Source organism: Phyllostomus hastatus, unplaced genomic scaffold, assembly GCF_019186645.2.
Source record: "Phyllostomus hastatus isolate PE091 unplaced genomic scaffold, TTU_PhHast_1.1 phas_scaffold_1066, whole genome shotgun sequence".
Taxonomy (NCBI): domain Eukaryota; kingdom Metazoa; phylum Chordata; class Mammalia; order Chiroptera; family Phyllostomidae; genus Phyllostomus; species Phyllostomus hastatus.
The window spans coordinates 23,959,726-24,031,146 of NW_025334004.1; the positions used below are offsets into that span (position 1 = coordinate 23,959,726).

General features: G+C 44.9%; 1 protein-coding gene and 1 non-coding gene across 3 annotated transcripts; both read left to right on the forward strand.

Moving 5' to 3' along the window:
- The first annotated feature begins 4,724 nt into the window (after positions 1–4,724).
- LOC123829182 lies at positions 4,725–4,876 on the forward strand. Its single transcript, XR_006787568.1, has one exon. It is a non-coding gene; the product is annotated as a small nucleolar RNA SNORA62/SNORA6 family (small nucleolar RNA).
- Positions 4,877–6,375: 1,499 nt separating this feature from the next.
- Positions 6,376–37,912, forward strand: FHIP2A (FHF complex subunit HOOK interacting protein 2A). 2 transcript variants are annotated; one of them, XM_045854181.1, is made up of 18 exons: positions 6,376–6,745; positions 12,833–12,911; positions 15,436–15,605; positions 17,453–17,557; positions 18,014–18,136; positions 20,956–21,264; positions 21,443–21,639; positions 22,930–23,044; positions 23,623–23,699; positions 23,788–23,980; positions 24,170–24,339; positions 24,709–24,852; positions 25,692–25,782; positions 28,011–28,154; positions 33,878–34,018; positions 34,363–34,466; positions 34,577–34,696; positions 36,898–37,912. In XM_045854181.1, the coding sequence occupies exons 1-17, from the start codon at positions 6,701–6,703 to the stop codon at positions 34,680–34,682; spliced, it is 2,313 nt and encodes a 770-aa protein (XP_045710137.1). In that variant the 5' UTR covers positions 6,376–6,700; the 3' UTR covers positions 34,683–34,696; positions 36,898–37,912. The 2 variants fall into 2 exon arrangements, with proteins under 2 accessions (XP_045710137.1, XP_045710136.1); XM_045854180.1 differs by having other exon boundaries at positions 34,577–37,912.
- Positions 37,913–71,421: the final 33,509 nt, after the last annotated feature.

Here is a 71,421-nt window from a genome sequence, read left to right on the forward strand (position 1 = left end):
CACATCCAGGGCGTCCTCCAGCTCGTTCCTGTCCTTTCTCCTCCCACCACACCCTCTCTCTGACCGGTCTCACTCACTCCTCTGTCTCCATGGCCATCTCTTCTACATTTTAGTTTTCAGTTACAGTTGCCATTTGATATCATTGTATATTAGTTTCAGCTGTGCAGCACAGTGTTCAGACAATTATATAATCAATGAACATTTTTAAGAGATGACTCTCGTGTCTTTATTTCCAGGCCAGAGGTCTCTCCTGACTTACTGATCCAAACTCCGACCCACACCGGACATATTCCCGAAGATGTCGTCATACAGGTAAATCACACTGAACAACAACAAAAATACATACTCATCTCATTATGTCTCTACATCTCCATGTTCCCTATCTTAATAAATGAAATCTTCACCTACCCTTATCCAAGGTAGAAACTCCAGCCACCTGTTGGCTGCTTCTGCCTCACTCTTTACGTTTAATCACTTACAAAACTTGATGGATTTCACCTCATCTTTCCAGTCTACTCTCTCCTCCCCATTCTTATAGTACTGGCCTTTGTAATCTCTTGTCTGACCTTTTTATAAAGCACCAAAAATGGGTTCTTGCCTCTAGTTTCTCCCCTTGCCAGACAAGCTCTGGGGACACGAGTTACACCAGCACACAGTTTAGTCAAGAGGCTTTACAAGGTGGGTTGTGAAAGCCCCATTCTTCCTCCATAACTCTTAATGTTCTGCTCCACAAAGGCAACCTGTCCCAGCACTTGGAGTGGTGTTACTCCCTTTCTTTAAATAATACATGTGTTACTTCTCGACATTTCTGTTTCACGCAATATCTAAGGTTTCTTCACTGCAGAGGATTTAGCTTTCTCTCTCTCACGCACGCACCCCTCCCCATCTCCCCCACACACCTCCCTTTTCGTCTCCCCGGTGCAGCAGGATCACAACTTTAATCGGATCAGTGTTTACCTTATTATGGTGATGTCAACACTATGCACAGTTGAGCTATGCAGACTATGATTTCTTGTTCCTGCACAGTATTCTATTTTTCTTCGTGTGAATAACCATCTTGATTTCTTTCCTTGCTTAGTTTTCTTTGTATCTATCCCTAATCCAACATCAAACTCTATTTCTCTATTGTAAATCTGCTCGAACTCATAGATATTCCATCCATCAGTTTTGTCTCGAGGAAATCTCTCCTGAACCTGCTCCAGTCTGGGCTGGTGGGCCTGCCGCCACAGCCTGACGCATGGTTGTCCTCCCGGGGTTCCGCTTCCTCAGCATCCTAGGAATTTCCTTCGAGTCCCCTTTCTGGTACACCTTGCACATCGGAAGTGAGTTATTTCACCCTCACACTTAATTGACAGTTCCTTAGTCTAAGAGGGAGGACCCCCCCCCAACACCCCAGGATTTACTTAAAAAATTGTGGACTTATTCTAACATGTTTAAACTTCGGTCACCTTCAAAGTGCCCTTCATTTGATGCAATACACTTACTGAGACGTTTTTTTCCACTGTTCAAAACAGTTGTTGAACTCATCGATGGTGAGGCCTTTTAGTGCTTCTGCTGTTTTTTTTGCTTCACCTCTTGCACATTGACAAAATGTACCCTTTGTGGACATTTTTTGATCCAGGGAAACAAAAAATAAAGTTGCTCAGTTGAGATTGGGTGAATAGGGAGGATGGGGCATGGAGGTCATGCTGCTTTTGGTCAAAAACTGCTGAACACTCAGCGCAGTGTGGACAGGTGCACTTGTAAATCACCCATCATGAAATGGACAAATGCGTTGAGTCTTCAAAAACAAAATTCACAGAAGCCAAACGCAGCCTCTCACAACAACACCAGCTGGTACACTGATACAGATGGGTTCCTGAAACACTCTCCTAGCGGTGGAATCCTGTACTACAAGGGGCCCACCCTCCAGAAGACAATTTTGTTTTTTGGGGGAGGTCCCCCTGGTAGAATTCTAGATTGAAATTATTTTACCTCAGAATTTTGAAGGCATTGCCCCAATATCTTCTTGCTTTCCACATTGTTGTCGAAAAGTGTAATGTCATGCCCTAGCTGGTGTGGCTTGGTTGGTTGCTGGGTGGTCCTATAAACCAGAAGGTCGTGGGTTCGGTTTCTCGCATCAGGGCACACGTCTGGGTTGTGGGTTTGGTCCCCTGACACGGCAGCACATATGAGGGGCCACCGATCAATGTTTCCCTCTTGCTTCAGGGTTTCTCTCCTGCCCCCTCTGCCTCTCTCTAAAATCAATGAACGTGTCCTCAAGTGAGGATAAGAACATTTTTAAGTGTAATATTATAATTTTGAGTCTTTGTGTGAACTTGCTTTCTTTTATTTTTCCTCTGGCATTACAAGTTTTATAAGATCTTTCTTTGAACCCGATGCTCTGGAATTTCACAGTAATGGCCACTAGTGTGAGTCTGTTTTCATTCACTGCTCTGATATTTAATGAACTCTCTCAATTTGGATACTCATGTCTTTCAGACCTATACAATTATATGAAATTATTAGTTCAATGATTTCTTCTCTTTATTCCCTACAGATCCAAACCCTGCCCCCCATTTTTCATCACCGTATCATCATTTTTGCTCTAGTCTTCGGGAAATTTTTTCACGTTTGTTTTCCGTACTTTTCATGTTGTTTTTCAATTTCTGTTATAATATTCTTGCTTTCTAAATGCTCTCTAATGGTGTGTTTAAAAAATAATATACCATTCACGTTTTACCGATGTAGTATCTTCTTTTATTTCTTTCAAATATTTTATTTATTTCTTCTTTTATTTATTAATGTTTCTCTGAGAATATTAATAATAGTGTTTTTTTTTCTTTTTCTTCCCCATCTCTCCCTACCTGTTCAATGCAAGCAACTGTCTCCTCCAAGTTTCTTTCTGTCCTGTTTTTTTTTTTTCTTTTAGTCCCCATCATTAACGTTACAAGCTTCCCTCAAATTGTTGATGACCCCAGGCTGTCTGACCCTATTTAAAAGAGACACGTGAAAAAGCTCTCTGAGGCCCTGAGCACAGGGGTGGAGCTTGCCAGCGGAGGGCTGCGCTGCGGCCCTGCCTGGGTTTCCTCCGCAGGGTGTTTAGGTCGGTTCTTCCGGACCGTTAGCTGTTCCAGAGAGGACTCTTCCAGTTTCCTACCTGCAGAGATCAGGTCAGCCTGATGCCTACGTTCTGAGCCAAGAGGAGGATGAGGCTTGGGGACACGTCTCTCAATAGTTACAAGGTTTATTTTCCCGTAATCCTCGTCTCTGCCCTGCCCTCTTATGGAGCTGCTGTCTTTTCCAGGAATGTCTCTAATCTTATACCAGGGAGGGAAAGGGGCAGGTAGCCAAGCAACCAACCTTGTGGAGTGGGGAAGGGTCCAAACAAACTTCCAATTCGATCTGCTATTTTTCGGTCCCACTTTTATTTGCACTTTCAGAGTACCCAGTGCCACCAGTTCCTGGGCCATTGAGAGGTTCTCTGAAAGTATTAATGTACCACTCTGGTTCTTGGTTATCTTACTTTTTACCTTAGGATTCAGCTTCTTCTTCTTCTTCTTCTTTTTTTTTTTAGGTCAGCTCCATCCGTTACCTCCTTGACAAAAACTTTGCAGTTCTCAAAGTTTTGTTGCTGTTATCTCCTCTCTTAATTTATTTGTCTTTTTGAGTCTATATCTTGAAAAATTTCTCCTTAATTTTAATGGCAGTTGGGGAGGGAATATTACTAAATTCAATCCACTTATCCAACCAGAAGTCTGTCAAACTTTGGAAGTAACATCATCTAACTCCATTTCCTCTTCTTCTTTCTGTTTCTGTTTTCAGCCCCATCCCAAGTTTCAGTTTTATGGATTGTTTTTTTTTTCTTTCTGTGCCCTCACCAATTAAACTTCACTCAGAAAAGAATTTAAGAAATTCATCCACCCTGAGGTGTAATGAATGATAGAGTGTTTAATGTGTTTGTTATCTTTCCCAAGAGTATTTTAGTTTCAGCAGGAACAGAATTTCTTATGTGGCTTAAGCCAAAGGAATGAAGAAATAGAACTCCAACTGAGGACTTCCAGGCCACCATATACATGGGTTTGGAGGCCAGGAGAAGCCTCTGTTATGCGTTCTCAGATCACATGCTGTTGAGGCAGGTTCAACTCTGCCCATGTGTAAGGCAGGTGATAACCCCAGCGTCCCACAGGCATTCCAGGGTGAGAAGGGGAGGTAAGACTGTCTGCTCAAGCACAAGTCTCGTTCAGCTGGTATGTCTTGGAATCCAGATATCAGGTAGATGAATCATCATCCTAAATACCGCTATTAATCTAAAGTAAATCACATATTTTATTGTGTTTATAATAAGTATACAAAGGCATCATCAAAGGCAAACAACTCTTAAGTCTGTTTTACACAGACCTCCCCATCCAGTAAGTGGTTGTAAGGCATTATGAAAATGCAAAATACCATATAAATGTAGGACCGTTAGGTCAGGAAAATAATTACGGTTAGTAATATGACTAGCCATCTTAAACTGTGTGAATAATAATAATAATAGCCATTATGGACTGTGGGTTGAAGCAGGTACAATTAGCCAAAATGTGGCTAGGAGCACATGTCAGGTTTTAGCAAACAACGGAAGATGACCCCAGCAGTCTAGGGGCCAGCGCACAGAAAATTAAGGTCAAGTCTATCCATCATGCAAGGACACAATAACATGAACAGAGGAGAAAAGAAGAAAAGACTAGTTCAAGCCTCTTTTTTATGCACATTGTTAGAGCTTGGAGTTGAGATCGTTGGTGGTCGATGAACTCACAAGTGTAGGTAATGTGCTACATGAGGGGAAGTGTTTTGCTAACAACCTAAGGGTCTCTGACCCAGTGAGTGGAATTTGATGATAATTCTTAATACAAATTTGAAGAAAGAAAGACGGAAGGAAGGAAGGAAGGGAGGGAGGGAGGAAGGAAAAGGAGGGAGGAAAGGAGGGAGGGAGAAAGAAAGAGAAGGAAAGAAAGAAAAGAAAGGAAGGAAGGAAGGGAGGGAGGGAGGGAAAGAAAGAAAGAGGGAGGGAGGAAAAGGAGGGAGGAAAGGAGGGAGGGAGAAAGAAAGGGAAGGAAGGAAGGAAGGAAAGAAGGAGGAAGGGAGGGAGGAAGGAAGGAAGGAGAAAGAAACAAGAAAGTCTCCTTAAACCTTGATTTCTGGCCCTATTTTTTTGTTGTTGTTAAATACTACTATTGCTAATAATAACACAATGCTAGCACAAATGGCTGTGTATTGCTTACTACAGACTAGGGACTGCTAACGTGTTTTACGTATGTTAATAAAGTCCCACACTACCTGGTGGTGTTCTCCCCAGTGTTAGTGATGAGGAAACTACAACATATAGTGGTTAGGTAACTTGCCACAGTGAGTGGCACAGCTGGGATTTCAGCCCGGGCGCCCCAGCTTGGCAGAGTGTCTCTCACACTCTGCACGGCCTTCTGTGCCTTTTCTCCGTTCAACGGCAAATGCTTATTTTCATCACTGATTGTGCAAAACGTACTCCACCCTCATCTTATCAAGAACTTAATGGTCCTTTTAACAAAATGCCAGTACTAGCAAAAACAAACACAAATTTCTCCAGGATACACACATTTTCATCATTTCTATCAACTCACCCTAAATTTCACCAGCCCGAATTGCGTTTCTGCAAGCCTTGACTAATACATACTGTTGCATAATATTTTAAGACGCCTCCATTCCAGTGCTTATGTTGTAGCTCCACTTGTCTGTCCCGTGCATTTCCTAGAATCCCTTCCGATTCTTTCCCTCACTAATGTTTTCCAGTGCCATGCGATGAACTGAATAGAAAATGCTATACTGAATTTATTGCATCTATGTATAACACAGGTAACAAATTATCAACTGACCCTTCTTGCTATTTGTCTATTTGGGGCTTCCTATTTTAAAGTTGAATAATTAATAATAACACATTTTACAATTTGCAAAGCCATTTCACCAGCACTAGCTGATTCTCATTTTTAGCATTTAAATCCACGGTGCACTTTGCCTTAATACTGTGCTTTTTCTTACCGTTTTCCCAAATCTGCCCTTAAAAGACGAACTCAGGTTATCATGTACATATATGGCTATGCTTCCCTACAAAATCCGCCTGTGACTTCCACTGGCAACACAACTGTGAGACCAGCTGAGTTTTAAAAACGTTAAGGACGAGCGTGTCAGAGGCGCCCAGAGGCCAGGAGAGGGCGGTGGCCTAGCTCACTCCGAGCTCTGGCACCGGGCTGCGGCCGCGCCTCTCTGCGCTGGTCCTGCCCCCGCGGCGTCCTGCCACCCGCCGCAGGGCAGGCCTGGCCGGGACCTCCCCGGGCCGCGACGGCGCCCCCTGCAGGCCGCGGCGGGCAGAGCAGGCGGAAGGAGCCCGAGCCGGGCTGCCACCGTGTCCCAGCCGGAGCCGCTGCCGCCGCCGCCGCCGCCGCCGCCGGAGCGTCGCGGGCCGGAGTCCGCGCGGAAAGCCCTCCCCGCCGCCCGCCACGTCCCAGCGCCCGCCGGAGCCGCCGCTCCGCCCGCGCCCACTACCTGAAGCGGCGGGCCCGGCCTGCCTCGGCCTTCCGCTCGTCCCCCGCGCCCCGCACCGGCCTTCACTCTGGAGCGGCCCCGGCAGCCGCAGCAGGGGCGGCGGCGACGGATCGAGGAGCTCTCTAGATCGTCCCGGGAGAGGCTGCTGCAGTCCCGGGACAAGATGTTCTCCAAGTTCACCTCCATCCTGCAGCACGCCGTGGAGGCGGTAAGGCCGCGGGCGCACGGCAGGCCGGGCCTGGCGGCGGCCTACGCTCCCTGCCGGCCTCGGCCCGGTCCGCGGCGGCCCCCTTTCCCGCAGGGGCGAGGCCCAGGGCGGGCGCCGCGGGGTCGTCGGGGCGCCGGGGCCTGGGGCCGGGCTCGGAGCGGGGCCCTTCCTCTCGCTCCTGCCGGGGGTCGGCGGGGCTGCGTCCCCTCCTCGGGAGGGTGGGCAGGGGTGCCCGGGGACGATCGGCCCTGCCGGCGGGGTCGGAGGTCTCCCGATTCCCCCGATGGGGACTGGGCAGCCGGGGAGCACCTGGCGGAGCCCCGTGGAGCGCCCCCCGGTTCCATGACCGTCAACTTTCCCCGGCAAGAAGTGGTCAGCCTTGAGCAAGACAAAAGAAACGGCCCAGCACTGCTCAGTTTTGTTTTGTTTTGGGGGGTGGGTAAGCGGCCAGGTGTCCTACCTTGGGGCGACTCTGGCGGGGACGCAGCCCACCGGACCCCGGGCCATGATCTCGGCAGCTTCTGCTGTCGCGGGCCTGGGGCTGGACCTGATCGATGGATGTGACACAGGAGTTTGCAGGGTCCCCGCGTGGGGGGTTGAGGCAGCCCGGGCCCTCACGAGGCACCCGGCCATCTGTTTCCTTTCCTGCCTCCTCTTCCGGGACCTTCTGGGTTGATCCTGCCATGGTCCCCTCCTTTGAGGATGCGAGACCCCGTGGTGGACAAGCATCGTTCAAATGTCCTGGAGACTAACCCAGGAGAAGGAGCTAGACGTGTCTTGCCGCTGTTTGAATAAGAGCTCTGGCTCCTTGACTGGAGTTGCTTTGCTCCGGGAGACTTGCCCACACTGAAAAGTGCATCCTGTGAACTAGTACTGGGCTAAATTTTAAAATGTCATTTTCCTTTCTGTGTGCAGATTGTGTGATATAGCACATTAAAATCCACACAGCTTAAAAAAAAACAATTACAGGGCAACAGCTTTTATTACCAGATAATAAAAATAAGGTGAATTTTTAATAAAATTCAGTAACGAAAACAAACTTTCGTAGATCTATTGTAACTGACAGGTGGGAAATGGTTTTAAATAGCTGTAGCTTCACTACAGGTTCTCGAGAAAGCATGTGGACCAACCAGCTCAAGAAAGGACGTGTTCATGAATGAAGGGCAGTATTACAGGAGGGAGGTGACAGTTTTAGACTCCGAGACAACTGTCATTAGTCCTTTCTTGCTTTTACACCATCAACGTGCAGCATCTTTCTGTTAAAAGAGCTAATATTTGTAAAAACGATGACATTTCCATTTTTCGTTATTCCTTAACTTAAAACACCGACAATCATTTAATGCTAAACATTGACTACAGCTTCATATGGGGATAGTTGGGAGTAAAAATTTACTACATCATTTATATCCTTTCCCTACGAGGCTCATATTTATAGCGATAACTGCTTTGAAAAAGATGGCTCATTTGTGTCCCTGAGGCCTGTGTTTTCTGTCCTCATTATCCTTTTATAATTGTGCCAGCACCTGCCAAGTCATCCTTGTAAATTGTCTGAGTCGGGTTCTGCAGTATCCAGGTTCTCTACTTTGCTGAGGCCAGAGAGCAAGTTAGAGTGGATTATATTCACTTGGTCCTCAGAACTAACACATTGAATTTAGAAACACATTGTTTTCATTGGCTTAGGGTTGATGTTTCAGCTGCGATACCCAGTTCCCAATAGGAGGTTAAAGCTCATGAAAAAAATTTGGTATACTGTTTTTCTTTTCCTTTTAACTATCTCTGGGGAATGAACCAATACCTAATGATAAGTAAGCCATCTTTGTGGTACTTGAGGAATATTTTTTCCTGGCCCAAGAGTGGTTTCCATTTACTCATTTCTGTTTATCGGCTCAACATTTTTTTTTTTTTGTAAACTCGCCATTCTTCAGTTCTCATTAGCTTTTCTTTGTGCTCCTTTTAACTTGTATGCTCAGCTAGTATTTTCTGATACAGTATCACAGTTGACATAATTATCAGGATTGTACATGACCTTTTTCAATTGTGCCATTTATGATGCTAATCTTTTCCTGTTTTGATATTATTACATTTAGGTTTCTTTATTCAATTGGATCAGCCCTCAAGTGGCTTTTTAGGGTTGACCAGATACATATTCATTTAAATGAGAGGTTTAAAGGTTCCTTATTGAACCTTTTGTTGTAAGAAACAAAAGTTCCTTATTGTTTAATGAATGGTTTCTCCTCACTCCCCATTAACTACTTACAAGAAAGAAAAAGAAACTAAGATAGTTTCAAAGATTAGTATTTGAAAATGTGTTATTAAGCTGAGGCTGCATTTTGAGCTTAAGAGAGAAATTCACACCTTGATCAAAAGCAAATCTTGTAATTCTTGCCTTTCTTTTCAGAAATGACAGTCTTCCTTCAGCATAGGAACAATGGGCCAGCAGGCATTATGAGATGAGTCTGTTTTGTTGCCACATGTCACCAATCTGAAATCGGGCCTCTCTTGTTCAGAGATTGGACTGGATCGCCTTAGAATGAATTCTCCAAAGCGTTGATAAAATACCTCCCAGTCAGTACAATTCAGTATTTGTGGGGCGCCTGGTCTGCGCTAGGTAATCTGCCAGGGACCGGTGCCTTTTCACTTCCAGCCAGTTCCATCCTTTCCAAGGGCAGACGTGTTCCAGGAGGATAAAGGACAGTGTCAGGGCCGTCATCTTGCAGAATGTGATACGATCGTTGAGTTAATGATGCTTTGGGGGGCCCAGCAGCTCTTTTAAAAACGACTCTGTCCAGGGAGTGAAAACCTCAAATCAAACGTATGTCATGTTTTCCTAAGTGTATTCTTTTCCAACAAGTGATTTCTGCCTTCAGTCCTTTGGACATTCAGCACGCATGTGTTTAATGAGCCAGCCGCGAAGGCATGGCTCCGGCGAGAGACACAAGGCGTGCCCGCGTCCTTGCCCACCAAGTTGACAGTTTAATTTGGGAGACAAAACAAATAAATACACGAGTTAAGGGAGAGCGGCACACAAGAGTGCGGCTTAGCCCTTCCAGCCAGACAGAAAAGGGTTCCAGTCCCTCTCTCCGAGAATTGTTTTGAAAATGTAAATGAGGTAATGTACCTGAAGAGCTCAGTAAATGTTTACCATTGTCATTATTTGGACAGCTGTTCAGCCTGCGAGCTCTGAAGGACGCACGGGGCGGGCACCGAGGGTTGGAGGAGCAGGGAAAGGCTCCTGGAAGAAGGAAGCGTGACTGGAGCTGGACTTGGGAGGCAGAGGAGAGAGGAAGGGCATGAGAGAAGTAGGGGCGAGGAAGAAGCATTTTAAAAGATCTGGGCATGGATCTTCATGGATCTCTCTTGTTCAGAGATTGGACTGGTGCGTGATGCGTGTGTGACAGTAAGCAGATGTGTCTCTGAGAACACTAGTTCTCTTGTGGATTATCAGCTCAGATACTTTGTGTGGCCGGCAGGCATCTTGGAGGAAGACAGCCCAGGCTGACAGCCACAAGCGGTATTTCCTTGGGCAGGTCAGTGAGCTGGCGTTGGGTCTCTGCAGGAGTTTGTCCGGGAGTAGTAGGAGTTTATCGTGAGAATCTAAGACCGCACAGTAAGTGTGGACTTTGTAGCACACCGCCTGACACGTAACGACTTACTCAGTGGTGGCAACTGCTGCGCCATTCGCTTATTCACTCGGTAAATGTTATCGCGCGGTTACTGTGCGCCATCGCCGAGTCGGAAACTGGATTCGGGGATGAAAACGACGGCACAGTGCCAGCACTCGCGGAGCTGACAGTCTAGACTGTCGAAGGTGGCTAATGCCACAGATGCAAACACGGGGTGAGCGCCAGGGGAGAGGCAGCAGACTGGCGGAGGGTGCACCCCACGTGCGGAAGAGACCGTCCTAGGCTGGAAGTCTGGAAGTCTGGCGAGGCCTCCCGGAGAAAGCCGCGGACGAGTCAGGCATTTTTGGTCAGGTTTTGGTTGAGATAGTGATCGCCTGTATTCTCAAAAATTTATTCTCTGTATTGGAAAAGTTAATTTAGAATCCCCTCATACTCATTCACACATCTCTGCCTTCTTTTTAACCCAGAGTATACGTGTTTTTATGCAAAGATAAAGCAGGTAAATTTGCACATTAGAATTAGTAATGAAAGGGGCAAGTTTACAAGGAAGTTTTCCATAAATAAGGAAATTTATTCATGTTTCAATAAGACTGTTACTAAGTTATGAGTAATTTAGAACTGTTTCACCAGCTACTTAAATAGGCTTTTTTCTCTAAATCAATCTCCTGGGAGAGAGGTGTTCATAAGTAAGCAACAACATCCTCCTTTGAATTTGACTGTAGTAACTAAGGTCCTCGCACAAATCCTGTAAGTCCTCTGATTTAGTGACTTACCCCAGGAAATGGGGTTAAGTCCCACGGGTAAAGTAATTTGGAATGAGGATGCTATGATCTTACATACCCAGGAGGTTCCCTCAGAAAAAGTCAACAAATCACAACACATATATTTTTTTAAACACCAAATTTCATTTGGGTTTGTCCCAATTGTTAATACATTTAACTATACTTAAAACTGGCATATGTGTGTGTGTGTGTCTGTGTATAAATAAACAGGACTAAAAAAATGAGAAGTTTTATGTTCAGAAGAAAATTCTAAAAACAAGCCGCTGATTAAAACATATTTTTTTAATCTAAAAATTTCAGGAAGATTATTTTCCCAAATTAACACTTCCATTTTTATTTTTCTTTCTAGTTTTTTTCTCAATGTCCCAGAAGTAATTTCTCTCCCCATGTTCTTGAAGTATAGTGATCCCAAAGGTTTTAACTCCTTCATTAAAGATTTTAAAGTGTTTTTAAAAATTTTCCTAACATTCTACTTGAAAATGAGATGAATATTTACGTTCTCTAAATCCAGCGTTGTTCAGAGTGGAATGAATAGGCGAGTACGGAAGATGGCGATTGCTGAAAAATTTCCAGGGCCTTTTTTTCCCTAACTCCATTTCATCTTCTGGACTGAAACCAGTGTTTATAATTTGCCCAGCAGTTCGGAAGTTGTTTTCACAGGTTTGGAACTTTGCGTTCTCTGCTGGGGACACCAGCGGATCAGAAGGGAACGGGTAGGAAGGAGTGCCCAGTAGTAACATGACCTCTCGGGTCACCTGCGTAGGAAGGGTGCACGGAGTGGGAAGATTCCTCCGCCCGAGTCCAGGCTTCCAGAATAGAAACCTGTCTGTTTTTAAGTAAGCTGGGTCACTCTGCACTTCCTCACCCAAATTTACTAACCATACTACGGTACCCCCCTCACCTCTCTCTCTTCTGTCTCTCTCCCTCTCTCTTTTTTCTCTCCCCCCTCCAGCCCCAAAGGAAAATGTTGTTGAAGGTGCACCAAGTCTTTTCTGTCCGTTGTAACACACATTTGAAATACTTGGAGGTTTGCTGAAGGGATATAATTTGGGTCTTAAAACTTCTGAAGTAAATTTCAAAGCTAAAATGTCCAACGTTTTTTGACTTTGTGGACTTGAAATTGGCAGTGTCTGGTTCACATGGTTATTTTGCTGAAAATACGCTCTGCCTAATCTAGGCTTAAAAAAGAAATGTCATCTGGACGTCCCTGAAAGGAGGGACGGCTTTAATCTGATCTCGGGGTTGACTCTGGTGTGCGTTCGAGTCGTGGTGACGTGTAGCTGACTACGTAGCAGCTTTTTACTGTTTTCATGTCAAAGTCCTAGGTACAAAGATCCCTGGTTATCGATCCTTCCGTTCTACTGATACTCTCCTAACAGGGTAGTGTGCGTTTTCCTTTAACTCTGTCTGAAGCCGTATGGAGTTACTAGTTCCAGGGGAAGGGAACACAACGACCCTGTCGTTGAATAATAATGTTGATGAATGTGTTTTTCCACTTTCTTAATAAATCATTTTTACTCTCTTGGATTTGCCTCATTTTGTTTCTCTTTGATACCCGACATAGGAGCAAATGAAAGCTCACCCATTATTTTTATGATTAGTAGACAAATACAGAGTAGTACTCCAGGGGAAACTTTAACGCCATTTTCTTAATTGTGGTCTTTTTGTGTGTGTTTGTGCAGCTGGCACCTTCTCTCCCTTTACAAGAAGATTTCGTTTATCACTGGAAGGCTATTACCCACTACTACATAGAGACTTCGGGTAAGAAGCAACGATGATGTTAATAAACAGAAAATTTGTGAAAACCAAAATGTATTTCAGATTATTAGTTTTTAAAGTTATTTTATATTTAAATGCATAAACAATGTACTTTTAATTCCCCTTTTAGATTCATTGAAAATACATGCCCCTTGAGCACCTGCTATGTGTAGGCACAGTTCCGGGCGCTGGGGGGCAGAACCATCAAACAGACAAGATCGTAACAGCTAACGTGCTGATCGGGGTGGGGGGTGGGGGGGGGAAGCAAACAATCAATAGACAAATACATATAGTGTGTCCGAGGAGAAGTGTTGGAGAGAGAGTGAAGCAGGCTGAGCAGATAGAAGTGGTTGCTGGGGCAGGCAGGCAGCTGTGTTAGGGTAGAGAAACCCTCACTGCCCCAGGGGACATCTGCGCTGCAGCCTGAGGGGGAGAGGAAGCCAGTGTGGGGGTGGGGAGAGGTGCCAGGAAGAGGTTCCGGTGCGGTGCGCAGACCCGGGGGCTGGAGCCTGGAACAGGAAGGCCCTTGGCAGAGTCCTGGAACTGTAAGGAAGGCGGGGTGCCCAGGGTGAAAGCGAAGGAGGAGAAGGGTGGTGGGCAGCGACAGTGCACAGGCAGAGGGTGCAGACACACACGGGACCTCATAAGCCATGGTAAGGGCCTTGGCTTATGCTCTAAGGCGGGAGGCCACAGGAGGGTTTTGAGCAGAGGTGCAGCAGAGTCTGTTTCACAGGGACCACTAGGGTGGTGCTGAGAGTGAGGAGACTGCAGGAGGAGCGGGTTTGAAAGAGACTTTTCAACACAATTACGTTTGAGATGCTCATTATCTGTCCAGTGGGATGTGTCAAGTAGACAGTTGGCAGTGGGCTTCTGGAAGTTAGGGTAGGGGTCCAGACCAGAGATACTGAGAGTCATGGGACCCGATGAGATTGTCTAGGGGTAAGGGAGATGGAAGAGAGAGGGTGTCCCCCAACCAAGCCCTAGGGCCCAGTGTTCAGGGGTTAGGGTGATGAGCACTATGGCACGGGACACCCAGACAGCCTGGGTCCCCAGAGTTAGGTAGGTTGCTCTCTCGGGGAGTGTTGGTATAAAGGGGAGCTGAGAAATGGGGCCACCACCAGAGGGAGACGTGGCATCAAAAGAGGGTTATTTTTTTAAAGGTGGAAGATACTGCAATTTATAATGTGATGGGAATGATCTAGTAGGGAGGGGAAGGAGGGACAAGAGTCGGATGGGATCATTTCTGAGCAATATCCCTCAGTGGGCGAGGGGGGAGGGGATCTACTGCCCAGGCGGGGGCTGAGCCTTAAATAGGCCTGTGGACAGTTTCTCGATAAAAAGAAGGTAGAAAGTAGGAAGACCATCTGGGTATAAATGCAGGAAGTGGGTAGATGTGGTATCGGGGGGTCTTCAGAAGTCATCTTCTGGTTGTTTCTGTTTTTCTGTTTTTCTCAGAGTAGGAAGGATGGAGAGTGAATATGGGGAAACACGAATGAAGTAGGTCAAGGGTTGGCAAACCTTTCCTGTAAAGGGCCAGATGTAGGCCATCTGCTCTCTGTTGCGGCTGCTCTGTTCTGTGGTTGTGATGCACACTAGCCGTCAGTGGTATACAAAGGAACAGTGGAACAAAGGAAGCATACCTTTGTTCCAGTTCAGCTTTATCAAAGCAGACAGCGAGGCCGGATTTGTCCTGGGGTCAAGTTTGGCAGCCTCTGCAGTAGGGAAAGTCGGCAGCGTCACTCCCTAGCGCTGTGGGCTCCCTTGGGGAACATGTAGGTGAACACTGGTGGGTGTGCAGAGCGGACACATGTCGCTTAACTGGAAGGAGGCATGAACAAGAAAATGACAGTGGTTGGTTTGGCAAGCTGATGGGGTCACGGGTGATTTGTCGGAGAAGAAAAAATCCTTTATATTTGTGCAATGAATAAAAATCTATATAGGTCTATATATATCCCTTTAAATGTAATTCTAGCTTTCTGTGGATATGAGGCAGCAGATGTACAGAAAAGGGTTTTGAGAGGAGCTGCCTTTCCTAATGGCTTGTTTTAGCCACTCAGTGGCTTTAAGGAAGTGCTTTAAAGAAAGGCTTTATATTCTCGCTTCTTGATTTTTAGCAATCTGGTAGCAGAAACGAGGGTGCACACTACAATAAAGCAGGGGACAAATAAGTTTATGTCAGGCACAGAAAGAGGACAAAGGAGGGAGAAACAGGAGGAGGCGGCGTTTGACCTGGGCTTTAAAAGCCGAGCAGGAGGCTGGGAGGTGGCGAGGGAGGAAATGGCACGTGCCAAGGCACAGAGACCTAAAGGCAGCTTACAGGAGCCAGGACTTCAATTCTGTCAGGGATGGAAAATAGTACAGTAATTAGTAAATGATAATAGAAGAATAAACTGTTTCACATACAGCTAAACCTAATGCAGTTTAAAGTGTGCAGTTTAATGTTTCAGAAAATATTTAATGAAACATTTAGTTTAAACATGCAGTTTAAAAACGTCGGAATGTTTGATGCACGTTTTTTATTGTTTAGATGACAAAGCCCCAGTGACAGACACGAATATTCCGTCTCATCTGGACCAGATGTTAGATATATTGGTGCAAGAAGAGAAGGAACGAGAGTTTGGGGAGACGGGGCCGTGTATGGAATACTTGCTTCATCACAAGATCTTGGAAACGTTATATACCTTAGGGAAAGCTGATGTAAGTTTCTCATCCACATCCCGTTCTTGGGCACGTAATGCATGTGTTCATCATGTCTTAGAGAGAGAGAGATGCTGCCAAGCACTAAACTGGATCACAGAGGTATGTGTTAAGCATGGCAGGATCGCAGCCAGCTTTGTGGGAAAAAGAAAATTGCACGGCCCATGTGAACATACTTTCCATGGAGATGGCAAAACTCCCAAATACTCGAGACAACAACTTAGGCTGCTTGGAGTCACAGTGGAAACATTTGTGACAATAATCATGTGCTCAGAATCAAAGGAAATGAGGGGGAACCCCATGGAATTGGGTTGCGAAAATGGGAGTTATTTTTCATAATCCTGAAAGGGAATGTCACTGATTATTCTGACATGAACTCAACTAGTAGGTGGAGGCCATTCAAGTGTGTAGGCCTCGTGAATCTTGAGGAGTCTTTGCAAAGCTGGCGTTGTATAAACAATATTCTGTGTCACAAAACTTGCACATTTCTTACAGAGACGGGTTTCAAAGCAGGCACTGCTGTGAGGGCAGGGGAAGAACTAGGGGTTCCGGTTAGGAGGCGTGCCTCTGTCACTTACCTACCGTGACCTTCTGCAAGGCTCACTGGTTAATCTTCCTCTTTTTAAAAACAAGGAGGGGATCACCGTGTGCCCTCCTCAACTCTGCAACTCTGTGGTTCTGTTCCGTGAATTTCTGTAACACATGTGAAAGTCAAACTGGGAGAAAAAACCAAACTGATAGATTATGTTTAGCCACCAAATAGAGTTCCAAATAATAGTTTAAAGACAATTTCCTTTTAACGAATCTATAATACCAATTCATCTTAAGTTGCACTCATTCAACTTACATTTTCTAGGCAACGCATCTCCCTAATGCCCTCTTTTCCCCTAATACCTCCATGTCCCTCCTCACCTTCTTTTCTCCTGTCCTTTGGAGAGTGGGATTGCACGTAACACTAAGTTGAGTAACTGTTAATTGATTTTTGAGCAAACATTAGTAATTGTACTACTAGTAAGTTTATTCTGACACAGGTGATTGTTTCTATTAGTGTTTTAGCTAAATAATGTAAGGTATTTGCTATCTTAGAAAATACTGTGCTTAAGATTATAGTTTATACTACTTTCAGATAGCATGTGTATGGTGATGCCTTGGAAATGCTACTCATTTTGTGACTATTTTCGTTCTGAGGCAGTTTAAATGGGTTAACTATAGAACATACAGCATTAATTCATACGCTCTTAATTCACAGTGTGAGTAATCATCAGGTTTATCTACTTTTAAGCAAATATTTGAAACAAGTAGCATATTATACAAACTTCTTTATTACATATTAATTGCCTACAATCATAATGTAAATAATTTTGCAGCTAATTTAAAACCTTGTTGGGCTACATCATAGATGTTTATACCATAGGAATCCTTTAATTTACATATGTGTGTTAGGTTTCAGTTACTCCTGCATGTATGTGCTGGAAAGTTCACGATTACCTGTCATTTGTGTGAGTTACAGGGTTCTGGCTAGGCTTTGCCACCGAGTTAACTATAATAGTTTCACGTTACCTTAGCACTGACAATATAAGCAGGCTGGCGTTGCCTGAACCAAACTCCAATCCGAACAGCGTGTTCTCACCATATGGTCCCATATGCCACGTTGTAGTCCCAGATGTCACTTTATTCCTGGAGTACCCGTCAATAATGGATTGAGAATTTTATCTTGGCTAATGGCATGGACTCTGAGGGTGGAATACAGTCCCATCCATTGTCTCTCCTGTGTTTTAAGCTCTTGAGTAAGTGTGTTTGTATTGTCTGTTCTCTCCTTGCCCGCCCCCCTCCCCTCCCGTGCCCAGTGTCCCCCGGGAATGAAACAGCAGGTGCTGGGGTTCTACACCAAGCTCCTGGGGAGGATCAGGCAGCCGCTGCTCCCGCACATCAACGTGCACAGGCCCGTGCAGGTAGGGGGCTCCCTCCCGCTGACGCATCGGTCTGATTTCCTCTGGTACCGACATTACTTAGTATAATTTTTCTGAGAGTGAAAACAGTACAGGAAGTTGCTCTAAAAGTAACATGCAAACTGGGAAATTTTGAGCTGGCATTGTATTAAATGTACTTCATGTCTTTATATTTCTTTTAAAATTTTATACATTAATTTTCCCTTCAACTTATCTCCATAACAACTCAAGGAGAGTTTTTTATATACCGCAATAATTTCTTAGGGTAATGTATTTGAAAAATTTACTACTAATAAACTTACTTTGATATTGGTGATTGTAAATAGTGTTATAGCTGAATAATGCAAGCTATTTGTATTATTTGAAAATTTTCAATATCCTTAAGGTAAATAGATGGCTGTTTATATACTTGTAAAAAATTAACCGAAATTAAAACATTTTTGGAAAAATTTTTGGCAGAAATTAATTCGGCTATGTGGTGAAGTCCTTGCAACACCAACGGAAAATGAAGAAATTCAGTTTCTCTGTATTGTGTGTGCAAAACTGAAAGAAGATCCCTATTTGGTGAATTTTTTTCTGGAGGTATGGTATAGGTATCAGTCTTCAAAGTATGTTTATGTTCAAACTGTTATGCGAATTGACTGTTTATATACTTTCAATGTCAGTTATTACAGTTTCCTGGTATCAGAGTTTTTATATGCATTTCACTTTCTCCTGCTGGTAGTGAGCCCCTTGAGGACAAAGACTCAGTTCTATTCATCTTTCGGTCCCTGTAGATTCTCTAGTACTGAGCACGGTGCATAGTAACTGTGCAATTAACACTTAAATGAATGAATCTTTAGAGAAATGCAGCTTTATCACTTGTAAGTATAGTCACAAAAGTGCTTTTCAGTTCTCAAGCATGTACCCCTGAAATCTGGTCTATATTAGATTTATATTAGCACACACATACATGGGTTAAACGCATATGGTAAATGAGCTAGAAACTGTCTTTGCCCTGAGGGAGTTTATAGGCTGGTGACGAAGGTGAGATGAATATTCAGATACAATACATAGTCTAAGGTAGAGTAAGGTGCGTTCATAAGAAAAATACAGAACAAGTGCTCCTTAAGTATTTACAGGGTGAAGAGATCCCAACCGCTCTAGGTTAGTAGGAAAGACTTCATAGAAGAGGTTATCTTTGATATGAGCTTCGACATGTTTAGATGAGAGTGGGTGAACGTAAGTAAAGGAATGAAGACAAAAGTTGATGGAGTGTTCAGGAAACAGTATGATTAGGATAGGTGGTCAGAGGGGCGCCTGGACAGGCAGACCAGCAACTGTCAAAGGCTTCGAATGGCAGGATGGAGAATTTGCGGTTGTTGGGGAGCTATTGACGATTTTTGGACAAGGATATTATTACATGGTGGAACCCGTGCCTTGAGAAGTTACCGGTAAATTGGTGGCAGCGTCTTATACAGTGGACTCCTTTGAGAGGAGAGAGAAAAGCAGGGAAACCAGCTTGGAGGCTGGGGGAGAACCTAGACAAGAAGTAAAAGGACAATACCTAGGTTGGAAGCGTTGGGTTGGAGGGAAGTGAATGTGTTCAGAAGAACGTGGAGGTAGACCCTGTGTGGTCTCGGGCTGGAAGCAGGAGACAGGAGGGTGGATGCTTGCACTCCCGAGCCACTAAGGCTGCCGCTAATGAAAAGAAGGGAGCCCCGAGGAAGCTTATTTAGAGGGGAAGATGGTATTTTGGCTCTGGATGCTTTGAACCGTCATGATATCCTCCTGGGAATAATTAGCAGGCATTCGGTGTTGCAAATCAGCGGTTTGGGAGCGAAGCCTGGGTTTGAGGGATTCAGGGGCTATGTGTACAAATGTGCTGTGGTTACCAATGAGCTCCCCAAAGGAGAAGGGAACTAGTTTCAGTAAGAAACAAAGTGCAAGAGTGAAGGCAGCAGTTTCTCATCACCTAAGGAGCTTTTTAAGAAGGCAGATTCCTTGGCCCCACCGCCAGAGATCCCCTTTTGGTGGGTCTGAGTGGGTCCCAGGAGTCTGCCGTTTCATCAGGCCCCACAGTAGGGCTGGATGACCGGTCTGGAGCCACACCTTGAGAACCATCCGTTTAAGGAGTGCTGTTCTAAGATTATTCTGTCCCCTGCCATCCTTATCTGAGATACCACTCCCAGCTGTTATTAGTAGTTTGATAAAGTAAATGTTTTACATTCATAAACACTAGAATCTGCACCGATTTTATAGGAAATTGGGATATTGTTTGGAGTGTTTATTTAGTTCCGTAGGATTGTTTCCTTCTAACATACGTATGATGAGCTCAATTCTCAAGACGAGTCGTCCATGCTGTACTTTTAACAGTAATAAAAGGGATTTATAATAACGATAAAATGACTTGGGAAGTAGAACTTTGAACTCATTCAATATGCTTCTGTGATGGGCAAAACACTGCGGTAGGCTCTGTGGAGAAGCCGGTTTATGATGAGTTCAAACTAATATGTGTGATTTGATTTTTGCTCTTAACTTCGAATGGAAAGCAAGATACTTTTGCCTTGAAACTAATAATTTGCTTCAGTTAAGATTCTCTTTGTGTTTGGGTATGGTAGGGGGAGGGGCCCACATTTCAAGCAAATCTTACTTTTTATATAAAGCAGGATTGTAAGGAAAAAAAAACTTAGAAAAATCATCTTAGAAAAGTTATCTTAGGAGAATCAACATCGAGCCCATATAATCTTAGTAGTCCATTGGTGAGAAACTTATCTGCAGTTGAAACCTCCAGAACCCTTTCTTCCCATTTACGACAGTTGTTTTTTGCAGAAGTCCAGTAGCGGTCACTGACATGGTCCCTTGCTCAGGGTCAGCGGGAAGCATTTTGTAGGTAGTGTGATGTGTATCAGAAGTGCCTCTGCAGTTTTAAAAATATCTGAAACGGCTTGGTAAAGTGTGAGAATTTGCGTTTGTCCAAGCACTGGTGTCTGTCGCTGTGCGGGCTAAACACTGAATGTCGCCGTCATGGTTTGCCGGGTGCGGTGCCCTTCTGCGTACCGTGTGCAGCCACGTTTTTGGCCCAGACTTTCAGGACAAAAAATTTCGTTTCAAGTTTTTCATTCATTCATTTATTTATATTTAGATACTTGGTTTTTGTGTTATAAAGGATTTTAGCCTTTACTTTTGAACTTACAGAACAAGAAATTTTATATAACAAATAATTACAAAACACAAGAAAGATACAAGGTATTTCAGGCACTGCACATGTATAATGCGCATCCTTATTTGCCCCTCAAAGATTTGGGCAAAAAGTGCGCATTATACCCAAAAATACGGAAATTATAGAAAAATCCATTAAAATGCTATTTCTGTTTTAGAAAGCTTTTGATGTGGCTCTTACAAAATGTATTCCTTTTCAGAATAAGCTGAAGTCACTGGCTTCCAAGGGAGCACCGAGTGTGATTTCAGAAGACGCTCTAAAGGGTCCGGACCCCTTGTCCGCAGACACAGGACAGCCCTGCGGGCCGGGGGAGCCGCCTGGCGCCGCGGGGACGGAGCCCGCAGGCTCGGAGCCCACGGGGCCCGAGGACGGGCCTGCTGCTCAGCCCGACGACCTGTCCTCGAGCTTGGAGAGTCTCAGCGTCGCTTCCCTGCCAGAGGCCTCCGTCGTCCGCCCAAACCAGGACTACAACTTAGTGAATTCTTTGCTGAACCTCACGAGAAGTCCTGTGAGTGGTCATCTTTCACCCCCCCGCCCCCCAGTATGATCAGTTAGATGTGTTTAAAATAGAAAAAAAAAATCGGTTCTTATTTTAGTGTAAAGCATGAAATCCTTTAAAGTGGCGTGTTCTCACGCAGCCCCAGGCTGTCTGATCTGAGGACTGAGGGGTGTGGTGTCGCCCGCAGGACGGCCGGATAGCCGTGAAGGCCTGCGAGGGCCTGATGTTGCTGGTGAGCCTGCCCGAGCCCGCGGCCGCCAAGTGCCTCACGCAGAGCACTTGCCTGTGCGAACTACTGACCGACCGGCTTGCCTCCCTGTACAAGGCCCTACCTCAGTCAGTGGACCCCTTGGATATTGAAACGGTGGAGGCGATTAACTGGGGGTAAGCACCGCTCGTCGTGTTATTCCGCACAAGTGACTTCTTACGCCTGCACCTTATGTCCATTTCTGCAGGGTCCGGCGGAAGTAAGGCCTGCTTGAGTGGGGTTGGCAGGGTGTGATAATTTACATATAAATATATACACACATACACCCTAATAATATGGGCGTAATAACTTATGGTTTTAATTTGAACATTTCACCTGAAATGTCATGTGGTGTGTCTGAGTATGATAGTGTGATGTTACAGAATTACATGCTGATGATTTTGTAAGAAAAGCTTTTGTAATAAAACAGGGGCGTTATTTGTGCCGGGCCCAGTATTTTTGCAATGGTAGCCCCTTTTGTTCTGAACAATGTCAGAGTTACTAGTGATCATTAAGTGGGCTGATTCTGTGAGGGCCGTTTTATAGTTGCTATCAATTAGTGGTAATGAGTGGGTGTGGGAGCAGTCTGGCCGCTGTGGGGAAGCTACATGTCCTTTGTTCATTATAATGGTCATTTAAGACCTTAATCACATTAAGTTCGATAACTTTATCTGTTTTTTTTTTAAATCCTAAAAGAAGTTATCTCCTTGTTTATAAATAAGTTCCATGGCCCCTGGGGCAGTCTTGCCTGTTTCATGGGCTGCCCTCCTCCCTGCCCGCCCTGATTCTCATAGGAAGAGATGGTTGTTGTAAGACACTCACAAGTTGCTAAAAAGTAGAATATAAAGCAGCATAAATAAGATCACCCGTAATCCCACCACCCACAAACAGTCTAATATTTTGATGTCATAACTCGTTACTGTTTTTCCGTGTGTCTTTGACCCTTCTTTGGTTTTCACTTGTTTTTTCTCTCCCTGTATTCCGTCCACGTCTGTGGGCAGACCCACTCGTTAACTTCAAGGCGGGAAGAGAAGCAGGCCAGCCGTCCCCTTTGGCAGACCCTCCCTTACCCTCCTGTCCTCCTCCCCAACACTGAGAACCTCCGGCTCTTCCTTCCTGTTGCTTGGTGGAGTTTATGGCAGAAGCAGGAGGAGCTGTTTCATGGATTTTCTCCTGTAGCTCCATTCTGCTTTGGTCCCCCTCTTCACACGTAATGAATAAAAATTATTTACAACTTCTATTTAAAAGGTTTTCTCTGATCTTTGGATTTCTTCTATAAAACCCTCTTCCGGTAGTCATGCTGCTTTGCCCGTGTAAATGTGTCCTGCTGTGTGAGTTCATTCGAGTGCCTTCATTTTTCTGGTGTGCTGAATTGGATTAACGTCTTTGGGTAACTTTGGCCTGAGCATCTCTTCTGTATCCTACAGTTTGGACTCATACAGTCATAAAGAAGATGCTTCGGCGTTTCCAGGAAAACGAGCCTTAATTTCATTTCTTTCCTGGTTTGATTATTGTGATCAACTCATAAAGGAAGCACAAAAGGTTTGAATATTTTAATTTTTTATTGATCCTTTAAAAATGTAAGTGTCTGTTAAGTGAAATTCGAATCCTCAGTTTATATCCCCAAATATATCTTGATTGTCTTAAGATAGCACAGTTAGTAAAATAAATACTTAAACCGAATAAACAAAAGAAGTGTGTATGTGTGTATATTTGTGTGTGTTACAACTCGAGAATAAATTACAATTCAAATCCTGCCTTTATGTTTCTTTAATATAAGAACGACTCTTCATAAGATAACATCAGTCTTCCTTCTTTTCTCCTCTTTGGAAAGACGTTACTACCATGAAGTGATTGGGCTAATATTTTTATCCTGTCTATCAAAGACATATTTAAGGGTATATCCAAGGACAAGGATAATATTTTTATCCTGTCTTGGAAATTTAGATAAAATGTAAAGAACTCAATAACTAATGGTCATATACCATCAAGTGAGACAGTCAGTAGGCAAGTTTGTTTCACACATTAACTCAGATGGAGGATGCAGACTGATTTATTGAGGTTACAAATTAATCTCTGTTCCATCAAAAAAAGATAACGATGCTTGTACTGTATTCCAGACTACTGCTGTTGCTCTCGCCAAAGCCGTTCATGAAAGATTTTTTATTGGTGTAATGGAACCTCAGTTAATGCAAACGTGAGTGGCCTCTTTGCTTAAAAAAAAAAAAAGAAAATCTCTGTGTTCGTGTTATTTTTGCCCACTAATTACCTGTTTGTTTTGCCAGCTCTGAGATGGGTATTCTGACATCAACGGCAATGCTCCATCGCATTGTTCGGCAAGTGACCTCCGACGTTTTGCTCCAAGAAACGGTGTTTTTCATCCTTGGAGAGCAGAGGGAACCAGAAACCCTGGCAGAGATTAATAGGCATCCTTTAAGACATAGGTTAATTGAACATTGTGATCACATATCTGATGAGGTAAGCCATGCAGTTATTTATAATTGGACTTCGAGTCTTTGAAATGCTGATTTTAATATACTTGTGATGCGTTGAGTGCAGCCTCTTTGTATGTGGCTTTTAAAATGGCCAAGACGACTCACAGGGCGGTGAGAAGAATGGAGTATTTAGAGACATTTTTCAGTTAGCTTCTGTCGTTTTTGGTTTCAGATAAGCATCATGACACTGAGGATGTTTGAACATCTTTTACAAAAGCCCAACGAGCACATTCTTTACAACCTGGTCCTAAGGAATCTGGAAGAAAGAAACTACACGGAATACAAACCCGCGTGCCCGGAAGATAAAGACGTGGCGGAGAACGGGCTGATCGCGGGCGCAGTGTAAGTGTCCATCCGTCCCCGCGAGCTCAGCATTTCACGTGCAATCGTGATTTTCTCTCATTTCTCTCCTTCATTTGTAAAAAAACCTCAACAGTTTTTAAAGTTTTTTAAAAATAAAACTTAGATGTCTTGATATCACCGTCCCTTTAAATTACAAGTGGTATTGTCTGTTTATTAAATCTAACAAAATCACTATATCCTTGAGTTTGCTGTTAGTGTAAAATGTTAATTTCTCTTTAAAATATATATTTCTTAATTTTTAAAAACAAAATAATGTAAGAATAAAATTATTTCTAAGAACACAGCAGAGAATCTTTCGGTTTAGAAAATATAATAAATTTTTTTTATACGTCATTAAATTGAACTTAGAGATCTGGAAGAAGATCCATTATTTACTGACATTTCACCAGATAACACCTTGTCAAACCAAGAGTGGCTGGGTTCTTCACCTCCTGCTACTCCAGACCACCCCAAAAATGATGGGAAAACGGAAGTCCACAAAATTGTAAACAGGTGAGTCGCTGTATAAATTTCACTTACGTCTCTTTTACTTGTCTTTGTAACAAATAATAGCTCTGCTCTTAGATTGTTACAGAGATACATTATGAACTCAGTCTTCTCTTACTTAATCTAAAGATTATGTCAGCTTTTTGTCATGCTTATGTAGCAAAGGAAAGCCTGGGGCAGAGAAAGGCTCCACTTAATATAGAAATAAAAAGAAGGGACAACTGTGACCTTCAAAGTACCCTACTTTTTATATGTAAATAATTTGAAGTAACTCCCAACACTGCAGAACAGCACTGAGAATCAACAGTTTGACAAATTGTACTTATTGACTTGTGTTCGTTTATGCTAAGCATACCAGATATTCCTTTTCATTAGTTCGTGTTTTCAGGATTTTTTTTAAGTGCTCTTTCAGTGACAATTTTATTTTTCTTGCTTGTCAAAGCTATTACTGATGTGCCTGGTTTTATCAGATGACTAGAGAAAATTGCATGTTAATCAAGATGTGAAATTAGGATGCATAAAAATCTTAAATTCACTTACTTAAAAGCCAGTGTCCTGACATTAACAAATACCATGGCACTCTGTCATTGGGCTGTAAAAACAAAGTCATTTTAGGCTTACTTCCTTTTTAAGTGAAATGAGGAATTTTTTAAATAAAACCTTTAATGAAAGAGTATTTCATCAGTAAGACTGATTAAAGTTAAGCTTAAGAACATAGAATTTTATTGTTCAAATTTCCACTTGCATTAATAGTTGACTAAAGATATTGCTAGATATTGTAATACATATAAAGATATTGAATTGTGGGAGTATTTATGTCATTGATGATGGCTCTTTCCTTTAAGTTTTCTCTGTCTGGTACCGGATGAAGCAAAATCATCCTACCACGTTGAGGGCACTGGGTACGATACCTACCTCCGAGACGCTCACAGGCAGGTGAGTGCACGAATTTTTTGAGATGAAATCTAATGAGGATGCATGCACACACCTCGTCACATCGCCCACGGGCATTTCTCCAGAGGTCTCCCCTTCTCTGCAACACCTGAACTCCACTCTCACACTTGAACTCTCTGCTCGTGACCTTCCTTTGCCTTTCACCGACTGTGTCTCTGTCTCAAGATTTCTTTAATGCTCCCTCTTCCTCTTCCCCTTTCTCCCCTCCCCGTCTTGCTTCCCTGTCCTTTCTTTCTGTAGTTGACATTATGTCTCTCCAAAACCGTTCCCCTGCTAGTCCAAACCAAGATCGCTACATGACTCCGCCCACCACCGCCCTTGCTCCCATTCCTAGGCGCTTCTCCCTTCTCCTCCTTCCTCCTCTGCAGCACCGTCTCCCACCCCAGTGACCTTCAGATGCTGTCCTGCATCACGCTGTCCCCACCCCGCCCTGCATTCTGGCTTACAACCCGCAGTCTCTCCTTGGTTCTTAAATCAGATGTCCTTCCCTCAGTCTTCTTTACTCTGTAGCATTTCCATTTTTACAAAACTCCAAGCTTTGAAATGTCTCAAATTAGAAAAATGTGTGTAGAATTTTCATTCCCATGTCTGGGATTTAAGTGTGCTATTATAGATAATTAACTTGTTTGTGTGCACAGTTAATTCATAATGATTCCAGCCTGACTTCAAGTCCACATTACTCCATAAATAACTAGAGTAATGTGCTTTCATGTAACAATAAAGGCAATAAAGTAATATCAATTCAGTACTACCAACAGCATTTTTAAACTGCTTTTATTCTTTCTGTAAAGTTTTATTCTTATTTTTTAAACTATTACATTCTAGGTCACAATTTCAGAAGTGTTAATCAGAAAATGTTTTACTAAATATTAGGATGTGGTTTTATAAAGAAAATTGTCTATTGAAAGCTAAATAGTATAAAACACAATATATTGAAGAAGTTGGCTTATTTATCATTTTAAATATGCTTGTTTTTCTTAAAAAGATGAAGTTAGTGCTTTATGGTAAGAATATGTTTTGTTGTAATTTCAAGTAATTTCCAAATTAGAGAGGCCAAAGTAATTTCGCTTTATTGAGGAGAACCTGAAAGGGGAAAGAATAAGGAAGAAAGCTTCGCTGTAAATTTCTTTTACTCCAATTCAAGTAAATTACCTGGCGGGAAGACTTTTAAAATTTTTTATGATGAGATATTCTTGTGCTTGTAATAATTCCTATTGTTTATTCCAGTGATAAACTCGGTGTAGTTTGAAGGACTAGTTTTTTATTATTTCCAACCTCAGAGACCAGCACTTTTGTAAACTACAACACAAATGATTTCCTAGAGCCCCGGCCAGGTGGCTCAGCTGGCTGGAGAGTCGTCCTGTCCACCAGGAAGGGTGTGGGTTCTATCCCTGGTCCGGGCGCTTGCCTAGGTTGCGGGTCTGATCCCCCCTTGGGGTGCCTACTGGGGATGGCTTGTGGGGAGGGGTGCAGGAATTGGCGTCTCTCTCCCTTTCCTCCCCCCTCCCTTCCTCTCTCTCTCAAATCAATAAACATATCCTTGGGTGAGGATTTTTTAAAAAATTGCATTACTAGTAAAATGCAAAGAAAAAAACACAAATTACAGGCCCTGATTATTCTGTTAGGTTCAGGGGATGTAAAATTGGCTCAGTTAAGCTGCAGTAAAGGTGTCTCGGTGCTCGCCCTCAGTTCCTGCGCTCCTCGCGGTGGCAGCAGCTTGCGGAGCACAGTCGGAGCCGCACCACTGCATCCTGCCGGGGCAGCGTGCCCGGTGCAGACACGCTGTGGGGACGCCAGGCGTGCCTCCTCAGGTGCCGTGCGTCTGTCCCTCTGCTACAGGTAGCAGCAGGACAGAGTGGCAAGTGCAGCTAGAGCCTACCATGCCTTTAAGTCTTCTCTTAAGTGCGTAATGAAAATAAGGAAAGGGTTACATTCCTCTGCTCGGAAAGAGCACAAGCACAGTAGTTAAAGGGGTACTTTGGTAAACCTAGAATATGCCTATTTTTCCATCGGTGATTATCACTTTACTTTCTGCGTCTGGTTCAGGCTGTCATCTGAGTCATTTCTTCTCTCCCATGGCACCTCCCACGGAACAGACACTCACTCGGCATTCAGAGGAATTTCTACTTTCCTGTTTGAGGAAGTCATTTCTCTCTCATCTCAATTTGGTTTTGGTTAGTTCTCTGATGATCTCAATGCTTTTTCCCCAGTTCCGGGACTACTGTGCCATCTGCTTAAGATGGGAGTGGCCTGGCTCTCCAAAAGCGTTGGAAAAGTGCAACTTGGAAGCCGCTTTCTTTGAAGGTCATTTTTTGAAAGTTCTATTTGACAGAATGGGAAGAATCCTTGACCAGGTAATGTGTTAAGAGACTTATTTTCATATTATTTTGTTACCATTCATCACGGGTTCATCTCAGGTCTTCCTTTACATCTTTAGTAAAGTAGTTTTATGGTTTTCTTAGTTTTTCCACTAGATGACATTTTCATCAAGTTTGGTTGTCAACAACAGGTGTTTCCAATGCATTCGTTATGTTAAAAGCATTTATTTGGCCTGATGGTTGTTACAGAATTGTATGTTTTAGTTCTCATTATAGGCCGTTGTCTTCGTATCTTCATTGTGTTTGGAGGAGATTAGAGTGCTTTTCTTTTATACCTGACTTAGAAAGCCTTTTAATACAGTCAGTAGTGTTAGTACAAATAGAGATGGAGTCTGCCTTGTAAGGCCCAGTTCAGAACAGTATGACGTCAGCATGCTCCTACAGACAAAGAACTTGTGAGTGACACTCATTTTCACAGGGGATGGGGTAAATTGAAAAAGGTAACTCTACTTACTGCAGGGTGGGTAGCTCACCAGCAGCTGCGTGTTGCTGTGTGCGTCCCACTGACTGGCGGGAGCGGAATTTGGGATCACAGAGTCTCTCCCTCACCCCGCACCTCACTGAGAAGTGAGCAAAGGGGCGGCAGAGCTTGGAGATGCCGTGCACACGGGGGATGCACCTGATGTGAGAGAACCTGGCGTGGTGCTTGTCTCCAAACAGAAGCCATGTTAACCAATGTGGAATTGACTTAAAATTGTACATTAAAGCACTTGGTCTTTTTTAGCATTTAGTTAAGGTTTACGTGAGCTTAGGGAATTATAAAAGAAATGTATTGATTTCTGGCCAAGATGGAGGTGTAGGTAGACACACTGTGCCTCCTTTGCACAATCAAAAGGAGGACAACAACAAATTTAAAAATAAAAACAACCAGAACTGCCAGAAAATCGATCTGTGTGGATGTCCAACAACCAAGGAGTTAAAGAAGAAACACTCACTCAGACCAGTAGGAGGGGCGGAGCCGGGCGGAGAGGACTTGTGGCAAAGGGGCAGTGAAGGATCAGGGTGGGCAAGGCTGCAGCTGGCTGGCAAGGTGGTGGCTAGCGACGCATTGCAGACTGGGCGGTCCCACATCCTAGTGCAGATAAACCGGGAGGAACAACTGGGGAGCAGGGCGGACTGCACAACCTGGGGTCCCAGCGCAGGGAAATAGCCTCAAATCTCCGATTGAAAACACCTATGGAGGTTGACGTGGCAGCGGGAGAAACTCCAGCCTCACAGGAGAGTTTGTTGGAGAGACTCACAGGCTCCTAGAACGTACACAAACCCACCCACCCAGGAATCAGTGCGAGAAGGGCCCACTTTGATTGTGGGTAGCGCTGGGAGTGACTGAAAACTGGCAGAGAGTGGAGCAAGAGCCATTGTTCCCTCTCGGACCCCTGCCCCACAAACAGCACCATGATGCAGTGATGTGGGTTACCCCTCCCTGGTGAACACCCAAGGCTCTGCCCCTCATACATAACAGGAGCACTGAGACAAAATAAAAATGGCCCAAATGAAAGAACAGATCAAAGCTCTAGAATAAATACAACTAAGTGACGAAGAGATCACCAGCCTATCAGATGCACAGTTCAAAACACTGGTAATAAGGATGCTCACATAATTGGTGAATATGGTTGTAAATTAGATAAAAAATGAAGGCCATGATAAGTGAAATAAAGGAAAATGTACAGGGAACCGACGGTAAAGGGAAGGAAACCAGGACTCAAATCAATGGTGTGGACCAGAAGGAAGAAAGAAACATTGAACCAGAACAGAATGAAGAAACAAGAATTCAAAAAAATGAGGAGAGGCTTAGAAACATCCAGGACATCTTTAAACACTCCAACATCCGTATCATAGGGGTACCAGAAGGAGAAGAGGAAGACCAAGAAATTGACAACTTATTTGAACAAATAATGAAGGACAACTCCCCCAATCTGGCAAAGGAAATAGACTTCCGGGAAATCCAGGAAGCTCAGAGAGTCCCAGAGAAGTTGGACCCAAGGAGGAATATACCAAGGCACACCATAATTACATTAGCCAAGGTTAAAGATAAGGAGAGAATCTTAAAAGCAATGAGAGAAAAGGAGACAGTTACTTACAAATGAGTGCCCATAAGACTATCAGCTGATTTCTCAAAAGAAATCTTGCAGGCAAGAAGGGGCTGGAAAGAAGTATTCCAAGTCATGAAAGGCCAGGACCTACACCCAAGATTACTCTATCCAGCAAAGCTTTCATTTAAAGAGGAAGGGCAGATAAAGTGCTTCCCAGGTAAAGTCAAGTTAAAGGAGTTCATCATCACCAAGCCCTTATTGTATAAAATGTTAAAGGGACTTATCTGAGAAAAAGAAGATAAAAAATATGAACAGTAAAATGATAACAAACTCACAGTTATTAACAACCAAACATAAAATGAAAACAAACTAAGCAAACAACTAGAACAGGAACAGAATCACAGAAATGGAGATCACATGGAGGGTTATCAGTGGGGGAGTGGGAGGAGGAGAGAGGGGGAAAAGGTACAGAGAATTAGTAGCATAAATGGTAGGTAGAAGATAGACAGGGGGAGGGTAAGAATAGTAGAGGAAATGGAGAAGCCAAAGAACTTATATGTATGACCCATGGACATGAACTAAAGGAGGGGGAACGTGGGTGGGAGTGTACAGGGCAGAGGGGAATAAAGGGGAGAAAATGGAACAACTGTAATAGCATAATAAGTAAAATAAAAAATAAAGGTGGGTTTTTTTTGGGAGGGGGGTGCGGAGAAATGTACTATGCAAGTAGGCCATCTTCAATAACCAGAAAGCCAAATAAAGAAATTATCACTTAAGAAGTATTCCACAAGGTTAGACGTTAGTCAGTACTGTTTCTGAAGTAGTCCGTAAAGAGAAAGAGTAAGTGCTTTTTTTCTTTTAACCTCTTAACAGCATGTGCTACACTTCCAGTGTTTCCTTGTTTGTTTTACACCCAACACAAGCACTTAAGCCCAGCTCATGCTTCTTCTTAGTGTGTACCCCGAAAAGGTCGGGGTGACCATGCCGGGATTACATGTTCACTGTGGACAAGGGCTAAGGTCCAGAGCAGGGCGTAGATGATCCCAGACAAGTGCAGGAGGCCAAGTTCTTGTCCTGCCCTTGCCATGGATGGAGAGTTTGACCTTGGGTGACTCACTTAGCCCCTTGTTGCATTTTCTTATGGCTAAAATGAAGTTGCTGTTACTTGCCCTAACCTGCTACTTAGGTTTGCTTGTAAGAATTAAATGAAAATACTAATTTAAAATACCTTACAAAATACAAAATCTTGTTAAATGCAGGTATTGGAAATTTCAGAGACTATCAAGTTGCTGAGATTTTTTAAAATTTCACTTAAATCTTACTACTTTGAGTGTCTGCATATTTGGCCTTTAGTAGAAGCGGTGAGACTTAGCTTGTTGGTGATATCGGTATGCTGTTAAGTCAATGTTTATGGTCCTAAAATTCAGACTTTGTATTTAGTGTAAGCTCAGTCAAAAGTGGGTCCATTTGACACGTCAGAAAAATCGAGTTAGCTTTTATTTCAGGTAAATACTCTATAAAGTACAAAATAAAAGGGTCCAAAATAATAGATTATTATAAAAAAAAAACATCAAAAAAGGCCAGCTTGTTTTCAAGTTATTATCAATGTGAAGTAGAGACCATTTAGAGTATGGCGGCACAGTTTCTCTCTAGCTGAAATGTATTTTCATTTTCACATCAAAAAATAATCTGGCCTGAACTGGTGTGGTTTAGTTGGTTGGAGCATTGTCCCAGAACTGAAGGGTTGCGGGTCCAGTTCCCAGTCAAGGCACATAGCTGTTTCGGGTTCGGACTCCAGTCCAGGTGGGTGTGGTCCCCATCCAGGCCGGTGCTGGAGGCAACCAGTCGATGTTTCTCTCTCTCCCTTCTTCTCTCTCTCAAAGCAATGAAAAAAAGTCCTCAGGTGAGGATAAAAAAAAAAAACTATGTCAGTCTTAAATTTCTTAAGCAACAGAATACAGATTTCCTATTCAAATAAAACTAAAAACCAAAGTAACACCACATAGAGAAAATAAAAGTTAAAGTGACAGTGTGCTTACTTAAAGCCAAATTATTTATTTATTTATTTATTTATTTAAGCACCTGCAAATGGCATAATTTAGACCTAAAAAATCTCAGCTGCCTGAAATGAAGTCACTTGCAATTCTGTAAATTAAGTTCTTTTAAGTGATTTTGACCACATTTTTACACTAATGTATTCTTCTTAAAGATTTTTTTTAACGTTTCCTTTGTGCCTAAAAGTGAACTCACCGTTTGTTATGAATTGAGTCTTGAAAAGGGCTCTTCTGTCGCAAACGTTGTGAGATAGGAGGACAGGCTCTTCGAACTGCCTTTCAGCAGGACTGGGGTCTCCCTGCACTTACTTCGTTGAAGGGCTGGCTTCTGGATGAGTTAGAAATAGGTTTTCTTCTTCCAGGAAGTCTGTGTCCCTGAATCTGGTGGTGAGCGAACATGACTAAGCGTGCCCTTGTGACACGGGACTTGAGTTTTTGTCCATACAACAGGATCCTTGCTATCTTCCGGCACACGCGGAAGCATTTGTTGTCCTCTGAAGGCAAATATTGCCTTTTTAATCAGCAGTCAGTACGATCAGTGGCTTCTCCTTTGCTGCTCAGCAAAGGAGAGTAAATCACTCCAATTCCATGGCTAACAGGGGATTGGCCTAGAATCGCTCTTCCCCTCCCGATGCTGCAGCACGGGTTCCCGCCTGTCCAGCCCCCTAGGTCCTTCTGAGCCTTCTCCCCAGTTCCCCCCAGTTCTCCCCGGTCAGTGCCATTTCCACCCCTCAGGGTCCTCCGTGGAAAGGGATGGATGGGCGGTTTCTGTCGGAAGCGCCGGGCGCAGTCATAACCCTGTTTGTATAGCATGTCTTTTGCTTGGCTTTTCACAGTCTCCGTAAAGCACCGCCAAGCTACTTTCTTTGAAGGGTAAATATTACAAGACTAGAACTCTAGTAAAATTGAGAGATGACAACAGAAAATAAAGTATGAGGAACTCTGCACAGACGCACAGTTATGTTGGGCAAGGTGACGCTCTTGCGGGGAAAGAGGTGGGTGGGCCCTGTACACAGTCACCATTCTGACTCTTCCCGCTCCCTTGGAGCACGTTAGTCGTTTCTGCCGCCAAGAACTGGCCTTCTGTTGTCAAGTTTCTGTGACTTGATTGCATCGGTAATCGGTGGTAGTTGAATGAGAGATAAGGAATGTTATTTCTGAAACTAGACTACTATGTTTTGAAAGATTTTAATGCCTTCCCTTCTGTCTTTGGCCGTACACTTAATGTGTCTTGTCCTCTGTTTGTAATTAATATCACTCATGACACTTTGGTGGGTTGTGATGACGTCTTGAACCATTTCACTAATTCAAACAACCTGCATAAAACAGAGAGTTTCTGGCTGTGTTCTGTATTTGTTTTTTTCTATATGTTTCTATGCATGCTTTTTAAAAAAAAATACGTTGAGGACTATGTTACGTGCACTTTGACTGAGATGGTGAGAACCACTACAATGTGGTCACAGGTACTTTCATTGCAGAAGAGCAGGAGGAGGGAGGAATAAAATGGTAGGTTTTCCTCTCTTGAAAAGACAAGTTAACATGGTAAAGTAACTGCCCAGGTGCGTACGTTGTAAGTGCGTCAGCGACGTCTTTGTTTCTGACCTCTCCACAGCCGTACGACGTGAACTTGCAGGTGACGTCGGTACTCTCCAGACTCTCCCTCTTCCCTCACCCGCATGTACACGAGTACCTTCTGGACCCTTACGTGAACCTCGCTTCTGGCTGTAGATCCCTCTTCTCTGTGATCGTCAGGGTGAGTTCCTGCTTTTGTGACGTTCCTTAGAATTGGTAAACCTGTCCAGTTAACATCCTAATGCCATTGCATGTAATCAGTGTCATGTACAGAAAAATATTATATATCAACCATTTAGAAGTAATCATTTGACTGTAAAATGTGGAGAAACAAATTCATTCTTTTAAAGATATATGTATAACTTTTGTATTCTAAGGAATAGATATGAGTTCTTTGTCAAAGACAGTTAAGAGTAAAAGGTGACATTCTTCATTTAAGGAAAGGAAATGTTTGTTGGTTGGTTGGTTTCATCCTGAAAATCACCACATAGCTGACTTGAGGTCCCTTCTGTCTCTGGGGTGCAGGTTGTCGGAGACCTGATGGTCAGAATCCAGCGCATTCAGGACTTCACTCCCAAGCTTCTGCTAGTCCGAAAGCGATTACTTGGTTTGGAGCCTGAAGGTCCTATGTAAGTCAGCGTTTTACATTTTATTTTTAACCTAAAAATTCCGCCTGCCCGTGGCAGTCTGCTGGCACCTTGAACTGACGATGTGTTGTTGCCTGCTTGTCCCTGACCAGGATCGACCACATCACCTTGCTGGAGGGCGTGATCGTGCTGGAGGAGTTCTGTAAGGAGCTGGCCGCCATCGCGTTTGTGAAATACCACGCTTCCTCCGCGCCCTGAACAGCGCCTCTCAGGTGACTAAGGGAACAGAACTGTCGTGTGCATTTCCCCAGAAAGACTCGGTTCCACCCACTGCAGAGAGGATAAGAAGCCTTTTTAACTGAAGTGTTGCTGTAAACTGGACAGAACCATCCCGAGCCTGCTGAGTGGACAGTTTCAGTAAAATGCTGTACAATATTGCTTTCGTTGGCTTTATCATAAAGGTTCTATGTATAAACTTGCACGTCCTTGAATCCAGGACACAATCAAAGGAACTTCAGGAAATGAGCATTTCCAATGCCTGTGTGAAAAGCTGCAGAATTTCTGATGTCATGACTTTGATATTTCTGTTATTTTCATATCCTTTAAGGTAGCAAGGCCTTTTGACATTCTCTGGGGCTCAGGCGCTTACATTCTTTTGGATTAACAAGTAGCAAAAAAAAACCTAATTTTATAACTTTTTAAGGTCAGCATTCTTACCAAACAAAATATGAAAAACTGTAAATGAAAAAATATGTGTAATTCAGGGACCATCAAATGAGTTGATAATAGGGAGACGGATGTGTAGAGAACCATTGACTTTCTTCAACTTTTCTAAGAGTAACAATTTAATACGATGATAAAATTCTTAATTAATATATGTATATTTTTAAAGAAATGTTCTTTTACTCTTGTGCACATAGCCGTGGAGTGATTAATTTTCATGTACAGGTCCCAGTTTATTTAAACCCTGGCATTCGTGCAGTAACGTTGAATCTGGGCTCACCATCGGTAGTGCTTGCTAAAATAGTATCGTCTTAACGCTAATTAACATGTATTGGGTTGAGAACCTTTTCTTCCTCTCCTCGTTGAAAGTCGTTTCATAAACTTGCTCAGTGATTCGACTTTTCTCACTGAACATGCGGTAGCATCTGTGCGGGGACTGACCGGTGATAACTCTTAGGCAGCGACCGAAATGCCAATGGCCTCCCTAATGTTTACATTTCTGAAAAAAAGTTTTGTTCGGTCTTTTGTTTTAAATTATTTTAAAGGCAGGTTTAAAACAAGCAGACGAACCAGCGTGTCCTGTTTACGTGTGAGGGAATTTGGGTAGATTTTTGGGGGTGCGCGTGGATGGGCGTGTAGCAGGGGCGTGCACAGCGCGCACGGGCTGATTTCCGAACTGGCGTTTGCCAATCCACTCTCCGCTCCTCCTGCACGCGATGCTTCCACTCTCCTACATCGTTCCCATGCTCGCGCTTCCTCTTTGTAGCCGAAATGCTAAGCAGCAGCACTTTCCTCTTGTCTATTTCCTGCTACGTGGGCGAGCAGGCCGTCAACCCTCCGGCAGCGGAGGCACCGTCGCTGCCCCTCCGAGCAGCCGGCCGACGCAGCGTGTTTGCGCAGCTGCGGTGTGCGGGCGTGAGTGGGCATGTGCACACACGCACGTCGTATACCTACTGCTCCTTGTGTCGGATTCGTTTTTTCTGATTCATTTTATAGTTAGTTTTTGCTATTTATTAAGAACAAAATATCAAACGATTGTGAATATTCTTGGCTCTAGAACACTTAACCATTGTTAACAACGAAAAGACTAAATTCCTAATTTAAGGCAAATCTTTGTTAGCTCCTTCTAAGATATTCACTAAACTGAAAAGATGGAAAAACAAAAGTGGGAGATAGTTACTTTGTGCGTGCTTTCCTTTAAATGATTTTTAGTGAAGGGAAAGCGTTAGGTTTGCTGTATGTTCTCATCAGTCCATGCAAGGAACCCTACAACAGCTTCAGTTTGGGGTCTAGTTATAGGCCATTCTGATGTAGGCGTATCTGAAATACGGCATTAAAAGATATTAGATGTTTCTTAATGCTTTCATAGTGTTCAATAGGTGTAACAGCAACGATGTGACCTCCCAAACCAAATACTATTTTATCTTTGATTTCGCAGAGGGACCCTATAGCTAATCTATGAAACCAAGCTCAGAAAAGCTTTAACTCATTTTTTGTGTGTATGCTGCCTCTTAAAACATGTTTTTCTAAGTTATTGGAATAACTTTGATTTGTAATCAACTAAAGCTTAAGGTATATTTTGTTTCTCTTCTCAGTTTCTCTCTCTCCCTCCCTCCCTCCCTCCCTCTCTCTCTTCCTTTCTTTTATCCATGTATATAGTTCAGACCTAGAGCCAGCACAAGTTCTCACAGTGAGTTGGATTTGTTAGTGAAACATTGTACTACATTGTTCGTCTTTTTCTGTCTTTCAGAAGCTGAATATTTCTGTGGCTTGGCATTTGCAAGACAGTGACCAAGGTGCACTGTGTTGGGTAGAAGGTACCATCTTAGCAATTGATTGTCCCAAGCAAATTCCAAACTCAGTGGTAGCCTTGCTTCACGTTGGTATAAATAGTATTCACATTTTGTTTTTCATCTTTCTCTCTAACAGTGCAATCTTTGGGGTTATTTTTAGTAATGAGCCACAGTCTTTACTTGATAGAACTCAGATGTGTCCTCAGCCAGTTATCATTGTAGTACTCACATTATCACTGTGGAATGTTCTCGTGTCGGTGCAATATGGAAGCCATGAGGGGCTTCACAGCTTTTTGGTTTAATTGTACATCATTTTGTGTGCACATGTGTATATATGTGTGTGTGTGTGTGTGTGTGTGTGTGTGTGTATATATATATATATATAAAAGGACCAAAATCCCTAGCTTGCTTACACTGTTGCTAGTGTAAAGATTGTTACACTTAATTTTACAGGGCACAAATTACAGAATTACCTTCATAATCCATGGTAACATGTTTCCATAAATTATTGCATTAATATACAATTACCATTTAATTATGAAGTTCTTAAGTATTGACAGAAGTTACAGTGAAATGCTAAAACCACAGAATACATGGTAATCATATTTGGGGTTGCACAATGAATCAGAATACGCATGTCACTGTGACACTCTGCGTGCCCGCACACGGTAGATAATCATATTTCCGGGCCCTGTAAAATAGTGTTACTGTAATCCTCTGTTTGCCTATGGCCTTGTTTACATTAAACAAACGACATTTGGTAAATCTTTCTCTTGAACGTCGTCGCGTGGGTTTCTGACAGTGTTACCGAGGCCTGGAGTCCTCGGGCCGTCTGTGGAGAAACTCCGCGGACAGCCGCTCTGTACCTGCGGGCTCGTCCAAGGAGGTTGTGATCAAGCCCAACTTTTTCTGCTAACAATGCATGCAGGACTAAGAGGGATAATCCAAAAATAAATCATGTCATGCAAACAATGTCTGGTGTTCTTGTAGAATTCTCATTGGAAACATGTCATTCCCTGAGAAGTCAGAAACAGTAACTCCTAGCCCACAAAAAGTATGACTCAGCAATTGACAGGTCGCCACAGCGTTGATTGCCCGGAAGGAACAAGAGTCTGTCAGGTATTTGTGGAGGGGGGTGTGCAGTTTGAGACCCCGCCCCCACAGTGAGCCGTGTGTGTATTGGAATATCAGCCACCTCCCCCCTTAATAACCACTTCCCTTAGCAAGGAATGTTTGTACAAATCTTAGAAAAACAATTCAGCGTAAGCATTATTTCTTATATATTTATAACACATATAAAAACCGTTTAACTGGCATTTCAAACCAGACTCCAGGCTCATTCCACTCACTCGAGTATTTGCCAAACCCTATTAACTGAAGACTGTAAGAAACACGCACCACACGGCACAGCCGGAAAGAGAAGTCTGCTTACTAACCCCACCTGCCCATGCCTCTTCTCGGCCACTGTCAACGAAAACTGCTTCACACGGGAACAGAGGCGAGCAGGTTGAGAGGATGCAGATGCAGGGAGGTGAGGTTTGGGCGACACAGAGCGGCATGAAGAGGAAACTGCGTTTTAGGAAGGAATGCATAATCAGATCCCCAGTCCAAACATCTGGCTCCGACTGCTGGTAATTAAGAATATATCACCTGCAAAAACTAATGATCTCAAGGGAACCTAAAGAATTAACATAAAGTTGTTAAGGTTGAAATTTTGTTCAGAGTAACGCTCGAGTAAAAGCCATAACGCTTCCTCAAGAAACAATCAGGCAAACATACGTACTTCGTGCATTTGAAGGATCCCTGAAAGATATGGGGTAGGTTTTAGTTGGTCTTGAGCCAGTGAGGGAAGTTGTTGCCTGTGGGCCCAGCTCATGGGGGGCTGGCTGACGCCTTGATCCGGCCCACTGTGCAGCCTTGTCTGGGAGATTGGTCGAGGCTGGTTCCAGGGACACTCACTACTTGTGGTTTGACTGTGGTGTGTGCTCTAGAAATAGGACACACATATGTCATCCAAACACAAGGTGACACGATAATTTGGCTTATTCAACAACTATGTTTGGGAACTGCGTGAACCAGGTGTTAAGGTGCTGGAGAACAGTGAGAAGCAAGTTCTGACCCCAGGAGTCTCCGGGAGGGCCCGGCGCGCACACACCAACATGTCCCCCTGCACGTGGGTGAGCACCGTGCGAGGACAGCACCCACAGGAGTGAGGGCACAGGGAGGACCAGGGAGGGCTGCAGAGCGTCCGAAAGGAGAAGCTGCAACTCCAGTCCTGACTGAACTCCGTTCCTTGTACAGAAATGCCGGGTGGCCTGAGAGGTCATCACCACAAAGTCACCTTGGCAAAAGGGTGGGAACCTCTTCTGTATCCTATTACATTTGCCACGCTGACTGTTTCACCTTCGCTCTGAGGTTGGCGTAAAGCACCGGGCCAAACAGTTGGGCTCTGTGGCCCGTGTTTTCTCAGAGGATGGACAGTAATTAACTACTGATTTAAATGATCTCCTTCTAGAATGATTGCCTAAAAAAGGCAAAACGCCCATTGAAATATTAAAACCAAAAGATTTAAGTAGGCTTTGAAAAAAATGACCTGAACATTAGGGGTAACATTTGGTTTTCCCTCCTGCTTTAACTCAGCGCTCCTGTGACCACCTTTATTCTCGCCTGGGTCGGGGCACAAGGTGGCTGCGTACCCAATGAAGGGAGACTCAGCTGGGGTTGATGGCAAGGGGAGCCTTGGACTCCGCAGCCACGTGCTGGTTGTGTGGGAGAGTTGGGTTGCGTAAGCCTCCCCTGGCTTCTCATCCCAGAACTCCCACCCACTCCCAGAATTTAAGCCTGGGGTCAGGCTGGGGGCGGGTCACACCTGCCAGGGAGCAAGAAGAAGAGACCTGACTTCTGTTTCCCTTCCTTTACCCTCCGTATTTTTGAGGTAGCCCTAAGGAACAACCCGACCTCTCAAGGGTAAGTCTGAGGACTGACAGAAATCCGGCAGGCTTTATAGTTTTATATGATGACCCTACTCTTCCCTCTAATTAGACTAGCCAAGGAACCAACAGAGCTTCCCTTCCCTTTTAAAGACGGGGTATGAAGGTCATAATTCTCTGGACTGAGGAACCAAAGCCTGACATGTAAGTAGGACCCAGTAGGACTGTCAGAAATGCGAGTACTGTTATGGGTTACTTGGCTCTCATCGAGGAGGGAGGGTGAGGAGAGAAGGAAGACATGCTTCCAGTGTTATTGCTATTCGTTTCATAATGGGACCCATGTTAATATGCGTTCAGTTGCACGGTGATCGTTCTATTCATTCTTAACAAAATGTTTAATTCCGATGACACGCTAAAGGCCTCAGGGATAATACTCAGTGCAGAGGATGCACACAAGCCATGAACACATCCTGGGCCTAATGGACCATTTGTTTTCAAACTGCATGTTTAGCTTCAGAACTGGAACCAGAACTGCAAGCTCGAAGGGCTAGATGTGGTTCAGGAAAACAACAACAACAACAACAACAACAACAACAAAACAAGTGACCTGCCCAGCCGATGAAACTCAGGAACACAGAGACAAAGCTCCCCGAAGTCTGTCACAGCCTCAGGCCTGTAATTTATGAGGACAGAATCATAAAATCAATTTCACCGTAATGCAGAAAGATGAGACGGCACACAAATTCACTACCGCCCGGATAAAGATATATTTCAAAGCCCTGAAGATGAGATTCATTTATGTAATAACACGAGAAATGAATTCCTCGTCTTTCTCACAAGTAGAATAGCATGTAGGATTTTAATTGATCAGGCTTCCCACGAGAACCACGGGGACGGTTTCTAGAGGACAACAAATTAGCCAGTCCTTAAGCATCATTCTTCCGTGTTCAAAACACGCCTCCCTTCTTAAATCTCTTTATCCTGTTGCTCTTATCAACCACGTAGCACGTCGTGGAGATTTTTATGGTTCTGCAATCTTCTCGGCGGCCTCCACGACTTGAGTGTCCCGTGATCTTCCATCCTGTTTTAGAAATGATTCGAAAATAGACCATCTTCTCCTCAAGTCGTGCTGGTGTGGGGCTCTGACAGACATGGAAGTGGAGAATAAAATGTAGGCTTTTAGGATATATATATAACCCCACATCCTTGTTTCTTGGCCTCCTTGATAGAAACAAGCCCCACTTTATTTTTTAAAGACCCACTTTTTAAAGACATGATTGGATGGGGTATAGCTTCGCATAAATCTTTCCCTGAAAATGCTGTTGGCAAGAACACACGGTTCCCTGGAATTCGGGTTCAAAACCATTTCCTGAAAACAATAAAGGTTGTAAATGCGAATGTGCGTAGCAATTTCTGGGGTTTTTTTTTTTTTTGGACTTTAACATTGCAATAAAAATAATTTTGCACAGTTCTTAACAGTTGGAGTCTTTTCATGCGTGGCCTATAATATCCTTGATATTAAGTTCTGAGTATTTCAAAGGAAAAGCTGATCTATCTCCTGCCAAGCAGTGGAGCTCATTTATTACCGTCTTTATTTCAGCAGAAAGAAAACGACTAGGGAAGTGTCATTCATTTGACATGGATAATTCCGGGCTGAGCGTTTCGGGAGCAACACCATCTCGAGGCCCTGAAGAACAGCTCTTTGTCCTCATTACAAACCTGCCATCGCTGTAGTTGCTGATACGAGACTACTGTATTGGGGCCCTTCCTCCAGGAGCTGTGTGATCAATCACTCACCTAATACCATTAACTCTTAGACCAGAAATTCTCCCTCTCAGCCTTTTCGGGTTAAGAAAAATGCTGGCGAGATGTAAATTCTGAGCTTTTTCTTCTGGCGCTTGGGTTATTTTTAGCCGGTCCTCGCAAGTTTCTCAGGCCTTGCCTTATGTTTTTTTTATGTGCAGACGCTTCAGAAATCCCCGTCACCATGGGAGCTGATCCCTGCCTCTCACCGTGGTTTTTTAAACGTTATTTTATAGGCCAGTTAAGCTGCCCTTCCTCGGTACCTCTGTTCATCACAGCAAGAGGCTACCACTTGTTCGAAAGGCAAGGCCCTGCTCCCCTGGCATGACATTGCACAAAATGATCCTCTCAGAGTGAAGAAAGAAAAAAAAAACGTTCCAGCTAGATACGTGGAGCATTCTAATTAGGTAGGTGCTGTGTTCCTCAATGCTTAGGGTGGATTGTACTGTCTCGGGGCTTACAGTAACTTCATCCATCATGCTGTATTTACAAAATTTAGTAAATTTAGTAGTAAATGCAACCCGTATTGACTAAAACCCCGTCTAGCCATGGCAAGGAGAGGGGAGTTCGAGAAAGCGCCTGTCTTAGAGAGGCTAGCTTTGGAGGTGGATGGGACAAAGCGAGTTCTGTGCAGGTTGCTAAGCTACGGTCCCTCAGCTCCGAATCCACGCTTCTAGATTCTGCTGTGTCATATTGAGCTAGGATTCCACAAACTAGGTGTCTCCTTTTCTAACCAGTAGCCCCTAGGTCCTGTCCAGAAGGGTTTCCAGGGGAAGGGGAAGCAGGAAGAAGGGAGAAGGCGCTTCCTTCTTGAGCTGGCTTGCTGTTCCCGGCACACCAACTCAGCGATGGGCTCTCCCCAGCTGGTCTCAGCCTCTGCAGTCTGGAAGCCTTCCCGCAACCAGCCTGTGCAGCCTCTTGGAAGGCACAGCGGCAGGCGGGCAGGAGTCCTTCTCGGAGGCCTGAGCCCCAGGCTTCTGGGTGTCACCCCAGCCTCTTGCTTGTTCTCTCGACCCCAGTGGCAGCTGCTTCATGGGATACCATCTCTGGATGACCTCAGCGAATGGCCTTCTCCCTCATTCAGCCTCCAACGATGGCAATGGTGTAAGCAACTCGTGCTAAGTTCCCTCCGCTGAAATCTCTGCAATGCATTTTCCGTTTTCCTGGTGGGATCCCTGTCAGTGGCCTCATCTTCCGTTACGAACCGCAGCTTGGGGCAGAAAGCCACCACAGAACTTTGCAAGGATGCTGGTGCCCTCGTCATTAATGTATTTTTTAACACCTTAGAGGAGAGATGGTCATCGGGCCCCCGTCGTATGGTTGGGTATTTGCGCTCCATATAAATCCGAATTCCCATCTGCCCGCGTCTTTGACTTAGCTTCATGCGTTGCACCAGAAAGTTCTGCCGTCTCCACGGAGCACACCTTTCGTTAAACCAGCCGGGAACTCTGCCACCGCCACTTCCGGTCACGTGAGCAAATGCATTAAACCCAGCCTCAGGTAAGGATGCCTGGATACTTTTGGCCTGATCCAGCGTTAGATTTTATCTCCCTTTGGCTCTATTCCCACAAGAAAATCACGCCCCACCTCCTTCCACACCGTCGTCGTTGGAAGCGCGTCACTACGTGCAGCCCTCACTTGACACTCGGAGAGTTACACGCTATGTTCGTGACAGACTGTCTCCAAAAATTAGTCTGACAAAAGGAAGAAAAGAGAGAAAAAAGGAAAGAGGAAGGAACGAAAGAAGGAAGAATCTGCAAGGAAGATTTGTGTCTCCCTTCTCATTTATTTATGGAAGCCTTTGTTATGAATATTGACTCACAGATTTTTATTTTATGCTCTGGATTCTGATCCAATGCTTCACAGGTTTGGTTGCTCGCAGGTTCTAGCTGTGGCCATTGGGAGCTCTTTCAGGCAGCTTCCGGGCCCCCTGACTCTTGCCCATCCACTAGGGACTTTGCTCATTAGTGTTTGTGCATCCCTTCCTTTCTGGCTCTGCCTGCTGCTCCAGGCTCATCTCCCGCCCTGCCTGCTGCAGCCCTGGGGTCAGCACTTTCTCCCAGCAGCACCAGGGCCATTGAAAAAAACGAGTTCTGCAGCCGCGCATTACCCTGGCATGCAGCCTTGGGCCCCGGGGGCGAGGAGGGCTGCTGGACTACACGTGTGCTCTGTCTGTTTAAAGCCCTTCCAACCTGAGCTCCCTAAGGCAGGCCAGGACGTGGCTACACCACAGGAATATTCCGAAGGAGCGGCAGAGTGGGAGCAGCAGTAGAACTCACTCAGGAACAAGAGTGCCCTCATTCGCAGGAGGGAAATCTCCACGGTCATCAATATTATTAGCCCACCCACGGCCACACAACAGACTTTAATTTTAGACATTTTAATGTTATTTCCAAAGGAATCATAGGCTGACCTGATTGAAAGGAGCTTTGAAAATATTGCTTTACACCTGTGCCCCATGACCTATGCTGGGTGAACTGTGAATTATAGCTTCTTACTATGCTGTAATTAACGTAGAACAATTACATCGCAGTATCTTTTGTGTTACAAATATTAACTTGATGAGGGTACGCGTTTACAATCAACCACAGTTTTTATGACCTGATTTTGGCCTTTCTTTGTTTGAAAATTACCGGGAGACTCAAAACGTGGAGGTGACCTAGGACTCGCTAGGGCGCTGAGGTCCTCATGTATAGATTTTTCCTTTCCTCAGACGGCCCTGGTTTGCTTAAATCTGTACAGGTGAGAATACAATTATCGTAAAATAGGAAAACCCACATCCATCCCATACACTTCTGTTTGCTCTGCAAAGGGCAGCGTTTATGTATCTTAAGCTGTATCTTGAAAGCTTTCCTGTCTTGGGCGTGCGCTTGCATTAAACATGAGACGCTGGTAAGTGCAGTGGCTGCAGGGAATTGCAGGCAGCTCTGGGCGGGGCAGGATGATCTCAGCCCCGCGGGAGGGGCCGGCTGGGGAGGAGGTAGCTGGGGGAGGGAAGGTGGAGCGGGTGTTGACTGCAGACGGATCTGATTGTTCCTTCACTGAAATAATCGACTGTTCTCCTCTACACCCTGGGAGGGGTAGGGGACAGGCCGAGGGAAGACAAACCCCTCCTCCCACAGGGAAGAGGAGCAACTGGAAGGAAGGGTGTACAGAAGTAAGAGAGGCATATAAAAAATCCAGAAGAAAGAACGGAGCTCAGGGAGAAAGACTGCGGGAGGGCGCAGAGGAGCCGGCCCCCCCTCCACCCCCAGTCCCCATCCGCCCCAGGCCTCCCTCCCCCCCTCCTTCCGCTGAGGTCTCCGCGGCCCTCCGCCTGGGTCCCAGGCCCTGCCTCGGTTTCCTCCCTCTGCCCTCTGCCCTCTGCTTCCCTCCTCCCTACATCCCCAGCTTTTAACCAGTGTTTTCTCCACCACCAGCTTGGGTTTGGCACCCTCCTGGGTGCTGGGACCAGGCCTGTCCTCAAGGACAACAGAAGGACCCCCAGGAGCTGTGTGGACTCAGCTCACACACCCATTTACTTAGTCTAGTCCTGCTCTGACCCCTGACACTGGGCCTAGTAATTAAGGCTTTGGCTCCTTGCGGTGATCAGCTCCCTGCACTAACCCCACCTGGCATTGCAGTCCAGGCGCCCTCCTCACTGGCCCAGCCGCGAGGCTTCAGGCACCTACCACCATCGCCCTGAGCCTCGGTGTTCTCATCTGTCAAATGGGAATGGTCCCATCCACCTCAGAGGGTCGCCGTGAGGACTGAATGGGGGAATAACGTCGTAGCATCACGCCTGGAACCAGGTAGGCACCAGCTGAATCATGGGACCCTTTAGCTGCTTCTTAAAATCCCCTCAGATTCACGGGCTGATGGAGTCACTGCCGGTGGGAACGGGCCTCGGCGGAAGCTTTCCAGACGTGCTTCTTCTCAGGTGGCTCTGGTGCACAAGAGAGTTTGTACGTCACAGGGATTGGTCCCTCCGCATGCTCTGGCTCCAGGCCCCAGCTCTCAGCTGGCCCTGTCCAGCCTGGTGGCACTTCTTCCCTCCGCCGCCACTCCCCACAGCCTACCCCAGCTGCTTCAGACTTCTGCCCCTACACAAGGGAGAAAGCTAAACTGCTTTAAATCTTCTTAAGAGTTTGCTACATACGTGTACTTTCCCTCCTTCCCATGCCCTGTGACTATTGACGTAATGCTTTCCTGTGAAGTCGCAGGAGTAATTCTAGCGCAGGTCAGCATTCCAGTGGCAGTAAGCAACCCTGCAGCTTTTATCTACAACAGTGATCCTGACAGCTACGAGCCAGTCTGCAAACTTTGTCCCAGTTTACGGTTCCAAGTCTGCTGCTGACATGTCAGAAAAGGGCAAACTCAAAGGAGCTTTCAAAGGGCAGGCCCACGCCCAGCCAACCATTGGCTGAAAGGGATGCAGACTCCCTGGGAGGCTCTGCCAAGACAGCGTCAGAGCAGCCTTTGGGCCTGCGTGTAGAGAAACCATCAATGGGAAGGGAGAACCATGGCTTGGCTAAGCAATTACCCAGTGTTGCCACTGGAGGGCGATGTCTCCAAACAGTCTCTTTTCCGTTGGTCGGCGAATTCAGCTGATAGTTTCCAAATTCGTTCCATTTAGTGGGGCATTTGGAAATCCTGACGCTGCTTCTAAAGTCCTAAGAAATATGGATATACTAAGCTTCTAACAACAAAATAACTGAATATAGAACTTCACATGTAATCAGATACACTAGGTCAGTGGTTCTGAACCCTGGCTAAAGATGAGAATTATTTAAAATGGAAATAAAGCTATAGCTGTTCACAACCCACGAAAGACCAATTAAATCAGACTCTCTAGAAGATGGAGCAGTGTTGTTCCCATATTTATAAAGCTCTCCATTAATGCTAATGTTCATGCTACAAGGTTCTCCTTGAGACGTTGAAAAATAAACTTAATTTTAGAAATTTCTATCTACGATGACTTCTGCAAATTGGGAAATTACTATTGATTGCTGATTTAAAGGTGGAACTGCTTAGCTTAGCTCTGGAAGCCACCGTGCCTCTCTCTGGAAGCTGATTTCTGATAACGCCCTTAGAGACCTAGTAAGTTACTCACAGCTGGGTGCAGATTTCCTTATCAGATATCAACATAGTTAGAATTCTGAGAAAGTGGAGGCCGGTGGAGCTTAATTTTTTTTAAGAGAAAGGAGAAGATAACATTCTAGTCTGCCCTAGATTTCCCCCTAGTTTCCCCCCTGCATATAGACTTTTCCTGAAAAGTCAGAAGGTGGCTAAAAAATCAGATAAAACCATCTGCAACCCCTTTATCACTACTGACATTTTTATGTATTTTTCAGTATTTGATGCATATATGTATATATTTTAACTCTTTGGAAACTACATAATTTTGGTTTTTTTATCTGTTTTGCCTTAATGTTATAATAGGGACATTTTTTAATGCTTTAAAAGATTCTTTAGAAGCATTATGCATGGCTGCCAGAATCACACCACACGAGTACACTTCAAATCACACAACTACAGCGGAACACAAAAGCGTCCGTTTTAAGCCTGTGCCTTGCTGCCAGACCTTGTTTTTATGCTTCTACTAGAAAATAGCTGCATACTTTGTTAGGTTTGCATCTTCTTTCCAAGGGGCCTGGAGACGCAGGCAGGAATCCCTAGGGTCCAATGACAAATTCCCAGGAAAGGGGCTCATGGGCCAAGGCCGGGTTGGGTGTCCTCCCCTAGCGCAACCCATTGTGGCTGAGAAGGGGGCAAGTGGGAGTGAGGTCACACTGGTATAGAAGCTGTTGGGAGCCCAATTCTGTGACCTTGCGGAAGGACGGTGGGGTCAGGAGAGCTTCCGGGAAAGAGGAGCCTGAGCAGGTGGCACGTGGGTGTCCTCCACAAGCCTCCACTCCCTCCGGGCCTTTGCACATGAGACGCTGTGTGAAGGGCTGTGTAGGAATTAAATGACTGTCCTCAAAGGAGTTCAGAATCCAAACAGGAAATGTAACATACATGAAATGAGGCATTAAATAGCAGTAATAGTTGCTACTTTTTACTGAGCAGGGAGTATGCGCCAGGTTCGCTCTAGTGTTTATTTCATTCACTCTTCAGAGTCAGAGTCATTCTAAGACCAAGGCCCTGATAGTCCAGCCCTACAGGCTGAGAGCTAAAGTAACAGTCCTTAAATGTAGACCTTATTTGAACTCAGGCAGCCAGAGCCTTCACTCTTTCCCCAATGCCAGGAAATCTCAGGCAGCCCGTGATTACATAATGACCTGGTCCTACCGTAGGCTCCAACGGCTGAAGAACTCTCATAAAACTGGGCACCAAAGTGTCTCCAAGGAAGTGTCTCCAAGAAGGCCAGTAAAGCCTTCAATCCTCATTTTACCTCCTTCCCCTGAGACTCGGCTTAGGTAAGCTCCCAAAATCAGGTTTGAGAGGAGAACTGATTTCACCTGTAAAATACAGAATTGCACCGGGTCTAGCAGATAGTGATAGAGGAAAATCGTCTCTGAAACAGACCATTTTATAATGGTTTCCAATTACATGCGTGTATATGGCCTACATGAGAATCGCTAGACACACTCGTCCCAAATACAGACATCGGGGCCCCACACACGGTTTATTGAATCTCTGGGAAGGGGTCTCTGCCTCCCCCAATATCAACAGATGTTGCTCAGCTGCCTTCTAAGGATCAATGGGCGTGGTTAACCACAGGGTTTTGGTTTTTCAGAGTAAAACTTGGCTGTTTTTTTTATTTTAAAGAACCGTTTTCTTAAGATGTCATTCACATACCATATAATTCCCCCATTTAAAGTATACAGTTCAGCCTGGCTGGTGTGGCTCAGTGGACTGAGTGCTGGCCTGGGAACCAAAGGGTCACCTATTTGATTCCTAGTCAGGGCATGTGCCTGGCTTGCGGGCCAGGTCCCCCGTTGGGGGTACATGAGAGGCAAACACACACTGATGTTTCTCTCCCTCTCTCTCTCCCTCCCTTCCCTCTAAATAAATAAAATGTTTTTTAAAAGTAAAGTGTACAGTTCAACAGTTTTCAGTCTATTCAGCTGGGCCACCATCTGCACAATCAACTTCAGAACATTTTCATTACCCACCCCCCAAAAATCCAGTCCCCTTAGCGGCCACCCTCAATCCCCCCACTCTGACCCCCAACCACAAATCTGCCCCCTGTCTTCACAGATCCGTCTATTACGGACAGTCCCTGTGAATGGAATCGGACAATACCTCACTGCAGGGCAACACCACTTGCGAGTTTGGGTCAAGAGCGCATTTGCTGCAGGCAGCAAAAACAAGTCTTCCCCGCTTCACACCAGGTGTTTCTCCTCAAAGCAGGTGCGGAGTACATATTTAAGGAGCACGGGCTTGCAGGAGGCCAAGCGGTCAGTCACCGGCCCCCTGCAGGTTCAGCCCTGGGTTCCACCAAGCAATCACCAAGGGTGCTTTGAGCGCTAACCATCCAAGGGGAGGCTCCTGTCCACTGTTTCTTCGGCCTCACTGGGCAACTCAGCCACCTGGGGGGTTTGCTAAAAACACAGACCGCCCCCCTCCCAGTCTCTTCCCTGGGACTCAGTGTGCCTTGGGCGGGGTTCAGGCATCTGTGTTTTCAGGGGGTGCTCTGGTGATCCTGTATGGAGGGCGGCAGACATGCGGGAAATACTATAAAGGGCTCCGTTTCAGAGACGAGGCACAGGCTTCCTTAGCTCACACAGTTCCCTGTCAATCCAGCTCCCTTTCTTTGCAGGAGCTGCAACGGGGACTTTATTTCTGTACAAGGCCATGTCAATTGCTAGATGGAAATACCATTCTTACAGGCACCAGGGGAATCTTTCAGGTATGAAAACAACAGAACTCCCTGGAACAAGTGCAAATTGCCAGCCTGCTGGACATAAGTGATCGGCTGGAGGATGGCTCGGAGACTCCCATCACTGCGCCCGAACAAACGTGGGCCATTTAGGGAAGCAAACAGGCTCAAGAGCTCTTCTCCGACTCCCCGCTCCCTTTCCGGGGCCTGAAATCCGTCTTCCCAGGGAGCAGCGGAAATGCTTTCCTTAGCCGAGTCCCTTTTTATGCCTTTGATTTACAGAAGCTTCCCCACAAATAAATACAAGTTGATTACCAGGTCACAGACTCTTAGAGAGCTTTCCAAAAGGCTTCAAGGGTAAGAAAGATAAATTGGAACAATGTTTGAAAAACAATCCCAGTTGTTTGTCATTTTTTCAGGGGCTGAGACACTGATTACTCCGTGGCTCCTTGCCATCATCCTATGAGGTAGACAGGGCTCTTTAAGCTACTTTTTGCAAATAAAAGGAAGAGGCTAAGAGACATTTAGAGGGAGAGACTCCAGACTACTCAGCTGGCCAGTAATGGCTTCCTTCTGGGCCTTCGACCCAGATCTCCAAACCCTTGGGCTTACCATGTTGCCTTCTGGTAATAAATATTTCGGAAAAAGCCTCCCAGGATGTAAGAAACTTCGGAGATTTTTTTTTTGTCCCAGTCATTTAGCCATGGAAACTGGGTTTACAGAGTCACTAATTCAGTCTGACAGCGTCTTGTCAGCTGCAGAGCCTCAGCAGGAAGGAGGAGGAAGATCCGTGCATTTCAAGGATGGCTAGCCCAGGGGGACCTGCCCAGATGACCATTTTAGGGCATCTAAGAGTTCTGCTGGACGTGCAGGCACACGCATGCACACAGCAGACAGACACACAGACCCACACATACGGACTCTCCCTCTCGCCTGCAAAGACTACACATGATGTGGGTTATTTGTAGGTTCATTGTTATGGCTAATCCATTTCCAAGACCGTCAAAACCTGGTCATTTCATCTTCCTCAAGTGTGTGTGTGTGCGTGTGCTTTGCTTGTTTTTAATGGTTTTCATTTAAAGATGCTGCCTGCACTTCTTCCTGTTCGGCCTGAATGTGAGCGGCGAGCCAGGGCTTGCTGACCCAAATCGGCTCCATGGGCTGCTGGGTGCCCACGTCTGCTTGCCTGTGACCAGAAGAGATGCTCGTGGGCTTTTCCCGGGCAGCCTCCGCTGGGCAGCAACTGCTCAGCAACTGCTCAGCATCGCCCAGGAAACAGAGAAACTTCAGCAGCAACCTCAGGCAGGCACTTCTAAGCGAAGGACAAGGCGGAACGTGACCCCCAGCACTTCCGGTCCTGTCCCGGGCCGGGGGCTCACGTGGTTGGAGAATCTGCCTTGTGCCAGGCTCTTTGCTTGCATCCTTCCCTTCTGTCCTCATAACAACCTTGTGTGGTGCACTCTCCACCTACAGATGAGGACACAGGCTCAGAGATGGGAGACAGACGTGAAATAAATCCCTCCTGGTGCAGCAAGGACTGCAAGGGACACGCCGGGAGATGTGGCAGCGGAGTTTGGAGGAAAGATCTATTTGGTCTGAGTTTCAGAAAACCTCGTGAGCAAGTCCTATTTAAGCTGGACCCAGAAGGAGGACGAAGGGTTAGTGAGGGTGCAAGGCAGAGGAGGGCGGGAGAGAGCCGTCTGGGGGAGGGGCCCGGGAGGATGAAAGACTTGTGGCAGACGGGAGCACTGGAGGCCGGTGAGACAGCATCACTGGACCAAGTAAGGAGGGGCGTTGAGAGATTGACAAGGAGGACAGGGACCAGACTGGCAAAGGCCTTGGAGGCTGAGGACTTTGGAACACTCTGTGATATTACAGCATTGAATAGTTTTTTATAGATAATACCCTGAGTAGCAGGGCCTTACATAACATTCTCCCTATGGGAAAATATTCCAAGTTTTTAAATATTTTTTTATTTTCTGTTTTTTTTTCTTTTTAAACTTTTTTTTAAAAAGATTTTATTTATTTATTTATTCATTCATTCATTCATTTATTTATTTATTTATTTTTAGAGAGGTACAATGGGGCAGGGAGGGAGAAAGTGAGGGAGAGAAACATCAATGTGTGGTTGCCTCTCGCTCACCTCCTACTGGGGACCCTGCCCACAACCCAGGCCTGTGCCCTGACTGGCAATCAGACTGGCGACCCTTTGGTTTGCAGGCCAGCACTCAGTCCACTGAGCCACACCAGCCAGGGCAAAATAGTCCAAGTTTTATGCCGTCAGTTTTACAATGGACTTTTGGAACACAACCGAACAGTAGCTAAGACGTGGAGTGGCCCTGCCAATTGTGTCAGTGCTTATCTTTTTGCACCTGTGTCTTCTTCTCTTCTCCTCAGCGTAATTCCTTGACTTCAAAGACGTCCTGCTTTTTAGAACATTCTCCCCCAGCCCACTCCCCCTACAGCCCCAGTTACTTAACAATTAAATTTAACAATTTACAATTTTGAGTATGCCTGTGCTTGAGAGTGAAAGAGATGAGGCATCTGACTGGTCTTTATTGAATGAAAATAAATGACTCTTCTATCCCAGTTTAACATATGACACAATAGATTTTCTTTGTTGTTGTTGTTGTTGTTTTTTAATCCTCACCCAATGATACATTTATTGATTTTCAAGAGAGAGAAAGGGAGAGAGAAAAACATTGATTGGTTGTCAATTGTATTGGTTGCCTCACATATGCATCCTGACTAGGAATCAAACCCACAACCTAGGTATGAGCCCTGACCAGGAATTGAACCTGTAACCTTCTGGTGTACTTATAAGGTTTCCTTATGCTACAGGTCAAATGGTGCTTCCCTCAGAAAAGGTGTAACTAGAGAGCAGAGAGACTGGTTTCCGTCCTTCACAGACAAAGGTCCAGCTCGCTGCAGTCACATCACGTGCACAGTGGTCTGTCCATCACTCTGTGATACACCAGGAGTGAATTAATGCCCAGCCCCATCATTAGAATCGTGTGGTGGTTGAACTGGGATACATTAGATGCAAGTGTCAGAAACTCAACTTGAGGTAGCTTGAGAACGAAGCTGGTTTAAGGGAAGGTTCAAGGTCAGATGAGGCAGGATCTGGATACAGAAGGTAGCTCCTCCATGGCTGGAATGAGCCCTTCCCGGGAGGAAAGGGATATTCTCTGGACACAAAGTTAACGTTCACAAAAGGTATCTACTGTTTCAACTTTGAGGCTTGTTCTGTAACATTATCAGAAGAATGCAGTGTGGTTAAAAAAAATAGTATGACTTTTGGGGGTCAGGCAAAACTGAGTTGGTACCACGAATCTGCAACTTGTCGGTGCTGAGACCTCAGCAAATGACTTACATTTTCCGAATTTGTTTTTCTTCAGCTGAAAAAAAACATGACCGTTTAAGGATTTAATGAGAGTGTGTACAAAAGAACATAGAATGGTGCCAGAGGCTTACTAAGTGCTTAATCAATGCGAGCCCCACTCATTAGGGAGTGAGGATTAACTGCCTGTATTAAATGTGGAGAGGAGGAGGACAGCACCTGGCGTGCAGCGAGAGCTCAGTCAGAGTTAGCTGCATCTCCACGCTGGCGATCGTTTCCGCTCCCCGGTAAGAACCCCCCTACAGGCCTATGCAAATCCACGGATTCCCCCACTGCTCCCCTCCCTGGGGGAAACGAACGTGAAAAGATGAGTAACCTTTTCTCTCCGTCCTCTTTCCATCTTAACGCTAGGAATTGTTTTCGCTCTGCAGTACCCAACAGACTTCGGACACTTAGCCAATACTAATTAATGATGTTGGGTGTTGATGTGCCGGCTCTTTGACACTAAAATTTCTTATGCCAACAAAGCCAAGGTGGAATCCGGCAGCTGTGCAGCAATCCGTCTCGGGTGTAATCACGATTCACTGTGTTCATATTCCCCTCGCTGTTTGTGACACTTAATTAGTCCCGTTTTGTTGCCTTTACACTAATTGTATTGATGCACCTTCGGGAGTACCCCTCCCTCGTTTTTCTCTCCTGGAGCTGTGGGAACTGCAAGACCTGGCTCTCCCGCAGCCAGGACCTCAGCACAATCCAATGGCAAAGGGAGTGTAGAGGAAACACCAGCTGCTTTGCTACCGTGGTGCCTTCGGTACCTCGGGGCTTTACGTATCCCGATAGTTTCCCTGTCACGACTGGTCATCAAAGAGACCCTTCCTGGCAACCTGAAGGGATGGCGCACACGTGGTCCCACTAGCGGGCTTCTCCCACTGAAGACCACGCTTTCCTGGACGGCAGAGGGATAAGCCATCACAGCGTCTCATCTAGGCTCCATGGAGCGTCTTGATCAAATAAATACAACACGTATCAAGCAGCCAACCCTACGTGCTTGTGGAAGCGTGGCATTATTTGAAGCACGTCGTATATTCCACATTATCTAATTTTCAGAACAACTCTCTGAGATTGTTACTATCATTGTTATCCTCACTTTGCAGATGAGGAAGGAGACAAACATAAGGAGGTTAAGCGACTCACCGAAGGTCACCCGGCCTCTCCAGTGTCCGTGGTTCGCGTTGGAGTCCGTGATAGCAGATGCTCAGTAAATATTTACTAATAGTTTTATTTTTCTTTGTTTTCACCTATAAAGTGTCCATTAATGTTTTCTCAGAAAGAAAAGAAACATCTGTTGCCTGTCTACAGTGCACCAGATATGGCTTTAGGTGTTTTATCACAGACTTTATCTCACGCAGTCTTTGAATAAGCCTGCAAACTAGATGCTATCTTCTACTTTACAGATGAGGACTCTGAGAATCACAGAAGTAAAGGACTTTCTTAAGACTATACAGCTAGTAAGGGGGTGGGGGCTGTGATTTGAATCCTCATTAATCTGTCGGACCCAAAGGCCATAATTCCATGCACTTCCTGTAGCTGCCAGCTTGGCACCACAGGTGGAAGCCATCGGGTCATTTTCTGTGCACTTTCCACAGCAGTGTCCTTTCGAGGTATGTTTACACGAGGAAGTAGTGCATTTACACATGTGCACGTTGCCACGGTTACTGCACCACGTGAATACTGTTGTCCAAAAGCGCCAGAAGCACCTCGATAAGAGGAAAGCAGCTCCTCTCCGAGACAGACCACAGTTGTAGCCATAAATGGCAACACAAGTAATCACAACGTTTGTATTTTTACATTACAATTGCATTAAATGATTAAAGCTATGTGAAATGTTTGCAGGAATATTGACCATGCTTGCACGATGAAGCCCTTATAAAAGTCCTCCTGCATTGGTGAACAGATGCATGTGCTGGGGGCGGGGGTGCACCCCAGCTCCACAGGGACAGGAGCTCCTGTGCGCGGGGCCCTTCCTGACCTTGCCCTATGTACTTCTTCATCTGGCTGTTCGTTTGTATTTTCTATCATGTGATAAACCCATGGATATAAGTGTTTCCCTGAAATCTGTGAGCCATCCTAGCAAATTACCAAACACAAGGAGGGGGTTGTGGGACCCCCAATATATAGCCAAGTTTTCAAAAGTCCAAGTGGCAAGCTGGCCCTTGATGGTTGATGTCTACAGGGAGGTGGTGTCATGGGACTGAGCCCTTAGCTTGTGGGATCTCAGGCTGACTCCAGGTAGAGAGCGTCAGCCAAATCAAATTGTAGGACACCCGGCTGCTGTGGTAGAATTGCTTTGTATGGAAAACCTACACACATGGCGTCACAAGTGTTGTGAGTGAGGTCTGAGAGGAAAGAAAAATAGTGTGTTTTCCTCTAGAGGTGTGAAGTCCCGAGTCCTGACAACGTGCCCCTAGACAATGAACTCTGGCTTTTCTAGTCCAGCATTCCAATCCCCTGCGTCCATCGGTCTCAAAATCCAGTCCTTCTCCCAGCACCTTTTTCCAGGCCACCACAAGTGCCATTTTCAATAACTGGGCTGCTGTCTTGCGACACTGACTGTCCATGCCCCACTTGTCAATGAAAAAGGCATCTTCTTTGCCTCCCGGGTGACAGCTTTCTCAGACCACTCTCATTAGCACTGTGTCAGTCCGGGTCCTCCAAGAAGCTTGTGCCAAAATGGGATTAGACACGCCAGTAATTCATTAGGGGAAATGTCTGTGAAGCAGGAGAGAGCCGGGGAGAACTTGGAGGTCCGTCAGACTGCGCTATCGATCTGCCCGCGGTTGAAGGAAAGCAGGAAGGAAGGCGGTTGAGTGAAAGAGCCTGAGACTGCGGCGCAGTTCTGAGACAGTTTGGCAAGGCCCGTGCAGAGTCCTTGAGCCAAAGCCGCATCAGAGGGGCGCCGTAACGCCCGGGAATGGGTCTGCAGCCTGATTCACGATAGTAGGAAAACTGTAAATAATCGACACATTATGGCATTGAGAATACAAACATTTCACATAGTCCTAGGAAAATGCTGAGTGTTTGGTAATCGTGGTGACGAGTACCACTGTAACCAGTTTTAACTCCTTTCTACCAGTCGGTACAACTTGTTTCCATGAACACTTTGGCAAACCCACCAACGGCCGACAGTCTCTTATGTCCCAAAGTCAGCCAGTCGGTCCAATAAATATGCTTCTCACTGCCAGCCAATCAACAGCAGTCTCGCTAGAATACCCACAGGTCTAGAGTTGATGTCCACCTATTTTGCCCCTGAAAAGCTGCCAATCCCTGAACTTCACACTTCCCCAAAACCCTGCGTAACAGCATCCATCTGTCCTGCTTGATGAGAAGGTGGCTGACCAGCATCTGTCTCCCTTACTACGGTAAGCAGTGCATTTAGCTGTGTGTGGGCACACAAATATGTGTCTGCATCTGTGTATAGACACACTTGGGGAGCACATGTATACACACATACATAGTGAAACATGATGCATTCATTAAAATGTTACTTTCAAGAACTATATGACAAATAAAAATATTTAAAATACGTTTTGTGAGAGAGCTAAATACTAAGTAGTGTATTGCATGATCCTAATCAGAGAGACAGAAAGATAAAGGAAGGGATGGGGCATGGATGGAGAGAGAGAGAGACAGTGGAAAGAAAATAAACCAGAATGTTAAACAGTGATGACATCTAGAATTTGAATCTGTGGGTGATTTTTATCTTACTCATTCCTTTATTCTCAAAATAATCTGTGATGACCATTTATCACTTCTATAATGAGGGAGGAAGACTTTTTTTTTTTTTTTTTCAAATCTTGATTCAGCATTGTAGCACTAAGCCAGTTCCTTTCAAACAGCATCAGGAAGTTTAGGACCTCCTTCTGAGTCCTTGGAAGACTGTTTCACGCGCGACGCAGGCCAGGACCTGAAGCCAAAGGCCTCTGTCGTGTGCCTCTGTGCCCCAGATGCCGAATGAGGCCCTCAGATGCTCAGAGAGCGGTCCCACTTTAGTGAGGCAACACTTCTCTGAACACCACGTGGAAAAGGACATTTTCATAAGTTGCACTGAGCGTCCGAAATTGTGTGCTTCCCTTCCCGCGTGTTCAACAGCTTATTAGTAGTGGGGACCATCAACGTAGCCAGTAAATGCAGGAAGGGAAGCCCGGGTGTTTGCTGGACAGGACTGCAAATAATGTCGCGTAGAACAACAAGACAAGAGGCGCAGCCTGGACTGGGGACTGAAGAGTGGAAAATAAATGTCAATGTCTCCTACTCTTTTCTTTATTTTGGAGCGAGAGAGCATTAGCTGCCTCTTCTCTTCCTACAGATTGTGTCAATGATCTCACTGCAGTTTATTAAGTCATATTTCTAGTGCTGAGAATGGAGCAAACCACGCCGGAGCCTGCTGGTCTCCATTTCCTAATCCACGCAGCTCTTCGGGCAAGAAATGATGATTGAATATTGTGAACAGACACAATAGTTAATCTTGCATGAATGGGCAGTAGGAGGGAAACGTGTTTGTCTTGGGTTTGTTAGAAAGGTTTTCGCGATCCAACACCAAAAGAGGATTTTCTCCACTTTCTGCCTGCTGACAATGCACACTGATAGTTCGACTTAATGAGGTTCTTCAGATTTAATACAATAGAGAGAGGCAGTGAGCCATTTCCCAAAATGACTTGAAAGAAATATTTGGCAAAAATAATTGTGACTCAGAGATTACTGGTCCGAAGAACTCTGTCAATCTCCTCCACACCGGACTGTGCCCACATGCCCTGCGTTTCCCCATTTAGAAGTTTCCCCATTTGATGCCTGAATGGCAGTGACTCCCCGTAATAGAGGCCATTTTTCATAAACTATGAGGTGCTAAGGAGTTAATAAAGATTTCCAGTGGGTAAGCAGTAAATGGAGAGCCTGTATAATCCTTAAGAAAGAAACCTTACTTTTGTAATATCCGCTCGAGTTTACATAGTGCTTTCATAGACCATTACCCTCTTCAATTCCTATTCTAACCCTGTGAGTTGGGGACTATTACCCTCGTTTCACAGCGGAGAAAACTGAGGCTCAGAGTACTTAAGCGAGTTGCCCAAGGTCTCAGAGTGAGTACATGGTAGAACGCAGACCCAGGTCTGGTGCTCCATCCAGTCTACCTGAGCTGCCATGGTTAAAGGAGAAGAAAGGGGCATTCAGAACCGAGTTCCTGAGCACCTGAAACCCTGCCACTTGTGAGCAGGTGACGAGCGGCTCATCAATCAACCTCTGTGAACCACGGTTCTCTCATTTGTAAAACACAGATAATCATGCCAGTTATCAGTGTGTGACTATCATTCAGCTCCAACTCTACCCTTCGTTGCCATGCTTGGTAAGCCTGGAGCTGGACTCAGAATGACAACATATTTCTCCTTTGCCAGCTGGCACAGCATAACACTTTGTCAGCACAGAGTGCTGTAGGGACACTGAGTGGGCATCAGCTTCTCTTCCTGGCCCAGTCTTTTCTTCTTGCTCCTGTGGCATGGCTGCCAATGGCATGCATGCACGTAGGACAGCCAGGGGCACTCAGACTCCTGCAGGTTTTGCTGGTACTGTGTTGAGAGTCCCGTGGTTCCTGGCTCACCAGCCTCAGCCCCACGGCTGGTAACCAGCTCCAGCTTGGAGCAACCCAGCGAACTTCTCCACCATCCAGTGGGCAGCAGGCATCGGTCCCCGCCCCACCACGAGTTCTGAATCCCAGCCTCCCTTCCAAGCTTTTTCTTTCCTTGGGCACTCTCTCTGACTCCCGGGGTTATTTTTCAGAGTTCTTCTTTATCTCCTCCTAGATGCTAATTCCCTAATTATGAGGTAATAATTCTTGACATTACCTTTATTTTTTCCTGTCCAAATTTCTCATGGTGTTTCTATCTCCTGACTAGACACTGACTAATACCATAATGATACTGGTTTTGAGAATTTTACAGGATAATTTGGTGCTCAGATAAGCTAATGTACCTGAAAAGTGCTCTGAAACTTGCAGGGCTTTGGCAAATTGTTACATTAATGTCCTGTCAATGAATCATCCTGATAGCCATGCTATTTTGGTCCCTTAAAGGAGTCTGGTCTTAGTCACAAGATTTGCTTTGGCCAGTGGGCCACCTACACATGTGATACAAACAGAAGCTTGACATGCTTCGTACATGGGGGCTTGGTCCTGAAACTGCCACAGAGAGAAGCCCCATCCAGCCTCCCTGAGGAGGACAACCACATGGAACGCACCTGCATGGGTAAACCGACATGGGACGCACAGAACACTCACTCACCAAACCCACGAATTCACAAAAAATTAAAAATCATCGCTGTTTTAAGACACTGCATTTCGGGATGATCTGTGGCACTGCAATAAATCACTGATGCAAATGTAACTGAGATCATGGCCAAAATATACATGAGTAGGTTAAAATACGGATCAGAATGTTTTCTGTGGTAAGTAACATCAACCTAACTCTACCTAACGCAAGTAACCAGGGGGACTTGTTGGTTGGCGTAGTGGAAAAGTTGGGGAGTCGGTTAAGCACAGCTACATCCAAGAGCTCAAACCACATCGTCAAGGTTCCAGGAGGGTCTTACTCTCTCCCTTTCTTCACCCACTTCCCTTCATTCCCAGGCAGGCTTTTCTTCATGGTGGTAAGATGGGTTCCGGCAGCCCCCATATCCTCACAGCTTCAAGGTCAGCCAGGAAAATATCACCCTCAACGGTTACTACAAAAATCCCAGGCTAAGGCCCACCCCAGGATTGTGGCCAAGGGGGTGGGAAGTAAAATTGGCAAGGCCCGAGTCATGTACCACAGCCCTGCACTTGGATTTGGCCAGGCCCCTCCATACACAGGGACCGAGAGTGGGAAACCAGAGAAAATCAAGGGGCTATTGTGGGGGAAAGATCCCACTGCAGGTGTCAATAATGCTACAGTCATGTGCCTCATTATGACGTTTTGGTCAAAGACGGAACACATATACAAGGGTGGTCCTATAAAATGATAATGAATTAAGAGCAAAACGTTTGCAATGCTGGAAGAAAAGGCTGGGCTCCACTGCAATGTTGGATTTCCTGCTGGCTCTGGGTGGTTTAAATGACGGAGGAGGCCCGGCCAGCTGTCTGCAGGAACGGGCAGGCCAGATGCCGCTGTGCTGCTGCCTCTGCACACACGCACACATGTGTATACCCATGCACACAGACTCCCTTCCCTTCCCTCTGTTTCCCTTTATCTTCACATGAACAGGGAGGGTAAAGATATGGGACCAGGAAATAGCTGGAGACAGGGAGCAAGGGCCAGAAGCAGGCATCTGGGGGTTGGACCTAAACTCAGAGGATGATGCTAAGTCTCAAGGTATAGGAGGCTATAACGTCCAGGTTTGTGTGAGTGCACTCTGTGGTGTCCACGCAATGACAGAATCACCTCACGATGCACTTCTCAGAACGCACCCTAATCGTTAAACAACGCATGACCGTGTTGCCCTGCCGTCAACAAAACATTACCTTGTGCATCAGCTCACTGAGGATGCATTATTCTGATCTTCCTTCCTCAGGAATCATTTGAATGCCAAGAATATACTGTGAACTCAGGGAAAGGGCAAAGTTTATTGGAAGCCGAACAGAGCAGGCCGTGGGAAGCAAGAGCAGGCAACGTAGCTAGGTCTCATGGAGGCTTGCCTCTGAGAACTGGAAAGTCATGAGAATTCAAAGCTTCTTCTTTCCCTCTCTCTCCCCCTCCCAAAGTACATGTGTTTTTAAAATCTCTGCATTTCAGGGATAAATAACTTTTAACACTCTTGTTTCTGTGAGGTTTTGTTGCGTGACCTGACTCCCTGATGCAGGGGTAGTGCAGGTACCTCGCCCAGACTAGCCAATCAGAGTGCAGCATCGCCCTGGCTCCTGTGATTGGATCCAGCTTGTGTGATTCGAGCTGGGTCACATAACTAAGAGTCCTCCTGACCTTTCTGCCACGTTACCCTGAGTTCCCCTTCCTCCAAAGGCTCCTGAATTACATAGATGTGTCTTGGATTGATGTGTCTCTGTGGCCATTATGCCTGACACAGGAAAGACAGCTTGTGGGAGAGATGAGGAGAGAAAACAGCCTAATGATGTACTTTGAGCTCTCAGACCCGCCATTACCTGAAGCCCTGGGCCTTGGATAAACTTGAGCTCTGAGCCCGGGGTTCCAGCTTGGGCACCTTTTCAGAGTACACATAACTTTGCTCAGTTGTCTGAAGGTTGTACCTTTCCTTTGGGACCCAAAATTCTCAAACGGAAGAGAAATGACAAGGAATGACTATGGAGGAGTTGATTTTATGTCCTCAAAATAACGATAAAATAAAACTATTTCTTGAAAGAAACCTTACCTGTTTAAAAGAATTCCAATGTGAAAGTCCCTTTTATGTTCCATTTGTATTTGTTTTCTGGGGCTTGAAAACACACAAAGTTTTTATCTCATAGTCTGGAGGTCAGAAGTAGCTAACGGGCCCACAGGGCCGCATTTCTCCTGGAGGTCCTGGGGGGAATCTTCTTTCTTGACTTCCCTAGTTACTAAAAGCCATTTGCATTCCTTGGTTCATGGCCTCCTTCCAGAAACATCGTCACTCCAACCTCTGCTTACATGTCACAGTTCCTCCTTGGAGTTCAGTCTTCCTTTTGTAAGGATCCTTGTGATCACATTGGGCCCACACAGATGATCCCAATGATCTCCCCATCTCTAACGCCTTACCTTCATCACACCTGGAAAATCCCTCTGCCCTCTGAGGTTCAAATCCTCAGGCTCCAGGGATTAAGGCAGAGCCATCCTTAGGGAGGCCAGTACTTAGCTGACCATTGAACCAATATATTCCTTTGGGGAAAACAACAACAACAGAAACCCTGTATTGCCCAAATAATATTGTAAAGACAATAGTGAGAAATTTGAAGTCACCCATTTAAAGGAAATGCTTGCCTTCTAAGCAAACGTATCTGTAATGAAGATGTGTGTCCTTCTGCTTCACCCTGGGCGGGGAATCCAAGCACATTCGCTTCCTCTGCAGAATTGATATAGCTCATCCTTTTTTTAAAAAAAAATACTCATTTTCATGTTCACACTGCCCTTTGAACAGTAAGAAAAAGAGAAATAAAGACAAGACCAAGAAAAGATTGAGAGATCTGAACACGATACAGAACAGAAAGCGGACGAAAGTTCAAAAGCAGCTCTGTAGCATTGCTTCAGAAAGGGAGAGGGGAAAAGGGAAAAGGCACATACCAAAAATATCCTCCATCCTCATAAAACGGAACTTGAGAGGAAGGTATGAACTCTGACTTGGAGACTGCTGGGGTCAAGGAAGCCTTTTTTCTTTTGACCACATTTCAAAACAATGCAAAGAAAGTGAGGGTTGTTGTTTTTTTTGTGTTTTTTTTTTTTTAGCGTAAATGGCAAAGGGGATTGATTTTTAAATTACTTTTAAGTCATAAAATCCCACAATTGTAACATCATTTTGGGTAGTCATCCGGTAGTATAGCAGGAAAAAATCCAGGAAGACATTTAATGAGTAGCACTAATGAATGCACGTCTCTGTTGTATTGAAGCTGTCTATTCTCCTTAGTAATTGAATTTTCATCCTCGTAAAGAATTATTTATGAAAGGCAAGCATTTGGAAAGTCTGCCCTGAAAGTGTAGCAGAAAATAATGCCATTTTATAAGTGTGATAAAACCACATGTAAAGGGATGTGTGGTTGCAAGTGAACTTCAAGGTTTTCTGTAACTCTGATGATAAAAACCTTTAAAAAGTTACCAATTGATTTCTCTAAGCAGGTTGTGTTTGACTCAAAAGGTAGAGGTTTGGATTCAATGTACATTTTCCACATTTATGTCAGTGTTTTTTCCTCTTTAAGGGAAATTGAATCACTTTTGGGTGAATTATCTTAAAATCAATTTGCCAAATGCCAGTTTACAGAAAATCAATGCTCACAATGATAATTTGCCAGGTGAAGACGTCTCCAAATGTATTGAATGTATTGATTTATCAAAAAACTTGTTTTTTAAAAAAATTAATTCAATATTTTTACGTGCAAGCATGAAGTTAGCATTAAATTAAAGAGTCCCAAACAAATGCGAAGTGGATTGTACAATCCTGCCATGTATTAAGTGCTAAAGTTTTTATTTCTAACCAAGAAAAACTGTATACATAAACTCGGTAGCAGTTTGCAGAAAGTCTTTTTTTTTTCAACCTGAAAAAGGAAAATTATTCAACTCAGTGGATGAAAGCCCAGAAGGGGTTAGCATAATGTCCTGTATGGTTAATATTTCAAACCTGAGTTACCCAAACCATAAAAACGAAATTTTATAGTAAAGAAAGAATTTTAAAAAGGGTTAAAAATCTTAAAAAGGCTAAATCAAGAAATGAATCAGAAAGTGACAAGACCAATCACATTCACATAATAAATTCAAGCTACGAATAGCTAAAAATAACAAACATTGATTTGTTCCTTGAAAATATGGAGAAAGCATCTTGAAAGTGTTCAAACATTAGAAAAACAAAAAATTATACTTTCAAAATGACGTTAAAAAGAACTAGAAAGCAGTACAAACATAAACATTCCTAGCTAAAATGTGAAGGTGTTGGCTGTAGTTGATACATATAAATAGTAAATGCACTCCCAGAAGACGAACCCACTCTGCAACCCAGAGGGACCAACCAGCTGACCATTCCCTAATGTGCTGCTTTGGGGACAAAACAAAACCCACCGTATAAAGAGCATCACAAGACCCTTCACAAGCTGTTGTCGCTATTGTACTCAGTTTGAAATGCTACAAAAAATGGGTTAGTAGGACACATTCTGTGTTGCTCTAAACATTGTAAATGACTTTTAAAAAACAAGGTTTTGGTCAATGGATACATTTATCGGGCAGATCACCTTCCAGTAAGACCATGTGACTCAATGGCTGAAATCCCCGCTGGCTCCTCGTGCCTGGGAAAAACCCAGGTTCTTGAGCAGGGTCTTAAGGTCTTAACAACAAAGCCCCCGCCCACCTCTCTGTTCTCATCTCACGTTCAGTCAGACACGCCGGCCCTCCAATGTCCAAAAATTCCGCTCCTGCTCTTTCTGGCTTCCAGATCCGCGCTCTTGATGGCCCCTCTGCACGGAACACTCCTCCTTCAGTTGAGAACGCCTCCTTCTCGCCTTTCCAGTTCCAACAAAGACACCACCTCTGGGAAGCCCTCGCCCCAGGGGTGTCCAGCCTTTGGGCCTCTCTGGGCCACCCTGGAAGGAGAAGAGTTTTCTTGGGCCACACATCAAATACACTGCGACATGTAAACACACAAAAAAAACCTCATAATGTTTTGAGTAAAGTTACCATTTTCGTGTTGGGCTGCATTCACAGCCATCCTGGGCTGCTTGTGGCCTGGGGGCTGCCGGTTGGACACCTTTGCATCACCCTGGATAAAGTTTTCTTCCCCAGTTTCCCTCCAATTATCCTGTTCATCTCCTTAAAAAAGTAAAACCCAAAACCTACCACTATTGGAAACTGCTGGGTTTGTCTGCTTATTATCTTATTATTCATCTTAGTCACGGGAATGTGAGCTCTATGAGAATTAGTTATTCTTTATACCTACTATCTTTTCCTGGCATACACACACTGACACCATGTAAATATTTGTTGACTAAATGAACAGATACATTTATCTTTGCGAATAGACTAATTTTCTTTCTTTTTTTTATTTTTAGAGAGGGAGGGGAGGGAGAAGGAGAGAGAGAGAAAAATATGAATATTCGGTTGCTGGGGGCCGTGGCCTGCAACCCAGGCATGTGTCCTGGCTGGGAATCGAACCTGCAATACTTTGGTTTGAAGCCTGAGCTCAATCCACTGAGCTATGCCAGCCAGGGCTTGATTTTCATTCTTAAAAATCACTTGACTGGGTCTTTCAGCAACGGGAACATGGAGCAATCAATTTCTTGGGAATGAAGACTTTTGAGAGAGTGCACCTTCCCCCACTCACCCTTACCCCACGTCCAAACGAGTGGAAGACTCCCTTTCCTCTGGGGGCATGGTTCCCCACCTAATGGAAAAGCACCTGGCCCAGCAACGCACTGACTGCAGGGATTTGGAAGGATCGCTGACTGGCTGTCTCCGGAGAGTCCGTGTAAAAGGACTCATCTCGTAAGAGTTGTCTAGCCCTGGCTGGTGTAGCTCAGTGGATTGAGCACGGGCTGAGAACCAAAGTGTCGCAGGTTTGATTCCCAGTCAGGGCACATGCCTGGGTTGCAGGCTACGGCCCCCAGCAACCGCACATTGATGTTTCTCTCTCTCTCTCTCTCTCAAAATAAATAAATAAAATCTTAAAAAAAAAGAAGAGTTGTCATGCAGACAGATCTGTGAGGCCGTAGGTGCCTGCATCCACAGGAACCCACCGATGGCCCATCTGGGGTTGTGTCCACTCCTATAGATCTCTCCCTTCTTCGGGAGGCGTGGTTCCCCAAAACACCTGAAAGACAACAGTATTAACCCCCAGGATTTCTTCCGAGGAAGAGAACTGTTACTTCTGCAACCTGCATGCCCCAGGCAACCTCTCTGACCCTGTGCTTCCCACTGAACTCTCGTTATTGAAGAAAAGCTAATTAGAAGTCAGGGAGGTTAAGGCTCCTCCAAAGACAGATGTTCAAACAGAAAACTGGGGAAAGTTTTCTAAAACAATGAGTTGGATAGCAATGAAGGTGACCTTGGGTTCACCTTCGAGCAAAAATTTGAGAAAAGCTGGTGTAAGCCTCAATCTATATTTACTCAATGAACTGAAGGAGAGGAGGAAAAGAACCGAAGACACTGTTTTCCCCATCCTGGGTCAATCAATAAGGAGGCTGTGTGTGTCTGAAGGCATGTTTGGGCTGACCGATCTTTGCATCCTGCGTTCAGAATTCAGAACATATATATATGTTTATCATGATTGCAAATCTCACTCAGAAGCACTGGTTTAAAATAAAATGCACAATGGAAATGCATGTGGAACGCTAACTACCAATTATCATACAAATTATCGTCATCTATTCAAATATTTACCTTTTCTGGGTACTACATGCCCACGGGGCTTGGTAATGAGATATGGAGCCTTTTGCCATTAATATTCTGTCTCAAAGGGAGCCCAGCTTTACAAGAAAAAAAATAATCATTGTCATCTCAGTTTTTACTGACTGTTCTTTGTGATGAGCCAGAAGGATGCTGTCGGAACTGGCTCCAGGAGAAAATTACAAGTCAAGGCTGGCTTTCACTCTCCCTTCACTCTCTTTTCCTTGGCGACTCCCTGTCACCTCCCCACCTTCCGGAGCGTTTGCCGTGCCCCGTCCCACCAAGGCAGCCCCTTTGCTGGGGGACCGGTACTCCCCTTCCTTCTGATCCATCAGAACATGCTGTCTCTGCTCTTTTGATGGCAAAGAAATGGAAGGAATACAAAGTACCTTTAGTGTGGCTGTCGCTGCTTCTCTCAAAATCACAGCCATGACGTTGCCTTCTCTGAGTTGAAACTACAAATGAATTCCTAATAGGGCAGAGCAGAGATGAGTAAGTATCTTAACAGGACCCAGTGGTTCCCATGGCAGTAAGAATAGATATTAATCAGACTGAGAATATGAATATGCGCCTAAATCATTGGGATGGGGGAGGGTCTGGTCAGCCGGGGATGTACAACTGTCTTGTCAGAGACAATGGCAGCAGTGCCGTGGGAGCGCTGATCACCAGTGGGGCCTTTGTAATTGCCTCCTTATCATAGTCCTGGGCGGACGCCACCCCTTGTCCGAACTGTAAATCTCCTGTCTCCCACCCCCACACCTCCAGCTTATTGCATTCTTTCCAAGCAAGTGTCTGATGACTGGATTTCTCAAGTAGCCTGAGTACAGGGAAAACACTCACAGAGCAGACCAACACCAACATCATGTCCAATGACTATTCTTCATATTAAAAAGTACAAGCAGGTGCCCTGATCATATGACAGACACCATGAGGTGAGCTACACAGGTGTATCGCCTCTGGACCCTCGTGAAGTTAGACTAAGGTAGATTGCCCTCCCCAGTGTGCCTGCGTATCATCCAACCTGTTGAGGACCAAACAGAACAAAAGCCAGAGGTTGGGAGGAACGCGCCCCCCTTTTCTGCATCATTGCTTGAGCTGGGACATTACGTTCCTCTTTTCCTGCCCTCGGACTGGGAGTTAGTTCCATCACCAGCTCCTGGGTTTCCAAGCCTTTGCACGCTGATGGACTCGCACCACTGACCTTCCTGGGCCTTCCATTTGCAGCAGCAGACTGCGGGACTTTGCCGTCTCCGCTGTTGCCTGAGCCAGGTCCTCGTAAAAAATCTCCCTTTACATCCCACTGGTCCTGTTTCTCCAGAGAACCCAGGCTAACGCAGTGTATGCACGAAGTATAATTTCACTCGGTATGACACGGAGCTGTATTTGCAACCCGAAAGCCTGGGGAAAATATTATGCTTACATTTGTTCATTGAGGCATTATTTATAACAGCAAAAATTTCAATAGTCTCTTGACTGTAAGTGGAGAAAGGGGCATATATCTCAATACTAATAGCCACCATATGGATCTTTTAAAACTATCAGAGAAGATCCACAGAAGTAAATCTCAATGTGATCTTTATCTGCGCTATGAACCTGTCAAATTGAAGGTCAACTTTTGTGGGGGTTTTCTCTTTTGTATTTGTAGCTTAATGGAATGACAAATGTATCTTTGGTTAACAACACCGTGTATTAATCCTGATAAAATCTAAAGTGGAGGCGTATCTTTCACAAAACGCACAAGTGGATTCCGAACTTTTCAGAAGGGTATTAGCGTTCCAAAGGCATTGCAACCACTTTATTAGAGGAGACCGTGGCGGCTCTGAGGTTGTCTAAAGCAGCGGTTCTCAAAGTGCTGTCCCCGGACCAGCAAAAATAGCGAATTCTCAGGCTCCCTCTTAGACCCACTTAATCAGAAACTCTGAGGCTCGGAGGTCAGCAGTCTGGCTTTTGACACCCCCTTTAAATCATTCTGATGACACACGCTAACACTTGAGAACCACTGGTTAAGCAGCGGTCCAATGTCCAGTACTGTGTTTGCTAAAGTCTGCCAAAGGAATGAAGTTCTGTTCCCACTCCGCTTGAGCAAAGAAGGAGCCAGTGTCCCCATGGACCCCTGAAGAAGCAGGACCGCCCCCCCGCCCCCACACACACTCACCATCTTGAGCAAGGCCCGACTTCCTGCCAGGAGGGGTGAGATTCTGTCCTCCTTAAAGCTCCTCACTGGCCGGGAATCCTCTCCTTTCTTCCCCACTGGGTCTTTGGGGGATGAGGGTCTGTAATAAAGCTCACTTTGCTTTTATTCTTACACTGTGCATCCGCGTCTTTAAACATAAGGCCACTTATTTGGGAAGGAAAAGCTGGTTTACCACTGCCTCTGGAACTACAAAACTAGTTCTTAACCTAATATACTCCCCACATTGGTGCTCGGATGAGATTGAACACGATTAGCTCCAGTGTTCCCTAGAGCTAGCACAGAGGCTCAGACACTCCCACGACACTTTTTAGGAAGGAGAGCACAGAGACCCAGAGAGTGAAGTTTTTCAGGATAAACACCCACACCCCAGGCCCTGGTTTGTTGCTTCTTATTCAGTATTTCCATGTCTCTATTCAATCCAGTTGCCCTTCTCTCTCCAGACTTACTCAGCGTCTCAGGGCTTCACACTCCGCATCTATGGAGCAGGGCCACTGCGAGCACTTGTGTGATTCATGCTGATGAGAAAGCCCCGCTGAGAAGTGGCGGCGCGGGGAGCGCAGCCCAAGCACGGCCCTTGGCTAGGGGCTGCATCTGTCAGAGGGAGAGATCCTTTTACACATTAGGAGGCCCTGATGGGGACTCTACAAATACTGATGTCAGAACCACATCTTAGACCCATTATTCATATTTTTTAAAGCGCATCGGGTGATTCTAAGGTGCAGCCAGAGTTGAGAACCACACTGTTCAAAAGGATTTCCAAGCTTCCTTTCCCCCACGATTATTTCAGTGTTTAATCTTAACCTTGTCGTCAAAGGCAAGAGACACTGCAGATGTACTCAATAATTCAAGTTAATAAAATCGAGTCATGCCTACAAAACCAAAGCACAGATTGATGAAGTTGAATATTTTTTCCAATACTGTCTGAGCCATCAATGCAATCATGTATTTCAAACGACCTTCCAAGCGAAGTCCGTTTTAAGGATAAAGACTGTTGCTGTTTCCATACTTAAAGACTGACCAGTAAACACTGACAAATGAAGTCCCTTTTGCAAAGCGATGAGGGTTTTGGGGTAGCTGAGGGTCATTTTCTCCTTCTCCTGGCTTTCCAGCCTTGACTCACGAAGTGGGAATGTCTGGGCTCTTGGAAGTATTGATGGAAGTTTCTGCCCTTTCTCTTTTGCTGGCTTCTTCCCGTGGCGGGGTTTTTAGAAGGATGTTAAGCTGCCGACATCCATCTTTCCTCAGCTAGCCCGTCCAAAGGACACACACGTTCTTCACTTCAGGTGACGAGCGCCAGGGCCGCCCCACCCTGCAGAGGGCATCTCAGGAAAGAGCAGGAAGTCTGGCTTTGTCATAGGTTCAAGCAGCTTATTCTAGTCCAGCCTTGACTAGCAAAGTAAAATCATATGTAGATCTCCGTTTGACTTCTGTGTCTATGTCACAGCGGATGCAGCAAAAACGGTATGACTATTTGGCCCCCTGGAATTCCAATAGTTTGATCTGCATGACCAAAATGACCCGCTTGACTGCCTCCTTTTTTGCAACTTCACGAATGCCATGAGGCAAAGTGGTGTGCAAAGCACTCCCTGTACCTTTATCGCTCCAGCTTTCCGCCAGACCAGTGGACTTTGACTGCAAGAAGTGATGGCTGCGTTAGCAGAGGCTGGGAAGTATCGGTCACTCTCACTGTCCTCCTGGGTTGTTGCGCCACAGCTGATTAACTCGGTAGAATGCCTCTCTTGTGATATTTTATAATGATTCTATGCCTAGCACCTGAACACAGCCTGAATTGATTTATAGCTCCCATAAATTGACAGAAATTAGTTTGTTGTTGTTTTTTGGCACAGGGTGCTTAGGACTCATAGAGTCAGGATTACATACGAGTCTTCATAACCTTTACAGTCTGAATTGTGTTACTATCCTTGCTTATTGGAAAGAAATCATTGCCACCACTCTTAGGAAAGGGCTGGGATGTAAAAGTTCTAGGTGTATTGACCAGAACAACTAACTTAATCTTTATTGTTCTGAGATGTTTCCAATCATAAAATAAACTTTTATTGGCTGAATAATCTTATAGTCATCACTACCACGGGACTCAGATTATTCAATAGCTGCAAAACTAGTAGAATATTAATGAAATTTTATGCCCCAAATCCATAAGATGAGAATTTTCAAACAATGTGTAATAAACTTAGATGATCTAGGTACAGAAATAGATTGAATTAAAGATATATTCTGGGTTCCAGAAGCCACAAATTGATATTTAAAATAATGAGTTACTTTTCTTCTTAAGACACTGATGTGATCATAATGCTTGTTAATGATAGGCTCAAGCTTGGATCTTACGATGGAGTTTAATTTCTCAGATTTTGAATTCTGACAACTTCACTCTGAAGAAAATGGGATGTTTTCAGGTACAATTATTGATTCAAAGAAATTTCTGGGAACAGAATACACTGATGAAATGATGCAGTTAAAGATTTAGGTAAATTTATGGGGCAAAAACCTCTTTAATGTCCTCAGCCTACATGCTTAATAATTTAGAGCCAAATTTAGGGGCACTCCACCCAGAAAGGCTCACATTATCCAATTTCTGTTATGTTATCCTGAAGTGTAAGCAGCAAGCTCATTAAAAATTAATGAGATAATCAGACAAATTCTATGACGGTGCGTGAGTTCCTCATTAATGTTTCACTAGACAGCATTAAGAAAGACTAAATAGACTGCACTAGATTTAGAAGTAATAAATGGACTTCAAAAGCAAAGCCACTTAATGTCCTTCCAGTAAACACAAAGCCTTGCAACAGAAAGGGAGAAGGATTTTAGAAGCCTCTCAGCTAACTTTGGGCTGCCTCTGCAACGGAAAAAGGGAAATAAAGCCTGATCAATTAGCTGCTTAATTTGATAAATATTTCTGTGGAGCCTGAACTAACTGATTGGACTGTCATTATCAGGTCTGAGTGCCTAATTCTGCCTTCACTAAGAACTGTTTGCCTAGAGCATAGTTTCTCAATGCCAGCTCAGTGGACACGGCAGCCTGGCCAGCCCTTTGCTGTAGCGCCGTGTCCTGTGCACTGCAGGGCATTTGGCAGCTTCCCTGGCCTCTGCCCACTCAGATGCCGATAACATCACCCAGTCGTGACAACCCGAAATGTCTCCAGACATTGCTAAATGTCCCCTGACATTTGGACTCCACACTAGTGCGGGAGCCATACCTGTTACAGAGAGGCAAGAACTCCGAGGATACAAATAGCACATTTCCAATCAGGGTAGGCGAATCTACACAGCAATAAATGAAAGGATTAACTTGCAATTATTTGGT

Coding starts and splice junctions, on each gene's coding strand:
- FHIP2A (XM_045854180.1), top strand. CDS start 6,701: ATGTTCTCCAAGTTCACCTCCATCCTGCAGCACGCCGTGGAGGCG. Junction 17,558..18,013: donor ACGTGCACAGGCCCGTGCAG/GTAGGGGGCTCC, acceptor AATTTTTGGCAG/AAATTAATTCGGCTATGTGG. Junction 24,340..24,708: donor GGGCTGATCGCGGGCGCAGT/GTAAGTGTCCAT, acceptor AATTGAACTTAG/AGATCTGGAAGAAGATCCAT.